At 42.7% G+C, this 72,089-nt stretch overlaps 1 protein-coding gene across 2 annotated transcripts; it reads left to right on the forward strand.

Moving 5' to 3' along the window:
- Nucleotides 1–38,647: 38,647 nt before the first annotated feature.
- On the forward strand, nt 38,648–55,678 carry SLC38A2 (solute carrier family 38 member 2). Of its 2 annotated transcripts, XM_065688505.1 has the most exons (17): nt 38,648–39,290; nt 39,382–39,476; nt 40,035–40,193; nt 40,524–40,605; nt 40,723–40,838; nt 43,899–43,972; nt 44,068–44,160; nt 44,357–44,438; nt 47,494–47,576; nt 48,570–48,628; nt 48,756–48,905; nt 49,676–49,755; nt 49,855–49,955; nt 50,339–50,463; nt 51,189–51,333; nt 51,431–51,528; nt 52,258–55,678. In XM_065688505.1, the coding sequence occupies exons 1-17, from the start codon at nt 39,015–39,017 to the stop codon at nt 52,354–52,356; spliced, it is 1,917 nt and encodes a 638-aa protein (XP_065544577.1). In that variant the 5' UTR covers nt 38,648–39,014; the 3' UTR covers nt 52,357–55,678. The 2 variants fall into 2 exon arrangements, with proteins under 2 accessions (XP_065544577.1, XP_065544653.1); XM_065688581.1 differs by lacking the exons at nt 38,648–39,290; nt 39,382–39,476; nt 40,035–40,193; nt 40,524–40,605; nt 40,723–40,838 and adding an exon at nt 43,162–43,257.
- Nucleotides 55,679–72,089: the final 16,411 nt, after the last annotated feature.

A 72,089-nucleotide genomic window follows, 5' to 3' on the forward strand; every position in this document is an offset into this window, starting at 1 on the left:
AAGAGCACCATTGGTGGATTTCTGTAAGACCGAGGGCAACTGGGAATATCAGACAGTAAGGAGGGAGCTGCAAAGTTAAAGATAAGCCTTCTGCTTCCTCCCTACATTCAACCTGTAATCAATGTAGGAAGTATGACAGGTGAATATAGCCTGTGTTTGGAGGCCATCAACAATGCCACACCGTGGCCCACGTGAAGAGCAAAGTCCCAGCTCAGGATCAAGCAGGGAGTACCTGCTGGGGCATGCAGAACCCTTGTGTCTGCCAGGCTCAGAGTCAAGCACAGGCAAATGCTCAAGAGAGACCAAAATGGCAGCAACTTATGTCCTCAAGGCCACTTTTGAAAAGCAATGTAGATATCTATGTAATAACCAATTAATATAATTGAGCTTTAAGAGTAAATTACTACATAATAATTCATTTCCTGAAAGAGATGTAGCCTCTGTTCCTCTTCCCCACTTGATTCATCTGTCTACCTGCTTTTCTGCCTGGGCTTAGCAACAATAGATTGTTGCTCAATTCCACTGTATTAATGGGTACTTCCCAGTGGCTTTCAGGGAACTTGTGATCTCCCTGTCTTTATCAATGGAAATAAAATCCAAAGATGTAAGTAAGAGGTAAAGACATTAATTAGTCATAAAGCCAGGCTATTTACTAGTGTTAATAACTTGTGGTGCTGCAGATACAAATCCTTCCAGGATTATTCAGAGATGGTATCCGACAAATCCCACTTCATCAATGCCAACGGGCAGAGGTGCTGAAATTCAGCTCGTATTTGTGATCGCAAATAAGGGAAAAAATACAACGCAAGCTGCAACACGCAAACAGGCATGTCCAACACAGAGCGTTGTATCAGAGCGCCCGTCCCACATGCATGGCAAAGTGACAACCAGCTATCACCCTGCAGTGTCAAGCCTAAGGTGTGGCTCTTCCTGAATGAACATGAACAAAGTAGTGACCATATATAGTGGCAGGATCCTCCTTGGCTACCAAACACTGCTCTGTTCCCAAAAATATTCCACATGATTTCCTCCCCCCCCACTCCAAGCCTGCAGGCTCATTCATCACCATATTATTTGAGTTTCATGCTGTTATAACTCTGTTAACGCCAGGTCCATAGAAACTCTGATTGCCTGCCGATACTGCAAGAAAGCACACATCTTTCCAGCAACATAAAACCAAGGTTTGTTCTGTAGTTTCTTTCAAAACAAGCTGCTCCCCTGCATTCAAGTACATGACAGCTCCATGAAGTAAGGGCCGCTTGGCAGCACAGATCCAGAAAAATTAAAGAAAATGCATTATTAAAAGTTAAAACCTGCCTACATAAAGCAGCTTTTATTCCTTCATCCCTTCCTTCTACATTATTTGACTCCTGAAGTTTTGACAGAGGTGTGTTTGCTGTTCATTTCTTTTGCAACCACCATAACAGGGAAAGAAGAAAAAAAGAAAGGTCAATTTCTTTATTACACTATTTGTTTAACATTTTGATCCAGGATATTCTCCTACCACACTCAGGAAGAATGCACAGTAATACCCATCAATTTGAAAATCAGTAAAAGAAGAGTTGTCTTGTGGGCTTGCATTCAGTCATTGCAGCTGAAAGCAACAACTGAATAGCTAAGAACAGCTGAATCCAGTAGAATGTAAATAAGAGATTCTTGCCAAATCTTTCCTGGTTACAAAATGCCCTACCAAGTTTAAAGATCCCATTGCGATACCTTTGTACTTTATTTATAAGGCTTTGAGTAAGCCACTCCCTTTCCATATTTGTTTGAGTTTATGCCTGTATTCCCATGATTATTGCAGAACAAATCCAGGTAAAAGGTGGCTTTTGTTTCACACCAGCATTCATCTGAATTTTCCCCCTTTCCTGATGATCTATGTTAAACCATCTGCTGAAATCTTAGAATTCAACCCAAATATTTGAAGTTCTGCTGCAGTTTGAGTTTTTTCCTTCAGAAACAAGGCACCTTTCACAAAGCACTTTAACCGGTGAGTCTCAAAGACCTCATCCCGAGGAGCTTTTGTGAACTTTCCAAAGAAGGAAAACCTTTTCCTGCTTTTCTCATTTCTCCAGTGGACTGAGACCCCTTTGAATCGGAGTAAAGAGACCAACTATTTGGATATCTTTCACTTCATCAGTGATATCTGTGCAGTGCTGAACCCACATCCAAGGTCCTGCCTGAACATATTCCAGGCTGAGCCGTGCAGGACTTAGGAGGGGTTCTCTGAACGCCGTCTCTCCTCTGCACCTTTGCTGGGAAAGCATTAACGCGTTCCCAGGGTGTTGCACAACTTTGCCGCAGGTAAAGCATGAGATACAGAGTGGGAATGGTAATGAGAAAAACCTGAAACCGAGTGACCTTCCCCCAGCGCTAACATGCCACATAGAACCAGCTTTGTCCTGACATGTGAGGCACTTCTGTATCTGATCCAGGAATCGCTTTACGTTTCATGAACCTACACGCAGCGTGAGTCAGATATAAACAGAGTTGCCCAACCCTTTAAAAAATTCCATTACACTTACTCTTCCTGCCAATTCAAGTGAAAGTTTTAGGCAGAGCAGGTGGCCCACGACTCCCTAACTTTTTAACTCTGGCACCAAAGGCTGGGCTGAGACAGTGGGTGACAGCACAGATCACTACCTGCAAGCACACATCACCAGCCATGTTTCTTCAGCTCAGTCTCTGACATACTCCATCTCTGCTTGGTATGGTCCTTTCCACGAGCCAGGCTCACTGACATCACCAAGGATGCCTCCCAGGTGTCCTCTTGCACTCATGGCACAGAGCTGACCATGCAGCTACAGAGCTCAGAGGCTTCCCTTGGTGGGTGGCACTTCTCAACACCTACCCGTGGTAGGGCTGCTTTCTCTTTACTAGTATCTTTTGTCTTTTTATCAAGTCTCGTCATATCTCCTGCTCCCCCCCTCCCCTCAGCTCCCCTGAAACATAATGAAGTTATTTGATAGACATCTCCTCTTCTACTACACAAAAGGGAAGTGTGGGGGATATCAGTTGCCCAGGGAGGTTGTGAGTGCTCCATCCCTGGCAGTGTTCAAGGCCAGGTTGGATGAAGCCTTTGGTGGGGATGGTTTAGTGTGAGGTGTCCCTGCCCATGGCAGGGGGGCTGGAACTAGATGATCTTGAGGTCCTTTCCAATCCTAACTATTGATTCTATGATCCATAGATACAGCCTTGCAGGTACCTCACAGCCTTACAGACAAAAAAACTGAGAGAAAACAGGAATGTTTTGGTTGCAAAAAAAATGGGAGAAAATGCATTGTTTTCAAGTTCTTGGTACTGAACTGCTAAAGTTACTTGCACTTGCTTACCCTTTGCTACACAAGAAGCTGGCACAAAGTGTAACCATGGATTTCTACCCAGGACTTGAGAGAAGGCAGGCTGATATACCTCAGAGACGTGAACTTACAATGAAGAGAGTTCAGAAAAATTAAACTAAGAAAAAAAAATCTAAATTAAAATTAAAATGTGTTTAGAAAAATAGGCTGAAGGGGTTAGAAAAATACCTCTTTGTTCTCCACCTAGTTCCTTCCTGAAACGCTTGCTGGCTGGCTGACTACTGCCCTCCTCCCCCAGCATAAAACAAAATAAGAATCTTTATCTCCTGCCTCACTCCAGTGACTCACACCAAAAACATACCCTTTTGCTTCCCTGAACTTCTAAGGAATTTAGAAGTGCGATCCTCAAAGCCCCAAGGGAAGTTTGGCATTTCATAACAGCCCAGAAGCCCCACCTGAGGTATGAAGAATGCTTTGAAACACGCCTGTGATTAATTAATTAACATATTGGCACCTAACTAGCTCTTTAACACTCCACCTAATGTTTTAGTTTAGAGCTGCCTGTGCGTGTAACAGAGACAGTGTGGATTGATGCCATAATGATGTAAAGAATAATGCATTTTACATCTAAGTAAACATAACAATGTGACATAGATACAGAAACTTGAGGATTAATTACAATGATTCGTAGTGCTTGAAGAGCAGGCAGTTTACAAAGGGAGGAAGCAATTACTTTTAAAGATGGGGGGGGGGTTGCTTCAACATTTCTGGGCAGTTGCATCATTCTCACTCCTGACAACAAAGTCAAAATCAGCCCACTAGAAGAGCTCTGCCCTTCCATCTGTTCTCCCAGGTGAAATGAAGGTTTGCTCTCCCCATGTAAGGCTGGAACCCTCCATGCTCAGAGCTCAATGGGTAGGCAGGTGTTGGCAGGTGCCCTAACTGTAGTCAGGGTGAAGTCTGAAGTCCCCGTTGGGCACCGATGGCAGGGAGCAGAGAGGGGATGGATCATTAATCCAGCAGACTCATTCACTGTGCTTCTTTGTGGATGACATAGTTCAGGTTAATCCTGAGATTTAGGCCCTGCACACTCTTTCCTATCAGCTGAGGAACTCAACTGCATCGTTTAATTTGCAGAAAAAGATGTTTGTTCAAAAAAGGTGAGTTGTATTAAGCCTCCCTTGAAGCATCAACTAAATTACTTGATTAACCAGGGTATTTTGGAATGTTTCTGGTTGTTTAGGTAAGCATAAACCCACACAACCATAATAACAAAGTACAACCAAAATACTTAAACAAACACAAATCCTCTTTCTCCCCTTCCAGCTACTGAATAAGTAACTTGTTTGTTGCATATGAGTCTTAGCAAGTGCTAAATCAAAGGAAGGAGTTCTGCATTTAGCCCTTAGTGTAAGGAGGTTCATGGCCATCCGTACATCTTGTGGGATGTACATTCCACCACGCAGCTGTAACTCCAGGGAAAGCTGTCTCCTGTGCTCGTGGCTTCCCTGTGTTGGTTAACAGCTTTATTGTTGTAGGAGGACTGACAGCAGAGGAGTGCTTCATCAAAGGCAGTACTGGTACAACTGCTAGTAGTTATCCCAGGTGGGGTTTTTATGTTTGTTTCCATCAGCATGGAGGGGCAAGGTCCACCTGCAAGTGGTGGCTCTAAACACCTCTACAAGGGTCTGTCACCTCTGGCCTGTTGAAGAGGAGCTCATGCAGAGTCGAGAGCACTCATCCCTTTTCTTTCTTCCTAATTTGCACACTGGTCTTGGCTTTGGTTTGACTAGACAGCTAAACCTCTTGGAAGACCAGCACTGCAAAGTCGTATACTGAATTTGGAGGTAGCTTGTGAATGTCCCACAGGTCAGTGGAAAGCTCATTTGTATCTACTTTCCTACTTTAAAAACATAGAAGAAAGGAGTAAGCAGAGCAGGATTTGCCTTTTGAAATGATGCAAAATCAGGATCTTACAATTGTGTTCATCAAAGGAGGCTGCTTTTCCAGTGATGAGTGAGACACAAAACTAACATTAGAACTAGATCAGGGTTCACAAATAAAACCATGAGATGAAAAATTCTGATGGAAAACAAGCGAGGTTCAGTTTAGAAGAAAAGGCATGTAGGAAATAATAACCTTAAGTACTTTGAGAAAGTGCAGCCTTACTTGAGAAGAGTGAGTTGATACTGAGCGTCAAAATGTTTGTAAGCCTAAAAATTTATAGTTCAGTACTGTTGGTACAGAACTAGGATATGCTGATCTTCTTTGTATGACTGTATACAGATCCGGATACCTCGATACCAGAATGACAGGCACAAATTGGAACACATTCAGCAAAGAGCAACAGTGGAGATAAAAGAGCTACAGAGACTAATGTGTGTTGAGAGAGTAAAGAGGTTAACACGTAGCCTGAGGGTAAAAACAAAAAACGGTAACTCCTACAAAATATTGGAAAAGTGTGAACAACAAGGAATTAAACTGTTTAGTTTGCTACACTAAGAAGTAAGAACTGTGTAAGTAAGAATAGCAACTTATCCTACCCATTGTGTTGCTAAAGACATACAAACATAATGTACTGAGAAGTCTCATTTCTAGGTGAAAATCAGAATTTGTTTCAAACCTGTTGTTGCTACGTTTGGTTTCCACACTTTCACACACTAGTGTATTTTTTTTCCCCAGAATAGCATCACCAAAATATGCTGAATTGCTTCCCCAAAAGATTTTGCTCACTCTCTCTCTAAATATACATGTAACGTAGCCAAGAAACAAGAGTGGAGGTTTTTCTGTTTTACTGCTGATTGAGCATCTGTCATTTCCACTTTTCCCACATTTCCAAACTGTGTATTCTAGGAGTTATTGTGTTTCCTCTCTGCTACAAAAGCATTACAACCACTGCCAATGTCATGGGCGCTTAAGACTCAGGTCTGTCCTACAGAGATGGGTCTAGACCCAGCACTTCATTATGGACCATGAGAACAACCCTTTGCCATTGCAGGTGGCCAAGTTTTGCTCATGATTACATGCCTGTTGCTAAGGGCTTGAAGGTACATTTGTAACCAGAACCCCATTGCCTTGACAGGATTGTAATTCACAGGCTAATCAAAAATAGTTGATGACAGCATTTGTTATTCGAGGGAAGGAAATAGCCTTTGAAGGATATTTCCACCCATCGGATTTCGTTATGCAACATTGAAATACATCCTTCTGAGCATCTGGAGATTTCACATCCTGCACCTTTTTAAAGTGCAAACTTCACTCTTTCCCAAAGGGATGATGAGTGAGAAAAAGCTATCAGGTATAACTTCCAAAGCTTTCTTTTCTCTTCCCCCTTTAAAATCTTCGCAGCCTGATGCAAACTCTCTAGTATGATCATATATTTATTAGACACCTTCACAACTTTTATTCTTACTACATGGTACAAAACACTGAATTCTCAACAAAAGACACCTGCATAAAATGTTACATTCATAATTTAGAATTATCAGTTAGTTCTGAAAAGGTTAGAGGCAGAATCTGAAGAAAAAATATAATCACAGATATGTGAAATCTATAATACTCAAACCATGCTAATCACAAGCTGTATATACTGATTATATATTTCTACAGCCATAAAGGATCATTGAAACACTATTCACACTGTGTGCTACTGATTTCCTTCTTGGAAAAAATACATTCTTACTTATCTAAAGAATAAGTTTTATTTTTGACAACATTTGGATAACAAAGGCAGTGAGAAATTCCAGGCTCAATTACTCTTCTTCCACACAGCTTCACTTTTCAAAAGTTAATCTAATACTATTATACTGCCTGTTATTGCTTAAATCCTGCATAAGCTTGGCTTTATGATCAAGTTTTGTAGTTCTTAGTTGAGAAAAATGACTTTTGAAACCAAGAGGAATGTTGAAAATTCATAACTACAAGCTGCAATCCGGCAGTTCTAAGCTGCACAGTTGTATGTTTGTGTATGAAAAGAGCAGCACAGATTAGTCCGAACTCTACATTAAGAGCCCGGATGGAGAATTTGTCTCAAAAGAGTCAGACTCAAGGACTTGTTTATTGTTTTAAATCTCTCAGATTCTTCTCTAAGTTCAGCTCTGGAACTGAGAAAAGCTGCTGTGTTTCCCCAGTGGTTTGGTGGCTGTAAGCAATGCAGGTCAGTGGTCTGAGCTGCACAGCCAGCCACAATCAGAAACCAACCCTGCAGCTGGCAGCAAGTTGTGCACTTATTCAGATGCCATCTGTAAAGCGACTCTGAACTCCCCTGGGGCCTGGGCACACACTAGTGACTTTCCCACTGCCGCTGTCCAGGCTCAGCTTCTCCCATGGCAGCCTTGAGGATGCAAACCCGAATTCACAGGAGGCTGTGGCAAGGCTTGCCCTGATTTCTTACCCTGTGACTAAGTCATGCCCTCGCTTCAGACACCAGGATTATCAGCCTGATGTTTTCCATCACACCACCAGCAATTAAAAAGGGAAGGAGACTGAAAAATGAAGTGCCATATGGAACAAAACACCAGGCAGGGTATGATGCTCTGTGAACACATCTTCCTTAGCATCACATCCCTTTGGTGTTATGGGGACACCCGGCACTTTGCAGCAGAGAATATTTTGTCAGTATAAAAAGCCAGATTCGTCCGCAGCCAGAACTGATAGGACTGACCTGTTGAGTCGTCCATGTCTTACCAGCAGAAGTATCAATCACTTCCTTGGGGATGTTAACCCCATAGCAAGGAAACTCATCCATGCCATTACTCTGCAGACACCAAGGCAGGTGATACATTGCACGAGACTGTTTTGCCCAATAATCTGACCTTTGTAAAAGAGAAAGAGCCCATTAGAAATCAGTGTACTGCACATACAAATGTCTGCTTGCATTCCTCTTTCACAGACATGTGTTTGGCGCCTGGGGTATTAACTTTCAGTCTTTGTTTCTTTTCATTGCATATTCGTCTGCAGTACTGCTGCCTGCAAATGGGGTGCAGTAGGAAAACAAGCTGTGTTGCCTTTGCCCTTTCCCAGTTCACTCGGATGAAAAGGTAGTTCATTCGTAACACCAGAAGCAATCTTAATAATTTCTTAAGTGAGATGCCATAATCGAATGAGAGTTTACTTTCAATTTTAGTCAAAATTATAACCTGTATTAAATTTACATTCAGAAGTAAATTAAATTTTACTTAAAATTTCGGAAGGGGGGTGAAGGGAGGTGTTAATGCTCCAGTAGCAATAAAATAAACAGCACCGTAATGAAGCGTCTCTGGAAAACAGGATGAAAACAGTAAATGCTTAGATGCAAAACTCAAAGCAAATAATTGTTGTTTAAAAAACATAAAATTGCTTAAAAAAATATTACATCCTTAACTGGCTCAGAGCTACATTATGTGCTATTTTGATGAGGCTTCTTGCATAAGTAAAAAACAACTCTGGTTTTGCAGACACAGGAATGAAAAACGTATTCAGCAGGATGTTACTCACAAACCATCCAAAAGATAGTTTTGACTACAACACAAAGAAATCAGTCTGACACCAATGAACTGGACAATTTACATTGTGAAAAATCCCTGCTCTATAAAACAGAATTTGCTGAATTTCCTCAGAACTAATGTATTTCCCACTTTATAGACAATCATATACAATTGGGTTCAATCCATTCAATTGCTTTTTAATAAAGCTGAGAATATGTTTTTATTAATATCTATCCCTGTGTTCTGCTGCATTTTTGGAAGGTCTACTCCTGTGTCCTTACTTTGCAAGAATAACCACTCAGGTTTCTATTTTGACACTGGGAGGTTACAGTGCTCAAGGAAGACATCAAGAATTATATAACCTGATAAATCCTTATTCATTTTTTGCTCTTTGTAAAACAGTAGCTCCCAACAAGCACTGGTACATATGTATAACCATTATCATATTAATGTGCATAACATATATTATACACATTCATTATGAAGCAAAAAATAATTTCAATAGCAGGATGAAACTGCTTATACATTATTAAATAAAGGAAGTGGGAAAGAACATTTATGTGAATACACTCCAGGAAAGAGTAAATGGCAGGAGAATACTTGGCGCAAAAGTCATTTCACCATCTTCTAACATGACAATTGTGTGTTCACATACTCACAACTACCCAGTGCAGGAAAGCTGAGATTAAAATCTCCTGTGCATGAACACTTGTGGACAATGATATTAACACTAGTCACTCAAAAAGGGATAAAGAGACAATGGGACAAAAAAAGGAAGTGATTTTTGTTAGCAGCATTATCCTGGTGGATTCATGGGCAGCACAGCTTTTAAGGCTTTGAGAGCAGAATTCGTTTTTCTGTATACATTGTCAAAAAAGGGTTCACACAGGCCATAATAAACAAGTATTTTCACACAGCAAAGTTGTTACTGGAAATGATGTGCACTTGGAAATACACATATTTTTCCCTACATGAAATACAAACATGTTTTTATTATTAATGGGGTTTGCTCATTGTTTAGAGCTACCTCTAGGTATCTCTGGATTTCTAGCTTAAGATCCACCATGGGGAATCCATTCTAGATGGAATTTCATGATGATATTTCCAAAGAAGAAAATCTTTCCTTGGCATTTTCACAAGTCTTTCTGGTGCTATAACATATCAGTAGCCATTGATCAACTGGTTGCTATGAAGCAGAGCAGCACCTGCTATTCTGCTCATAGATAGGTATGTTGATTTCAATATCATGCAATTAATTTAGTGATATTTTTATTTCATTTTTCAACATACGAGTGGTGTCCCCCAGGGATTGGTGTTGGGACCGGTCTTGTTCAACATCTTCGTCACTGACATGGACAGTGGGATTGAGCGCACCCTCAGCAAGTCTGCCGATGACACCAAGCTGTGTGGTTTGGTTGATACACTGCAGGGAAGGGATGCCATCCAGAGGGACCTTGACACGCTTGTGAGGTGGGCTGATGCCAACCTTATGAAGTTCAACCATGCCAAGTGCAAGGTCCTACACCTGGGTCGGAGCAATCCCAGGCACAGCTACAGGTTGGGCAGAGAAGAGATTCAGAGCGGCCCTGCAGAGAAGGACTTGGGGGTGCTGGTCGATGAGAAAATGAACATGAGCCAGCTGCAGTGTGCGCTCGCAGCCCAGAAAGCCAACCGTATCCTGGGCTGCATCAAAAGGAGCGTGACCAGCAGGTCGAAGGAGGTGATCCTGCCCCTCTACTCTGCTCTTGTGAGACCTCACCTGGAGTATTGTGTGCAGTTCTGGTGTCCTCAACATAAAAAGGACATGGAACTGCTGGAACAAGTCCAGAGGAGGGCCACGAGGATGATCATGGGACTGGAGCACCTCCCATGTGAAGATAGGCTGAGGAAGTTGGGGCTGTTCAGCCTGGAGAAGAGAAGGCTGCGTGGAGACCTAATGGCAGCCTTCCAGTATCTGAAGGGGGCCTATAGGGATGCTGGGGAAGGACTCTTCATTAGGGACTGTAGTGACAGGACAAGGGGTAATGGGTTAAAACTCAAACAGGGGAAGTTTAGATTGGATATAAGGAGGAAATTCTTTCCTGTTAGGGTGGTGAGGCACTGGAATGGGTTGCCCAGGGAGGTTGTGAATGCTCCATCCACGGCAGTGTTCAAGGCCAGGTTGGATGAAGCCTTGGGTGGGATGGTTTAGTGTGAGGTGTCCCTGCCCATGGCAGGGGGGTTGGAACTTGATGATCTTGAGGTCCTTTCCAACCCTAACTATTCTATCATTCTATGATTCTATGAACATCAATTCTACTCATTTCAAACAGCCATACAGAACAGGATGTTGCTATTATACAGGTAACAGCGCACGGTTACAGAAGAGTCTTTCTGCATTTGTAAAGAAAACTTCATCCAAACACTCTTATTCACAACTCATTATGTTTGCAAACTGAAATAGGTAAATTCAGAGACAAACTCTCATGTTCTTCCATTCTTAGTTTACCCAGTGAGAAATGAGACTTTCTTCTGTGTTCCACCATGAATTAGCCCCTATTCCTTTGCATACACAGAAGGGGGAGCTCCCATGTGGGATTATACTCCTTGAACTGTCCCGCTGCCATCACCATTGCCACTCTCACTCCTGATACCAAGAGGGCAGAGAAGTGACACGCCTGCGAAGGGACACAGCTTACTGCTACATTTCCTCAGAGAAATTAGCAACATCACATCAGTGTAATGCACTTGATTACACGGATCTAGAGGTGAGTCCCATCTGAAAGGTTTCCTTTGACAGCCACCACATGGGACCTCAGTGGGCAAGGGGATCAGCACCCGTGCAGCTCCTGCTTCTGTCTTGACCTTCCTGAAGACCCTCCTGTCCAGAAGTCAATGTAACTTGCTCTGGCTGGGACAGCTCTGGATCATGAAACCATTAAATCACTAATCACGTCAAACCATTACATCTCCTCTTCTGAAGGAAATTAAGGTGAATTCTCTCTCCATCCCTTGCTTGCGTTCACCTAGAGCAACAGGTGAGCAAAGTCTCAAATCAAGGAAACCCAACACATCTTTTCAGTGGTATCACTTCAGAACACTATTTTACCCTCATTAGTTCATTGTTACATTAGAAGTACTTGTCCAGAAAATTGTCTTGCCTCACTAAAACATAATGAGCAGAAATTCCATAACAAACCCACAGCTGAATCTTCTGTTAACTGTGGGTATAAATCCCAACCTTAATGTTCTGTTAATACACTTCTAAACTGATTATCTCTATTCCAGTTATTCCAGTTTTAATCATCTAAATTTTAAACCAGCTGTCCGGAAGTAAGGATGTGAAAAGCTGACTTACTTCCTCTTCAAACGACAGACAGATGGCCTTTTGTGTTCACAGATGCTCAGAAGGAAAGAAAAGTCACAGAAAGTTATTCTCACCCTGAAGCATCAATTCCTTCCTTTGTGCTCCTCACAAGGGATCTGGGATTTTTTCACAGAAGGAGAGTAGAAAGCATAAGAATGGGGATCACAACTTCCCAAAAGATTTGAATAATTAAAAGAGAAAAAGAAACACTAAAAAGCTTTGGTGGCCAGTTATGATACTGGGATGCAACACAACAGACCATAGCATCATAGAATCATAGAACAGTTTGGGTTAGAAAGGACCTTAAGATCATCTAGTTCCAACTCCCCTGCCATGGGCAGGGACACTTCACACTAGACCTGGTTGCTCAAGGCCCTGTCAAAGACTTTCTGAGTGACCTTGGCTTAGGTAAGTCAAAATCCCTCTGGGCTCCAAGTCCACACATTAAGCAGGGATAACAGTAATACCATCTTTGTGAACCCAGTGAGATAGTTCCTCAGGGTAATAGCTGTTTCCCAGTAAGTCCACATCAGACACCTGCAGCATTATTGACCCCTTACCCAGGCTGCCACTGCTGTATGATGTAGGCGACTACGATGATGCAATAGCTGCTCAACAACTTTCTGCACAATCTTTTAACACCTAATGCAGATCTAGTTAACCTTGTGCATTTACTCAGTCCCAAATAAAATGCTATGATCCTATCTTTCCTGCTGCCTAATCCTGTATGCACCTCCATCGTTATCAGCAGTTATTCAGTACACTATCTGCTGTCAGCACATGACCCAAAGTCACCAACTGCTCTGTGACCTTCTGTCCTATGATATCTACAGTGCCACTGTACACGCTTCCTACTGCTGCATGGCACATGAGCACACTCCCTACACCTACAGGAGCAAGCACTGCTATTTGACTTAGAGGGGGAAAAGTCCTGTTACACAAGAGCTTAGCAAGATAGAAGATAAGGAAAACCTGCTCCCAGATCCCAAGCAAGTGCAAACCCACCTCTGCCGTGTCTCAGAGATGTCCTGAGCAGTAAGGGTGTCCCTGCAGCAGCCACACTGCATGGCATAAGTGACAGTCCTGTAATTTGAGAGTGAGAATGAGCCTGTGTGACTCTCCAGTCAAGGGGTCACATACTGGCCGGGAAGACAGGACACCTGAGTTCCCAAACCTGCGCCAGCTACAATGATATGTTAACAGCTTTGTGTCATCCATGGTAGGAGAGCAAGTGAAGCCAATCTCAAGTGCTCACATATACTCACACACATGCATGCGCATAAACGTGTCCTAAGAAAAATGAGTCACTACACATCATTTTTTAGGCTAATAGTGAAAGTACCTAACTCCGAGGAAGGCTCCATCTACAATCTAGAGTTAGCTCCAAACCTGAGTGAAGAAATGGGACTCAGAAGATGCTTTAAAAGAAAAAATAAATATAAAAGAACAAGGACAGGTGGTCAGAAGCCTGCAGTAGCTTCCATGTAAGAAAATGATCAAATAATTCAGGACTCTAGAGTCTGAGAAGGAGATGACTGAGGTGTAAAAATCATAAGTGTCATGGAGAGAGTAGTCTGGCACCAATTTTGTGCTGCATCTACCAGTTCCAGAGTGAGTGATATCAAACGAAGCACCACATAGGAGTTCAAACTGAACTAAAAGGTGTAGTTCTCATGAAATGTGTGGAATTCCTTGCAAGGAACATCAAAGATTCAGAAGTTGATAAAGGCTTAAGCAGCAATCAGATCACCTTTTACCAATGTTCTTCCTGAGGCATTTGCTTAAGATTACTGACAGTGTGGAGGTAGGAATATGTTTTAATCCAAGAAAAAGAACAAAACAGTCTCCCACATTAAAAATTTCACAGTCAAGTCTGATCAGGGGACTGGAGCACCTCCCGTATGAAGATGGGCTGAGAAAGTTGGGGCAGTTCAGCCTGGAGAAGAGAAGGCTGCGTGGAGACCTCATAGCAGCCTTCCAGTATCTGAAGGAGCCTTATACGGATGCTGGGGAAGGACTCTTCATCAGGGACTCTTCATTAGGGACAAGGGGTAATGGGTAAAACTTAAAGAGGGGAAGTTTAGATTGGATATAAGGAAGAAGTTCTTTACTGTAAGGGTGGTGAGGCACTGGAATGGGTTGCCCAGGAAAGTTGTGAATGCTCCATCCCTGGCAGTGTTCAAGGCCAGGTTGGATGAAGCCTTGGGTGACATGGTTTAGTGTGAGGTGTCCCTGCCCATGGCAGGGGGTTGGAACTAGATGATCTTAAGGTCCTTTGCAACCCTAACTGTTCTATGATTCTAAGTTCCCTGGATCTGGGGGGACTGCAGGAGTCAGCCTACCTGAAGCACTAGTGATGAGGCTCACTCTCAAAAACCATCTTCATGATCAGACTGCCACCCTGTCAAATAAATGTCATAGTCAACCCCCTGGGCTGGGTGAATCCTTGCTTTGTCCCAGCCCCATGTTCTTATGTTCACCCAGCTCCACAGTATCTCTTTTCATTAACAAAGCCTACTGATATTGACTATCAGTATCAGCTTGTTTCAGTATCCAAATCCATGCACACCCCTGCTTCAGCATCTACTTGATAGGTGCTACTTACCTAGAAGTTACATTGGTATTGCAGGTTGGAGTGCTGGCAAGGGTTTGCTTCTTGTTGGAGGTAATGCTTAGAGCCAGCTCCACATTGCTCTGTAGGCAGTCCAGCATCTGAAAACTGGATGCTGTTAGTCTGTTAAGACACTAAGCTGGAAGCCTAGACATCATATAGGCTAGGGAACAGCGTTTCTGAGGAACAAGCTAAAAAGCCCTGCTGAGTGGGGAGCTACCAAGAGGCAGCCTACAGGAAAAGATTTGTTAAGGAATATACTAAGGGCTGCCATTTGTGAGGTTTAGACACACTAAATACTTCCAGTGGGTCAAGATGTAGACCTGATAAGGCAAACAAGCCTCTCTGGAATGAGGCATAGGTGCTGAAATAAAAATTCACCATTATGCTCAACTTCTTATAGTCTTTGAAAGATACACAGGTTTTAGAACTTCTCTCCATACCTAACTTCTATCTAGATTGCACAGGAAGTGGCAAAGGAGTATTTTGGATCTTGCTCTTAATACAAACATGTCTTGAGAGAAGAATACGTTTTAAACAGAAAGACTCTGATGAAAACTTAATTAAAGCAGATGCAAGTAACTCCATTGTACATTCTACTCTGGAATATATGAACCTTATGGAGTCTGAGTTTTTGTGAACCCAAGGGATTTTTGGACTCTCCGAGGGCTTGCAAACCGAATTTAGTCTCTTTTTACTCTGTCATTTAAACTCATAGTTTGTTTTATTTCATATAAGGATAATTCAATTTTTAAAAACCACAAAAAATGTTTTTCTAGCTACAGACAATCATGTGCAATGTATTAAGGACAGAACAGCCTCCAAGTCCAAGGTTTGGCATGGCCTCAGTCCTGAAAAGACATACTTACAAAAATGAGGATTTCTTTTCATTCCCTTTTCTCTGCTGCTTTCCCAGTGTGTCGCTTTCTTTCTCAGTTAGCTCTCTGCTTCTTTTCTCACCCTGTTTTTCGCCAGATACACTTCTGTCTTCCCCCTTTTTCATAGTTGCCCTTAAAGAGATAAGTAAGATGTGCTCCCATTAATGCTGGAGTTGACATCAAAACTTTTAATGAATAATATTTCAGCAGGTTTGAAAGCTGTCAGAATGTTTCAGCCCATGTCTAATAAGAACAGGATGTCCATGGACAACTTCCAGCACTCTGTCTTGTAAGTTTACCACTTCTGATTCAGAAGCATTGCATTTTGAATAGCACCAGGCTAAACCTTCAGAAAGTGTTCACTCAAATTAAAACTTAAATTTGTTTGGGTGTCCTCAAGCTCCCTTTTTTGCCTTCCCTCATCATGACTATGACAATACACAAAATGATGACAGAACCCATCAGAGTAAGAAGTCAATTTTAACTAAATTCATTAAAAATTCAACAACCAGAGACCAGAAAGTATTTTTTACAAATCTGAGGTAACTGTAAACAGTTAATGGGGATTTCTTTAAGGAAAAAATAATCTTCAAATGGAGTTTGTGGGTCAGGGTTAAAGGGAAAAGAGCCGTGGGAGACATTACTGTGGGGATCTGTTACAGGCCGCCTGATCAAGGAGAACCTGTGGATGAAGCACTCTACAGACAGATAGGAAAAGCCTCACGCTCGCAGGCCCTTGTTCTCATGGGGGATTTCAACCACCCTGACATCTGTTGGAACGATGGCACTGCACGGCACAAGCAATCCAGGAGGTTCCTCGACTGTGTGGAAGACAACTTCCTTCTGCAAGTAATAGAGGAGCCGACAAGGAGAGGTGCCATGCTTGACCTTGTGCTCACCAACAGGGAAGGGCTTGTTGAGAATATGGTACTCCAGGGCAGCCTCGGATGCAGCGATCACGAGACGGTCAAATTTGAGATCCCCAGGAGAGTGAGAAGAGCGTGCAGCAAGCTCACTGCCCTGGACTTCAATAGAGCAGACTTTGGCCTCTTCAGGAGCCTGCTTAGTAAGGTTCCATGGGATATAGCCCTGGAGGGTAGGGCCCAAGACTGTTGGTTGATATTCAAGGATCACCTGCTACAAGCTCAGGAGTGATGTGTCCCAAATAGAAGGAAGTGCAGCAGGAGGGCCAGGAAACCTCCTTGGATGGATAAGGAGCTGCTGAGGAAACTTCAAAGGAAAAAAGAGGCATATAAAAAATGGAAGCAAGGACAGGCGGCCTGGGTAGAGTACAGGGATGTTGTCCAGGAAGCTAGGGACCAGGTTAGGAAGGCTAAGGCCCAGTTAGAATAAAACCTAGCCAGGGATGTTAAGGATAACAGGAAGGGATTCTACAGGTAAGTAGCAAACAAAAACAGACTAGGGACAAAATAGGACCCTAAGAAAGCTCTCGGGAGAACTGGCTACACAGGATTTGGAGAAGGCTGAGGTTCTGAATGACTTCTTTGCCTTGGTCTTCACTGGCAAAGGCTCTGACTGCACCACCCAGGTCTTAGAAGGCAGACGCAGGGGCTGTGAGAATGAAGACCTTTGGCCCACTGTAGGAGAGGATCTGGTTCGAGACCATCTTAAAAATCTGAACGCGCACAAGTCCGTGGGACCTGATGGAATCCATCCGCGGGTCCTGAAGGAGCTGGCGAATGAAGTTGCTAAGCCACTGGCCATCATATTTGAAAAATCATGGCAGTCAGGTGAAGTTCCCGACGACTGGAAAAAGGGAAATATAACCCCCATTTTCAAGAAGGGGAAAATGGAAGACCCGGGGAATTACAGACCAGTCAGTCTCACCTCTGTGCCTGGTAAAATCTTGGAGCACATTCTCCTGGATGGCATGCTAAGGCACATGAAAAACAACAAGGTGCTTGGTGACAGCCAGCATGGCTTCACTAAGGGCAAATCCTGCCTGACCAATTTGGTGGCCTTCTATGATGGGGCTACAGAATTGATGGACAAGGGTAAAGCAGTTGATGTCATCTACCTGGACTTGTGCAAAGCGTTTGACACTGTCCCACACAACATCCTTGCCTCTAAATTGGAGAGATATCAATTTGATGGATGGACCACTCGGTGGATAAAGAACTGGCTGGATGGCAGCACACAAAGAGTTGTGGTCAATGGCTCAATGTCCGGCTGGAGACCGGTAACGAGTGGTGTCCCTCAGGGATCAGTGTTGGGACCGCTCTTGTTCAACATCTTCATCGCTGACATGGACAGTGGGATTGAGTGCGCCCTCAGCAAGTTTGCCGATGACACCAAGCTGTGTGGTTCGGTTGATACGCTGGAGGGAAGGGGTGCCATCCAGAGGGACCTTGACATGCTTGTGAGGTGGGCTGATGCCAACCTTATGAAGTTCAACCACGACAAGTGCAAGGTCCTACACCTGGGTCGGAGCAATCCCAGGCACAGCTACAGACTGGGCAAAGAAGAGATTCAGAGCGGCCTGGAGAAGGACTTGGGGGTGCTGGTCAATGAGAAAATGAACATGAGCCGGCTTCAGTGTGCGCTCGCAGCCCAGAAAGCCAACCGTATCCTGGGATGCATCAAAAGGAGCGTGACCAGCAGGTCAAAGGACGTGATCCTGCCCCTCTACTCTGCTCTCCTGAGACCTCATCTGCAGTATTGTGTGCAGTTCTGGTGTCCTCAACATAAAAAGGACATGGAACTGCTGGAACAAGTCCAGAGGAGGCCACGAGGATGATCAGGGGACTGGAGCACCTCCCGTATGAAGATAGGCTGAGAAAGTTGGGCTTGTTCAGCCTGGAGAAGGCCGCGTGGAGACCTCATAGCAGCCTTCCAGTACCTGAAGGTGGCCTATAGGGATGCTGGGGATGGACTCTTCATTAGGGACTGTAGTGACAGGACAAGGGGTAATGGGTTAAAACTTAAACAGGGGAAGTTTAGATTGGATATAAGGAGGAAATTCTTTCCTGTTAGGGTGGTGAGACACTGGAATCAGTTGCTCAGGGAGGTTTTGAGTGCTCATCCCTGGCAGTGCTCAAGGCCAGGTTCGATGAAGCTTTGGGTGGGATAACTTAGTGTGAGGTGTCCCTGACCATGACAGGGGGGTTGGAACTAGATGATCTTGAGGTCCTTTCCAACCCTAACTATTCTATGATTCTATATAGGCATGTAGTGGTGCAACACTCAGCACAAATGTTGAATGTTCTCTTTATCAGAGACAGAGCTGAATTAATGGTTCATTCAGCTACTCCAAAGCAATAGCCCACCTCCAGGACCCCCAACCACCAGCACCAGGAGGAACTTTAAAACTAAAACCAGCTTCTATATTGTGACACATCACTGTGCATCATCATCAGTAGTGGCACACACCTCAAATCTTACCTGTCTTCCCACAAAAGCATCTTAAAGTCTAAGGGGTTTGATATGATTCGTCCTGGGACACTGGAGTAACATCATAATATTTCTGTGAGAAATGGACCAAGAGCCACTGGTTTCTAACTAGCTTCCCACCTCACAGACAGATGATTCTATCTCCAACAGCATCTTCCAAGCTGAAGAAACAAAACACGAAGCCATCAAGCAAGGCAGCTTCCAAAGAACAGTAAAAAATGTGGGCACTGAGGATGCAGTTTATTGGTTCTTTCTTGTGTCACAAAACGAGGAGTAGTTCACAGGCTACAGTGATTCAAATCTCCATATTTTGAAAGACTGCAACTGCTTCTCCAGACTGCAAAATGAAATCCTCTTCTTGTGTTCCAGTGCAGAGCCTCATGCCTACCTGACTAGCAGAAGGTCAGAAGGACTGCAGTGCTGGCCACTCTGCACTGGCTTAAATATCCAGGTTAAAAAAAGAAAGGGAGGTGTGCACTGATTTGGGGCATACTTTATTTCACACACATATACATTTGGAAACATTCATTGCATCAGAGCTAGTACCAGAAAACAAGTAGATTTTGGTTCTGAATTTACCTTTTTCTTGCATTTTTAAGGAAAAATATAGCAACACAGGTAAATCAGCTTACAGTCTTTTAAAGTACAGTGATAAACTCCCTATTACTGACAGCAGCATTAGGATTAGCATTTGACTATTACTGTGTTGCCTGAAAGTCCTTGGCAGAAATCAGGATTCTGCCTGTCTAGATCCTGCAAATGGAATGTTGTGAAGAAGGCTGGTATCAAGTCTGATTATTAAAGTTAGCTGTAACCAGAACCACCGCTTAAAGGAAAACTTTGGGAAGTCTTGGACTCGCATTTAAACTGGCTGCTCTGGCCACTTCTGTGGCAACTGCTTACTCTGCACTCTTGAAACCCTTAGTTGCTAACTCTGACTGGCTTTAAACTAGATTCCCTTTTCCTGTCAAAATCCCAAGACACAGAATCAACAGAAACAATGGAGTAGAAGAGGATGTTATTCTAATTCATGAAGTATTAAGCGAGCACAGAATAAGGATAGAGGCTGCACCGAAATGCAAGGAAGCTGCAGTTTTATATATCACAGGCGACAAACTGCCTGCAATATACAACCGAAAGGGTTTTTCTTTTTCTCTAGAAGCAAAGAGGAGGGTGTAAGTGCAAACAAAGAGTAAAACTAATATGCACAAAACAGGAAGATCTAAAAAAAGACATCATGGAATAGTTAGACTCTGCCTCTTCAATAGTTAATTGCCATCTTGCACTGGTGTACTTGCATAATTTCCAAACACTAGTATTGAGAAATGAGCCCAGATTATTTCCTTTACAAGTAGGACAGCCAGAATATTTCTGTCTTACTTCATAGGAGGTTCCTTTCCCTTACAAAATGCCATGACTGCAGTCAGCAAACAATACAGTTTTGTTAACCAGTTACTCAGCCTCACATACAAAGTAATAAACCTTGTGATACGTTGTTCTCGCTCTATTAACTCTCCCAACAAATGTCCTTTGACAATAAAGAAATAATCGGTATCTACTGAGTGAATATGTATGTCGTAGTTTGCAGCTTTCTGTGCTACAATGAATCTACAGAAAAGACTTGAGGTAATGGCAAAGATTTCACAAAATATATGACAAAATGCTTCCATTGTAAATTCCTCTGTGCCCACAGTTACAACGGACAGGTAGCAGCTTGCCGCTTTGCTGTAGGAAAACCTGCAACACATATGCAAAATAGCAACAGAAACCAAACATTTTTAAGGACCCGATCTTCCAAGCTCTTGAGTCACCACCAATGATTTCCATGGGAATGTTTGTGCTTAAAGTTAAGAATGTGCTTACGAGCTTTGCGGAGTGAAAGCCAGAGAACTCAGCTTCTCACAGCACTTGTATTGTCTTCATTTGAAACTACAAAGATGATCATGACACTTTCCTGAGCCGTTTTGCTTAGCTGATGCATTCTAGGTGTAAGCAAGTTAGAACAATATGCTGTTCTTTTCACTTAAAACTGGGCATTTTTTCCTGTGTGTGTACTTTAAGAAAACTCCTTCTCTGCCTAACCGGAAAAGAATTCATTGACACATTATTATATTTCATGAGTAAAGTGAGTACTTTCAGTATGTTGTTTACTATGTGCTTTATCTGATTGCATTTGTTCTCCTTGGCCTTCTAATCAAAGCGGGAAATAGATCTGTTTGTGGTGAAAACATGACACAATTACCACCTCTGCCTTACTTTCTAGAACTCATGAGAACTTTCCGTACCTAAAATCGACAACTGTATTGTGAGTCATCTTCCTAGCACAGAGATGTCATCACGTTTATGACACCATGTTTTCTTTTTCTTGCCCCAATTTCCGTTCTGGCTTTAACTGAACAGTTTAGCCTTGAACTTTCCCCATTGCTTCCTGTGTTAAATCCATGCTACTGAGAACTCTTTGCTGATCTCTTCACCTCTTGCACTCATGTTTACTGTGTATTGCATAATCATTATTAAAATCAGTAACATTTTCTTCGAAACATTTTAAGGCCGTTGAAGTATTGTGGACTGTTGCCTGTTAGTAATCTGCCTACAAAGAATACCGTAAATCAGTGCTGGGCCAGTTGGACTATGATGATCGCTTGGGTTCCTGGTGTTCTCAAACGGTCTCATCCTCAAATGGCTGTGACTCTGTTGCAACAGGAGTTTCACAAACACAGGAAGAAACACAACAAAAGAACTTACTGTTGCCCTGATAAAGCAGGTTTTACAAATCTTTAACCAAAATGTCACATGACTTTCATCAATGAACAATGTTGTAATGGTTCTCACACTCTTGGCCAGGGTCAAACCAGCTAGGTTTTAAGAGCAAGGTTTTTTTACAGAAGCTGAAATGTTAAGTCAATGCTTTAATTCTTATGCTCCTAACTAGAAAATTTCAAATGCAAGCGGTTACAATAATGAGATTTAACACATCACACCACAATGTACCCTGGATCTTAAAGCCAAAGACAGAATTTTGATGCTCTTGTTTCATAATGGTGATAAACATAATAAATATGCACGTTTTCAGACTATTTGCCCTAAAAAAAGTTGTGCCCACTCACTTGCACAGTCTTCCAGATAATTTATAGACCATTTTAACACATTTACCCTAGACAAAAATTGAGAAGTTATTGTCTCAGTGGTTGCTCCTCTTGTCACTGGCTTCAGCAGCAAAACCAGGTTAAGAAGCCTGGGCTTCTCCTTTCACCACAGCAGTTTGCTGCCTTCCCAGCAGAGCTGCTGCTGGGGCTCCGTGAGAAGGTGGATTACTGAAAGGATCTGGGTTATGAGCAACCCTGAGGAGGCTGATATATTGTGGCGTAGGGGTAGGAATGATAGATGAGCAGAAGAGGCTCATGCGAGGAGGCAGAACTCCTTGAACTGACATTATCTTTGTAAACAGACTGACATCCTGAGAAATATCCTCCTGTGGCTGGGGAGCAGCTATGGGGAGGTGTGAAGAACTCTGTAGCAAGTTCCTAACACCTTCAGCGAAGGGGAGAAGGCACCAAGTCTTCAGCAGCAGCTGTGATTCCCAAAGGCAAGTTAATCACAGGCATTAAAGAGGTTACCAACTCAGCTCCCCACTCCAAAGTCTACAAACTACAGCTGAAAACTTCCTCCCTTTCTCGGGATTGCTTGCTCCATTAGATGTTGTGATGTTGCTGTCTCACTGGTGCTGCTGTCACACGTTTTATTCCTAACTGAATAAAGAAAGCCCATTCAGTCAGACTTCCCCAGCTGCGACAGATCTAGCACCACTGGTTACCCATGCAGACTTCCCCAAGCGGCTCCTTCAGGCCTCACCACCCATCCTGGGTGAGATAGCTGCACCTTCCCATCTGCTGGCGTCACTGTGTGCATAGTCTCTTCTAACCCAGTTCTGTCAAAATTGATCCAGGTGGTGTTTTTAAATACTTCATAGTGAGGGATTTTTAACTCACCCAAATCATTTTGACAGAACAATGTTAATGAGTAACCAGACACCAATTCTGCTGGAGGCTGGGGCATAGGGAGGGGGGCTGGGCAAAAATCTCCCTCTGGAAGAAAGTGGCAGGCAGATGATACTGAGTAAGCCTGAGCAGCAGTCCCTTCACCCAGCTGGCAGCCACCTTATGTAAGCTAGTCTCTTACTGGCTAACAAAGCTGGATCTAACCCTTCAGTTACTCTGAACTGATGCTTTTCCTATCAGACAACAGCATCTGTTACTCAAGAACAAATAGACAAGACAACTCAAGAGTGCCCTAATCCAGACAGTATCTGGCTTTTAGGGTAAAAGATAAAAAAGTAATAACAAAGCCAAAAAAACCCAGTCTGAAATCTCGTTTACACATCATAAAGTATAAAAAAATTAAACTAATCCATTTAAGACCTTGAAATGCAAAATACCAGCTTTGAATGAGAGTTGCGAAATCACGGGGCAAGTCAGTCTCTTAGATTGCACATTTCCCAACTTTAATAAACTATGGAGAGACTACTGCCTTATCTTATTGTCTTGGATTTCTCAAGTTCCTTTTTCCATCAAATAGGTTTCAGTTGTGGCCAGATGTCATTGATGTGGTAACTACATTTGCTATCTTCCGGACTAGTCTTGTATTGAGTTAAATCCAGGTCAGTTCCTTAAAAATTTGGCTGTGCCAGAACTAGACCTTTTTGATGGTAAAAATCATTTATTAATTATTCCAATGTATGAAACAGTATGGATGTGAGCCTGCTTGTATATTCCCAATACAATGCAGTGTCACTCAGTCAAGAGCAATATAAAGCATTACAAAGCAAAACATTGCTTTGTATCAGGCTGTATTTTTGTTCACTGAATAACACTGCCACAAGAATCAGCCTCTCTGAATCATTTACATCTTAGGGGAAAATTACCTGGCTGACACATCATTCTCTAATGTAATTTTTCCACGTCTTCCTCCTTCCAAAGGAAATGCAGGGCTATACTTTAAAAACCATTTATACCATAGCAGGTGTGGTGTTTGGTAACTTTACTTGCATTAAATAAGCAAGTACTCCTAAAGAGCCCTTACAAAAATTTCAGTTGGGAATCTTCAGGAATCTCAAGGAATCTCAGGAATCCTGCCTTACCATACTTAAAGCAAAGAATTACATATAAGTGTGCGTCATTTTTGCAATGATTTTTAAGGTTGGGGAGCAGGCAAAACATTTTTAAATGTTTGTGTATCTCCACATTTTCATACATTGAGGTAAACGACAGAAAATACAAGTGCCAGTGCAGCTCAACCTATTTATTTTCTTGTGACTGACCTTGGAAAACAGTGCAATCCCTGGTAGCAAGAACAGCAAATTCATCTTCATCAGGAGTTTAGATAAGGAGAGGTTTTATAGGAAGTTGTAAGAAAGAAAAGCACTTTCCACAGCAAAATATATTGTTAGAAGACCATTCTTGTAAAGCATCTGGTCATTGGAAGCCATCTGAAAAATAACCGTAATAGAAACATTATCTTAAAACACATGAGATTTTGACAAACTTGAGTGAAACCCAAATATCTCGGGTGGCTCTTTTTCATGGAGAAGCACTTCTGAAAATTACAAAATTAAACTACAATTTCCTAATGAAACATGCCATTTATAGCACTTCAGTCAGAAAAACCTCTTTTTTTTTTCCTCAGAAATGAAAATTAAAAGGTTTTCCATGGGTAGGAAAACATACACACCATGGTTTACTCAGAGCTCTAGTTCCTGAAGGTTTGCTCCCTTCCAACAATACTTTCAGTTCCTGCTCATATTCCTATCTCCTTCTTTCTCCCCCTACTTAAGAACACCTTTTTCTTTTTCTTAGAAAAACTAAGCTAAACTTCATTGCATTTTTCACAAAGCAGTTTAAATTACAAAAATACTAGAACAAAGTTCTAGTATGATTACGTAGGGCTGATTTCTACATCCACAAAGAGGGAAGGACCACAGCAAATGTAACTCCCCTGGCTGTGTGGAAGAGATACTGATGCTTCGGGCTATTTATTGTCTTTTCAGCTCTGGACCTCCTGAGGATTCTCATCAGGACTAGTGCTGAAGAATCTCAGTGCTCCTCAGGCCTCAATGGTTTGACACAACTTCAACTGTCTCAAGTAATGGCTCATTGGTAGAATAATTCCCGGTTCACAGTACGCCTGTTTGCGAGCTTAACTAACAAACAGCCACTGATCAGGACATTCCATGCCCATTACATTGGACAGTACTTATCCCAGATCTGGCACTTTTTCAGTATTTTCATTAATGATTTGTACAATGGAATCAATAGCATTTGGATCAGCTTCACAAAGGATGAAATGCTTGGAGAAGCTGCTAGCCCTACACAGGCTGCAGGATTTGAATTCAGAAGGATGAACTGAAGAAACAGAATGAATTACGAAAATAAGATGTACGTAGTCATTTTCAGTAAGGACAAACCCAAAGCACAGCACTTAGGAATAATCAACTGAGCAAATATGAGATGAAGATGACCAGGCAGCAGTTCCACAAATGGGATCAGAGGTTGTAGTGGGTCACAGAATAAACATGCGTCAGTGATGCCACAAGGTTGTGAAAAACCAAATATCATCCTGGAAAAGTGTCAATAGGTAGGCTTTGCTCAGATGGAGTACTATCTTCAGCCTGAAGCATCATTTCCAGGAATGCCAGGAATCAAATGGAGAGAGTACAGAGGAAAGCAGGTAGAGGTCTCTGAGCCTGGGAAACATTGAAAGGACCACCTACAAGTGAGAAGACTGGAGGGTGACATGTTAATGGTCTTCAGATGTGTAAAAGGCTACTGCAGAGAGACCAGGTGGTAGTAGATTTAAATTGCAACAAGAGAGAACTGGACAAAACTGCCAAGAATGATACAGGCATCCATAGATTTGCTTTGAGAACACAGGATGGACTAGATGACCTTCAAGGGCTACTTTCTTTGTCTGTTTTCTATGACTTCTCTAACGCAACATTCAGTAAAACCTTTGAATTGCTCCAGAAGCAAAAATACAAACATGTCAGCAGCTTTGGACACTTATTCTTCAGTGCACAAGTAAATTAATCTAGTCCTCCCCACTAAAAATTACTACCTCTAAATTTAAAGGAGCATGACCAGCAGGTCGAAGGAGGTGATCCTGCCCTTCTGCTCTGCTCTCCTGAGACCTCACCTGCAGTATTGTGTGCAGTTCTGGTGTCCTCAACATAAAAAGGACATGGAACTGCTGGAACAAGTCCAGAGGAGGGCCATGAGGATGATCAGGGGACTGGAGCACCTCCTGTATGAAGACAGGCTGAGGAAGTTGGGGCTGTTCAGCCTGGAGAAGAGAAGGCTGCGTGGGGACCTCATAGCAGCCTTCCAGTATCTGAAGGGGGGCTATAGGGATGCTGGGGAGGGACTCTTCGTCAGGGACTGTAGTGACAGGACAAGGGGTGATGGGTTCAAACTTAAACAGGGGAAGTTTAGATTGGATATAAGGAGGAAATTCTTTCCTGTTAGGGTGGTGAGGCACTGGAATGGGTTGCCCAGGGAGGCTGTGAGTTCTCCATCCCTGGCGGTGTTCAAGGCCAGGTTGGACAGAGCCTTGGGTGGGATGGTTTAGTGTGAGGTGTCCCTGTCCATGGCAGGGGGGTTGGAACTGGATGATCTTGAGGTCCTTTCCAACCCTAACTATTCTATGATTCTATTCTATGATTCTAAGAAAAAGTCAAAGAGCAACATCTCTACAGCAGCTGAGAGAAAGGGGAGAAAGTAGGAAAATGGCTTCTTGGGAATGAATAGAAATATTTTCCAAATAAAAAGGAAAAAAAAAACCCAAAAACCAAAACAGTAACAAGATGATTGCTTAAAAAATTCATGACTGTGTTAATGCCTGACAATTGTATATGAATACTGAGGACTTTTATAAGAAACTGCTTCGTGACAAAATGAATAAACAAGCTTTAGCAAAATAACTATTTCTTGTGTAGACACAACATTTTAGAATAAAGCATTCACCTCGTTCTTCAAAGTCATTTTTCTCCTGAAATGGTTGTTCCCACAGGAGAATTTTAGCTACAGAGTTAGAGCAGATTAATTATTGTAACTATTTTACCACCACCCACAACAGGAAGGAGACTGGCTCCTCAAGGCTTCCAATTAACCAGAACCTGCTCTTTGGACTCCAGGGTGGGCTCAGTGTTCCCTGGTTTTTACTCTTAATCTAGATAAATTCTAACCGGGGTTTTAATTGAATTATCCCTTTGCTTGGGAACATATTTCCTGGTATTGTTGAAGTTGGCAGGAGAAAAGAAAGTAATGCTTTGTGTCAAATACTTCTCTACAGATGGGAACATGTCTCTGTCATTGGTTTCATTCACAACTGCCTGTACACAGAAAGGCATAATCTGGGTTTTTAAATTTAGAGAAAGGATTTCACAGGTAATTTCGAATAGATTTCAGACAATCCCCCTCAATAATCCTCCTTGCACTGTTTGTATAGTAGTATTTGATGTTACTCAAAGCCGGCACCCCATTTATATGATTGTTATTTTACACCTATAAAATACCATGAGAGCAATTTTTGTATTTGACTATTTAACAGAAAGAAAAGGTTTAAATGTCCTACCCAGCACTGGGCATGAGAGACTACAAACTTGGGTCCTGATCTTAATGTCCGCATGCCTGTGAGGGACCCGCTGACTCCACTGATCTCAAGGACATAGATGCTCCACTGAATGAAGTCAAACCGTTCTCAAAGATATAGCAGATCACACCATCCTCTGTCTCTTCTCCTTTTCCATTCATCTGCATCCCAGAGCACACTGTGTATCTCAACTCAGCCCAGCTGCAAGAACAATTACCAGTCACCAGATGTTTGTGATCACAAATTTAGCAAAACATACAGCGTCCAGAGCTGAGCTGATGAAAGACATGAGCTTTCCTTAGATACTTTATGCAAAGTATCTTTTGTTGCTTAAAATTACCCTGGAAAGCCACTGATTTTGCACTAAAACAAGTGAGGAAGCTTCACAGCCGGTTTGGCTGTGGGAGCAGTGACACCCTAACACAGCACAACCTTTCTGCAGCAAGTCTCTTATCATGGCATGAATGTGCATTTGGAACCTGAGACCACGCTTGGCTCAGAAGGATTACAGATTCAAAGACAGTGGCTAGGAAGAACTGACTGAAGAAAATCCAACTGCCTACCCACTCAGGCTTAAACTACCAATTATATTATCTATACAGCATTCCTGTGTGCCAAGCTTCCACATGATTATCCACAGGTAGATAAAAAGCTGAATTAGTCATGCAAGTTCTGATAATGTTTAAAAGAATCACAGATTGGCTATTGCAGGCATTTTAGGGGCGCGTAATAACAACATTTGTAACTTCTACTGCTGAAATATTTGTTTAAATACTTATGTGGTCTTATACAGCAATGATCACCTATGTATGGTAGTGTGTATGCATGTGTTTGTATGTACAGAAGCATGAAACCTGGTAGGGCAATACTGTCAAGTTCTACAAGTGCTTTAAAACTAAAGTTCTACATGTGCTTTCAGACTACAAGTATTTGCACAGTCCTCTTAATTTATAGAAGTAGAATTCTCCTTGTTTAATTAATTCAAGAATAAGGAATATAAAACCTTAAGAGACGTTACAATAAATGTACTAGCATATTTTGCACTCTATAAAATAATGTAAGCCCTCACTATTCTTCAGTACTTTTAGATTGTGGATTTATATTGGATAGGAAAGAAGAACAGCTACACTTTGAAATGCCAAGGCTGTCCCCTGAATGCTGGGCTTAGGTGCTCACACAGAAACCTATTACCTAATGTATGCATTTAAAAATAGATCATCATAATCTCATACTGTCTTCACCATGATTTATAAACAGCTGGAGCTTCAGACTTGAACTAATTTGTTTTATTTATTTTAAACGTAGCACTCAGTAAGAAAGCATTTCGTTTACCTACAAGAGCCTGTAGTGACTACACAGACTCCCACACCTGCCTGTTAATAACTGTGGGATTTGGGGCCAAATCCCCACAGAAGATCTTCGATTACAAGCAATACAATATTATGTAAATATAAGATCCCTACAGCGGTAAAAGATGTTTTGAAGGGCTATAACATTTTGGGAAAACATTTATTTAATGTAGGTCATGCTCGCCTAGAAAGGTTGGTCCAGATGATCCTTGAGGTCCCTTCCAAACTGGTATTCTATGATTCTATTTCCGCTGCATATAGAATTATAGAACAGTTAGGGTTGGAAAGGACCTTAAGATCATCTAGTTCCAACCCCCTGCCATGGACAGGGTCACCTCACACTAAACCATCTCACCCAAGGCTCTGTCCAACAGGGCCTTGAACACCGTCAGGGATGGAGCATTCACAGCTTCCTTGGGCAACACATTCCAGTGCCTCACCACCCTCACAGGAAAGAATTTCCTCCTTATATCCAGTCTAAACTTCCCCTGTTTAAGTTTTAACCATTACCCCTTGTCCTATCACTACATATACTGAAAGTCACCAATAAAGATACAGCTAGGTAAGAACTACTTCTAAATTTGTACGTTTTCTAAGACCATTTTGGCAACAGTGAAGGTCTCTGAATTTCTATCTGACAACAGACGGTACTTGTTACGTGCTATCCCAACAATATTAAAATGAACAATATTTGTAAAAGTTGGGGGTTTGGGTCTGGGAATGATGGGCATGTCCAGGACATAATTAACCTTCATTCCCTTCATCTTATAGCAAACTTTTCATTCGTACTACTATCTCAGCTATTTCATTTCTCTGTAAGACTTTCCTATCTCAGACTGTTTACTAGAAAATTATATCAAATGAGGTCATGATGTTGAGGAGTACTGTAAACTAACGTGATGTTAAAATAACTTAGCAATCGGAACAGAAAGGAACTACTTGTGTTTAACAATTGCATTCACTAGCCAGGATTAACTCTGAAGTCCCATTATAGCATGTTCCTCTTTTTAAATGTATTACCTATGTTGACATTAATTCGTAAATCTACTTAACGATATCTCGCAAGACAGTATTTTAAATTATGCTAAATTTCCAGTGAAGGGATACCATTCCTTCCTGTAGCTTCCTCGCTCATTAACAGCAGCCAAGATCACCTGCTCCTAAGTTTGTCCACATGTGCATGTAAGTGTACTGCATGTGGAGTAAATAGGAGAGTTTGTTAGACTTTCTGCGTTTCTTAATGTGAGGTGGTTGTGAGTTACATAGATTGTTCCACATAGAATCATAGAACAGTTAGGGTTGGAAAGGACCTTAAGATCATCTAGTTCCAACCCCCCTACCATGGGCAGGGACACCTTGCACTAAAGCATGCCACCCATGTCACATATGTGTTAACTGAGTTAAATGACAAAACATCATGATGTATTCTATACATGTTAGTTACTAACAGAACTGTCTGCTATCTTAAAACTCTTCAGATAATTGGTACAATTTATAGTAACTTTTTCCTGTCACACCACAACAAAAGCTTAAGATTTCTTAGTACAGCATGACAAAATGCCATGTCAAATTCCAGTGCCATTATTTCAATAAGGTATACCCTATCACAAATACTGCAACATGAAATCTCTCACATCCGGCCCTGTGAAAGTTTTACCACATACATAAAATCCTGCACATGATGACCACATGACCCTATTCAGATGAGTAAGTTTCCTACACAGCGAAGTTTTATGTCAGTATTATGGCAACTGAGCTACTCATGGGCTGTAAGAAAATCCAAATCACCCGAAGTTCATACCATCATCTTTTTTCAATCCAAAGAAGGCCATCAGAAGAATGGTGTAATAAGCACTTCCACCTCAGCAACCAAATAAATGCACACTCTCTTTCCCTGCTGAATGCACTGACAAACCTTTTTATGGAGTACCATGGGCGTACGATAAATCTCAAAAAGATGTGTGTTTACACGGCAACTGACAGTAAAATCTTTAATGGTCAAAGGTAAATTTCAGTCTCTGTTAAAAGATTATAGCTATACATTTAACAAAAAAAGCAATGGTTAAATGAAACATGAAGTACTGTGCTGTTTAGTGAATAATGATGCTTCTAGCAGCAACATTAACTACTTAAAGGATTTTAAAGTAAGTAATACAGAATCACAGAATCACAGAATCCCAAGGGTTGGAAGGGACCTCAAAAGATCATCTAGTCCAACCCCCCTGCAAGAGCAGGGTAACCTACAGTACATCACACAGGAACTTGTCCAGGCGGGCCTTGAATATCTCCAGTGTAGGAGACTCCACAACCCCCCTGGGCAACCTGTTCCAGTGCTCTGTCACTCTTACAGTAAAGAAGTTCTTCCTGATGTTAACGTGGAACTTCCTATGTTCCAGTTTACACCCATTGCCCCTTGTCCTATCACTGGATATCACTGAAAAAAGCCTAGCTCCATCATCCTGACACCTACCCTTTACATATTTGTAAACATTGATGAGGTCACCCCTCAGTCTCCTCTTCTCCAAGCTAAAGAGACCCAGCTCCCTCAGCCTCTCCTCATAAGGGAGATGTTCCACTCCCTTAATCATCTTTGTGGCTCTGCGCTGGACTCCTTCAAGCAATTCCCTGTCCTTCTTGAACAGAGGGGCCCAGAACTGGACGCAATATTCCAGATGCGGCCTCACCAAGGCTGAGTAGAGGGGGAGGAGAACCTCTCTTGACCTACTAACCACTCCCTTTCTAATGCACCCTAAGATGCCATTTGCCTTCTTGGCCACAAGAGCACATTGCTGGCTCATGGTCATCCTCCTATCCACCAGGACCCCCAGGTCCCTTTCCCCTTCACTACTTTCCAGCAGGTCAACCCCCAACCTGTACTGGTACATGGGGTTGTTCTTCCCCAGATGCAAGACTCTACACTTGCCCTTACCTGCAAATACTTCTGTAAATGTAAACTGGACCCTGCCTGTCACAATCCAAATACATATGTACACATTCAAGGAAAAGAGGATTTAAAACATCATATAGGAAAGGGAGATAAATGTACTGGACATATTTACAGTTCCATAATAAAACCTTCCTACTTTTATGAAGAGGAAGGCAATGTTTACAGCTCCCCATAATTTATTTTGGCCTCATAAACTATTCAATATAGGTTATATATTGGTATCATAAAGTGTAGATTATCTAGGTTTAGACTTAACCACTCTAGTTATGTACGTATTTTTGTTTCTTCAGGAAACTGCCAACAGAGAGCACCATGCCTCTCTCAGTTCTATTACTAGTCATATACTCAGGCAAAATTCCTTTTGAATAACTGCACTGCAAAACTGTTAGTTCAGCACATTGAAATGAGCACTATTATATTATTTTCTTTAATAACAAATCGTTACTGCCAGTAAATAATTTAATGTGGATAGATTTTGATTTGCTTTACATGGCTGCATAAACACATTTCCATTCCTCTGCATAAGCATTTTCAACGAAGTCGGCTATAACGCTGTGTCATGCTTTCATTTCCTAAGTAAGGGGCGTAACACTGCTCACCTGATACACAGAAGAGAAGGTCTACCAGTTCTTAGTATAAGCAAGGGTTGTCAGTCATTCAGAGAAAGCATGACTCAGCAACTGCTTATTCCCCAAAAGCACTCTGCACCTAGGAGATAAACAGGAGGGGCGATGTCTTTTTACAAGCAAAGAAACTCTCTGGTATGTATATAAACAAAAACGTCCATTCCACAATACTGAATTAATGTATTAATTTTTTCACTAATTCCTTTCAATCTTCTCATTGCATATAAAGGAGACTGTATAAACTGCTTTATTTAACCACTCCTAATTTTCTTGCCAGGAGTTGATCCATGCAGATTTCTTCAGCTAAATAAAATATGTCCATTTTTGTTCACTGAAAAAACAGCATACACATTCAGGTAGGAGAGTGATTTTCCTTCCCATAAGAAAAAGTTTACAAATGTTGCTGAGAATTATTTAAAACTAAAAAACATCTTTCAAAAAATGAAAGTTTTCTACATATGGACACCAGCCAACTTAGAATATCCAGACCTACAGCAAACACTCAATCTAAAGAGCTGGAGGAAAAGTCCTTCCTCTGAATGTGCAGATGCACATACATCAGCCTGAACACAGAACAACAGTGTGTAAAGGAAATCTGCTTACTGCCACTTTATAAGAGATTCCAGGTCTAAATTTTATTCTTTAATAAACAAGACGACAGCTACAACATCTCTAACAGCCTTCATTTTCACTAGCATAGGAATCCAGGGGAACTGAAGATATGAAACAGTTTCTATCAGATTGACTAGTGCTCCTTGGTTTCGAGACAGACAACCATACGAAGTATAATAAAGGTACATAAAACCCAATTCTTACTGTGCAAATACTTGGGGATCTCGAATGAACTGATCAGGAAGAAGTCTGGGGGAAAAAAGTAACAAATGGAAGTTTTTGTAAATGCCCAAGTCAGCTTTGCCACCACTTATGATACATATCAAATTAAGCGTGGGTTCAAAAGTGATTCAACAATTTCATGCAGATGAGCACTAGAAACTTCTAAATACAAACACATGGAGACAACCTTTGGCTCAGTAGCTCCTAGACATCAGACTGCTACAGCATACAACCACACGGTCCTATGCTTTTTCCTACCATTTGTCACAGAGGAATCTTCTACTGGCCCCTGTCAAGAGAAAATGTATCAGATTTTCAGGACCTTCTGTAAATAGCTATTCTTGTGCTCAAGATGAAAAGTGGAATTTTATGTTCAGTAGATAATGGCTGTCATCCACAAAGTAGGATCCAGTCCTCAAGTCACCCAGTCCTCAAAACATTTAGGAATATCTGTAATTTTACTGAAAAAAAAAGGGATAATGATACAAACTTACACACATTTACAGAATGGAGATCCAATTATAATGCTTTTATTGCTATGTGTTTTCACTGTATTTTTTTGGCAAGAAAGTGAGGAGCTGATCTTGCTGGCTCACTGTGGCTTTATTTTCCATCAAAGTATAGTGCTTGCTGATCTCCTGCCCTAGTTCACCCTTTATTGGCCCATTAGTGCTTCCACACTTACTCTAACTGGTAAAGCACAGAAACATCTTGCTAACTACACAGTTATTCCAGTTCTGTTCCCTTACGAATACAGGTCTTGCACAGAGCCTTGCTGGAGAACTCCATCTAACGCCTTAAACTTACACTATTTTTAAGGGAACCACAAAAATGCAAGTGACATTTCCAAGATACGAAGCATTAGATAGTTGACAAACAAGATCCTCAAAGATCTGCTGACATAACAAGTGATGCTGAAGTACAGTCTGCTGTAATTACTGCAATAACATCTCTGGGAATTCAAATGTGCATGTTAAATTGTACTCCCTGCCACCAGCAAATGGGAGAAGAACAAAAATAGTAGCTCTTATTCCTGTAAGGACCTAAACAAAAATATGTGAGATAGCTTACAGAAAATGAAAGAGTTTCAAATTCGTTTATCAGTTAAGAAACAAAGACCATGTCCAAAGCTCTTCTAGCTCTGTACTAGACAAAAGATATAAACAAACAAAAATATGTACTTAAAAAACAAACAAAAAGATATACTTCAAACCTTACATCAGTTTCACACAGGAAATTAGAAAAAACCAACAGTGCTTGCCGAGTGGAAAAGATGAATCAAGATTAATGGAGAAACGCTATTTTTGAAACCCCTAAAAATGTTAGAGAGTTAAAAATATAAAGTAAAAAATATTTTTATAGCAACTGGCAATGTCCATTTAAGGCTGACAGCTTCTTGCGGATGACTAGTACTGTAGATCTCATGCAGCACCCACTGTTTTAAGTTTATTGAAGTATCCTAACATAATCAGATGGCTTGAAAACTCAAGACTCAGAATCTCTCCCTATTTTTGGCTTAAATCCACGTTATAATTATAGTAAATGTACTATTTTTTAAAAGAATGCTCCCGCTTATGTTCTTAACATAGTGATTTTGTTGTTTTCGTATTGCAAAACTGAAACTAGACAAGGATAAACACAGAGGGAAAAAATTAAGGCTTAAACCGAGTTTAATATGTAACTCCAACTCACCATCATAAAGCCCCAAGAGGCAGGATATGCAACCCTGCATTCCTTATGCACTCGTAATACCTCTTGGCTTCAGTGGAAGTTTTGTTTGAGAAAGCATATTATCAGAACCTGTAATTTCATTAATTACACGCTACAGGCAGTCCATGTGAGGTAAGAATAATGAACCAAACTGTTTGGAAGGATGGCGGAACCCATAGCCCCGCCTGCATCTTCATGGACCACTGAGCCCATGCAGCAAAACCATGAGTCCTTGTTTTCCCCACTCACTCACCCACACTTCCAGCTCTTCCTCATGACAGAACATGGCTGTCATGTAGAGATCCCTTTGCAGATGCTTCACACAGGACGTAATGTAGCTCTCAGGTCCCTGTCACCATTCTGCATCACCATCCTTCCCCAGACTCTTGACAGTACCAAGGAGTTCATCCGATGCCCATCCTTACCCTGTTGGGATTTTTATATTATTCATACTAGGCACAGGCAAAATGAGTGTTATGTAGCTATTAGGACAGACTGCTTTGACATATTACATATTTCATTAGATATCCTTTGGGCAATTTAGGAAGCATCATCTAAAAACCATGTGGATGGACTTGACTTTTACATTATTACTGTACACATAACTTTTGGATGCATAGCATAAACACAAATGACTTTACTGGGCATGTCCTACAGAGAGCTTTGCAGTATTCCACAAGGTTTGTTTATATACATAGGAAGAAATAGCATGAAACAAGAACCTCCCATATTACAAAGGCCTTTTATTTGCTTAAACATGAGCAAAGAAAAAACACGGGCACTTGCCAGCTACTTCTTTTTTCTAAACATAAAAACAACTAATGCAATTCAGAAAGAAACAGTTCACAGGCCAGTTACTTGTAGGCCACGTTATGGCATGGGGTAAACCTACAGCACAGCCGGAGCTGCATACCAACATTTAGAAGAGCATAGCAGACAGCTCTTCAGATGAAACCACCCCATTATCTTCCGGTTTAATACTTTGAAAACTCCAGCTCATTTCTACCCATATAACTGAACACAACTCAATTTTTACAACACCGAGCAACTACCTTACCGTTTCTTTTACAACATCCTTACAGTAACATGTTACCTTTGTTTGCCGGGTTTTGCTTTGTTTTGAAAGTGTAAAGCATCACCCCATAAAAGACTATAAGGTCTTTCAGCATGGGAAACCTGACTAAGACACATCACCCACAGCTCTATATTAAAGAAAATACAAACCCCTGTTTTTCAGTGTTTAAAAAACAAAAATAACCCTCAGCAGTTTTTAGTCTCCAGAATTGTGCTGGGCTATCTTATGAATACAAAAAGTAGGAACAGAATTTCCAGATTAAGAGATTCTCAACTATCCTAAAGGCTCAGACACTGTAAGGAAGCTTGCAATGAGTAGGTGCACACACCTATGATAAAAACCTATGAATAAAAGGCAAACAAACTTAAGGTATAAAGATGAGGGTGACTGAGGGACAAGGAGCATGAAAAGAAAGGGGAGGAAAAAACAACATAGGAACGCCAAAAAAAGGGGAGAAAGAAAAACAGGACATGAAAACAAGTGAATCGTTGAAAGTGTGGTGGGAGGAACTGATGAACATTAACTTTTATTATTCTGATTACAAAATACTTTTCAAAACTGGATGAAACACATTGTATGTATATTTTGCCAAGGACATTCTTGGCAATTACAAAGTCAGGAAAATTATAATTTAATCAGTGAGGCATTACTTAAAACCACTTGAAAAAGCAGACCATCTGAACCATCAAATGAGCTGCATGGGTAACAAGTTTAAAGACCCAATATTCTGGAGCAGTGCAGATTGCACTCGCATATTGCACAGTGAACCTCCCAATAAGGGGGCCATTAGGAAAAGAGCAATTTTTCTTCCTGTATGTATTTTACCATTTTTTCTTCTCATAATGAGCAAAGAAGCCTCATTTTGTCCCTCCTCACAATATTATGGCAGTTCTAATAAAAAAGAAAAATCAAGCACTTGTACAGTAGAACTTTTGTTTTGCTATAGAGTCTGGTTTAAAGAACTGTACCGCTCATGGCAACCAGGCCACATCCATGAAGGCAGCTTCTGTATTTACCGGGAGCACATGGGACACTTCACCGTGCACCGAATCTGTGCACTTGCCTTGAAAGAGATCCTGGAAACGTTAGAGCTGCATCACTGCGCTTGTTGTTATGCTCTCCAAACCCACAATAAACAGGTCACCTTGACCTCTCTCCTGTAAACTGTAATTTCGCAGAACTGCTGACACCTGAAGAATGGGACTGACTGGAGGCCGCGTAAGGCATCCACCGTTCCCATTCAAAGGCGTGTGACCCGCCTCCCCGGTAGCAAAGCTTATTTACCTATCACCGTGACGGCACTTTCAAGCGGCGCTGTGCGGTCCTTCGGTTTAACCCATCAGACCGCTGCAGCCTCTGCGGCCGTCCTACCAAGGCTGCCACGTTTCCAGGAGGACCGAACGCGCTACGGCTGCAGCTCCGAACCACCACAGCCCCCCCAAGTCTCACTTCCCTCGCCTGCAAGCGGGGGAGGCTCGGCCCCGAGGCGCCCCGAGCTGCAGGTGGCTCCGATGGGCCGAGTTCATCCCTAAAGCACCCCGGGATGAGGGATCTCAAAGCCCGCTACGAGGCGCCTAGCACCCGGCCCACGCACACTCAGCACACACCGCCGGTGGCTCAGGACCGGTAGAGCACGGGCCCCCGCCGCCGCGCCTCTACCCCGGGGCTACGCGGAGCGCCGCGCCCCGCACAGCAGGGCCGGGCTGCGGGGAGGAAGGGGGGGGGGGGGGGAAGGAACGGAGGGGGGGGGGGGGGAGGGGGGAATGGGAGGGGCGTGACGTCACGTGCCGGATGGCGCGGGGGGCGGGGGCAGAACTGCGGGGATGGAAAATTTTCGGCTCCGCATCTCCCGCGCGTGCCCCGCCCCGCGGTCCCCGCGCACATCCAGAACGTTCCGCAGCGGGAGGGGCGGGGCCGCCCTGCGCTGTCTGAGCTCGGGGCAACCTCGCTTGTCCCCCTCCCTCCGCAAGGCCCGGGAGCGCGGGGGGCCGGGCGGGGGTCGCTGCCCCTCGACGGTGCGAGCGGCTCCCGGCCCACTGCGGCCGCCCCGGGCCGGTTCATATGTGCTGTCAGGCGGGCCTCACACCGGGCTGTGGGTGCTGCAGGAGTAGCGGGGGAGGAATCAGAGGACAAGCGAATAGAAAGTCATTCTCCATCCTAGCCAGCCGTTCTCCGTACTCGAGGCCAGCAGCACCACCTACCTCAGACCCCCTCTGTCTTCAGAAACAGTGGCCAGAGGGTCCCCTGCAGCCGTGTCCAAGCCGCCTCTGGAGCTGCAGTCCCGCAGCGTGTGTGAGGGGCTCAGGCGAAGACCAAAGCCGCGCTACCCCCTTCTGCAAGCGGTAAAGCAGCGAAGCCCTCCAGAGTTTCTGGTTGCTTGAGGAAAGGCAAGGGGGATGTATGTTCCCCCCCCCCCCCCCTTTTTCTTCCCTCCAGCGGGGTTTATCCTGCCTGGCATCACTAGGGGGAGGCCGTCATTCCCGATGGCTTTCCCGGAGGAAACGCTCGAGGCTCGCACGTGCGTCGCTGCTTGCTCGCACGTTAAAAATAGCGCTTGACGGCAGTGGGTGGCTATGGGCCGGTGGCACCGCATCCCGGCCGTGCACCGAGCTGCAGGGCAGCGCCAGGAAGGGAGCTGGGAGGGAGCCCCCCCCCGCCGATCAGTCCGTACCCGGCACTGCCGTCGCGCTGCGGGTGCAGCACGGGGCACGCGGAAACACCTTTCTCACCGTGTGCCCTCGACAAGCCCCGCGCCTCCCGTCTCCGCGGTGGAGCGCAGCCGCCCCGCCGGGAGAGCTGAGCGGCGCCACCGCCGCTACCATGGGCCGGCGGCCCCGCTCCGGACCCCCCGCAGGGCACAGGCCGGTGAAGCGGCGCCCACCCGTCCGTCGGGCGGCCGTGCTCCCGCTGTCCCCGCCCCGCAGCCCTCGTTCGGCGGCGCAGGGGTCAGCCGGGCGGGCCGGGCAGGGCGGGGGGCGGTGCGCGGGCGCCGCGCCCCTCCGCGATGACGCGCCCGCATTCCTGTCTGAAGAGCGGCGGCGCCCCGAGGGGGCCGTCAGACCGGGAGCGCCTCCGTCGGAGCGCCACGGACGCGAGGTTTCCTTTGCCTTTGACACCGCTGGCTTTTTGAAGGGAATTTTCCCTGCCTTCATTTATTTAGGGGTTTGTTTTCGTTGACGTTTTACAGTCAAGGGTTTTCTTCCCTCGCAAGGAGCAGCAGCGGCCAGAGGAGCATCTCCTTACCCCGGCAGAAGAACCCGCTTTCCGGACCTTGCGAAGAAGGTACGGCGCGGGAGAAGGAACGAGGCGATTTTCGGGGCGCAGCCTTTCCCGGCGGCAGCCCCCCGCCGGGCTCCTCGGGGACGCGCGGCGCCGGGTGCTCCCCGGGACACACCGCCGGGATGGAAAACACCCGAGCGGCTGCCGCGCGGGGCAGCCCCGCAGCCGGTCTGCGTTTCCCCATTGCGAGCGCTGGGGATGCCCGGGGTCACCGGTGGGGAGCGGGGAGGTAACCAGAGGGGCGCCCGCGGGGCGGGAGGCGCAGTGTGACATCTCCCGCCGGTATTGCATCAGTCTGCGCCCCGCTATGGGGGGGTGCCGGTGCCGGTGCCCCCCCCCCAGTGCCCGCCGCGTTGGGAGGGGGTCTCGGCAGCGCCCGGTCCTGTGTCCCCCCCCCCCCCGCCGCGGGTCCCACCTTTGTCCGTGCGCGCCCCCCGCCCCACGCGCCTGGTACTTTTCCACTCGGCGGCGGGCGGGGGAGCGCGCCTGGGCCACGTGACGTGCCCGCGGCGCGGCGCGGCGCCCGCTGCGGCAACTGACGTCGCCTCCCCACCTCCGCAGGCGCGGCGGTCCCCCCGCCAGCAAGGACAAAAGAGGCAGGATGAGCAGCGCCGAGGTGGGCAAGTTCAACATCTCCCCGGACGAGGACAGCAGCAGCTACAGCTCCAACAGCAACGACTTCAGCTACCCGTACCCCACCAAGCCCGCTGCCATGAAGAGGTGAGGGCGCGCCCCGCCGCCGGCACCGCGCACCCGGCCGCGGCCACCGGCGACACGCTGCAGCCTTTCGCTTAAAACGGCGCCTCGGGTCGGGAGGTGCCGCGTGTCTGGCACGCGTTACGGAGGCACGGAAGTGACCGCGGATGTAAACAGCGCAGCGCTTTGTGCGCTGGCCGGACGCGGGGGAATGAATGGGGTGGTGGTGCTGCTGCTCCTCTGGTCGTTCCGCTGGTTTTCTGGCTTCCCTTTGAAGTGTTTCGGGATGGCTGAATGGGAAGTTAATACGCGAGTTGCCCGTGACAGTCACTAATGGTGCAATGTTTTTTACAGCCACTATGCGGATATTGATCCAGAAAATCAGAATTTCCTGCTCGACTCCAATCTTGGAAAGAAGAAATATGAAACTCAGTATGTAAGTACATACCAATGATGTTTCAAACCAGGGCCTTTCTTGCCGGTGTTATGTTTGTGTTAATTCTAAAATAAGTGCTAATTTTCCACTAACTATTACCTGTCTTCCTTTTCTCAGCATCCGGGTACTACTTCCTTTGGAATGTCAGTATTTAATCTGAGCAATGCCATTGTGGGTAGTGGCATCCTTGGTCTTTCTTATGCCATGGCTAACACTGGAATTGCTCTTTTTGTGTAAGTATCTTTTGGTTCATAAACAAAAATACTCTTTCTGCTGTATAACTACTAATGGAAAACACTTGATATAAGGATATGACCTTTCCAAAATACCCATCATTGCCGTAGGGTTCAGAATTGCATTTTTAGATTTTATGGCTTGTAAGAGGTTCTGATACATTCGGAAGGACTTGCAGAAATTAAACAGGTTCATTACAAGTTCTGCAAGCCACAAAACATTTTACAGTGAATTTTCCTTTACTTAGCTGTATTTAGGTGATAGACTTCCCTTGAAAATTCCATTATCCAATTGGGAAGGAGAGGTGCCAGTTAAAATACTGAAGTCTGCATTAGCTGTTTCCTTTAGAGTTCACTGAAATTAATGACAACAGAAATCTTTCAGTTAATGGAAGTGATAATTGCACAAAAAGTACAGGATCAGGCTGCAGACAGAAGAAAAATGTAGGCAGAAACGGGTTATTTTGCTTGTCTCTTGCAAGTCTGGCTGTTTCTACTCTTAAATATTTCTGTGACCCAATCCTACCAATCGGGGTCTCCTTTAAGCACAACTAAGTTCAGGAACAGAGATGCAATGTGCGTTAAGTACTGTGTTTCTTTACACCAGTAAAGAAATCTTTCTCATTGCAGTGCTTTTACTCAGTTTAGGGAGCTGGTTTCAGCTTCACCTATAAAAATTGCAGTCTCCCTGCAAGGGAGGGGTGTAGGATAACCAGCATATCTTTATTGCGATGTCTATATTGACGGAAGCTTTCAGGCATAAAATGGGAGTCTAATAATGTAGTTGGAAATTACGTCAGGAAACAGTTATGTACACCGCACCTAAATGTCTTGGGAGAGTATGTTTTTCATATATTGAAGGCAGTTCAGCTCACACAACGTGCAGTGTCAGTGTCTGAGTGCAAATGGGAATCCATGGATATGTTTAAAGGAACTTTGTATTTTTATCATGGAAATAGATAAATGTGCTGAGTGTCCAAGAACAAGTGCGGAGTAATGTTTAGCCTGAAATTTGCTTTACTCTGTGACCAGATTTCCAGAAAGCTGTAGGTCAGGTTTACTTCCATGCATTTCACAGTATATCAGGGTGGCATTCAGTTTTCCTGAGGAAACTACCAGCATGTAAAGTTCTGATCTAAAGGATTTTATTTTAAATACATGACAATTTGTTAATGTTTTACTAAGACTTGCACTTATTTAGATGATGCTAAACTGAGTGAACAACTTCGTAGCATGAATTCAGAAGATGTACTTAATTTCTCTACCCATCAGTTTCATTCACTAAAGATGTTCTGCAACACATACAAGATAATCAGTGTAATTGGAACATCTCTAAGGAGAGAAAAATAAAGAATGTGGGGTTCAATATTTGAATAGATTTGCATATAACAAGGACCCTGTTTTCTGAAGACAAAAATGTTCAAAACTTCCAATTTAACAATTGGGTGCTGAGGTAGTTTAGTTACCTTCTCATTTCCAGATACTGTGTTCAGATCTATTTGTGTTAGTATTGACGCAAAAGATAAACCTTGCGAAACTTAGTGCAGTTTGTACAGTTCCAAGGCAGCAAGGCAGTCAATCACTGATGATACTGAGGATTTATGGTGACACTGAGGGCATTACAGACATCTTTTAATAACTAGATTACAGATACAGATACAGATGCAGTTGATTAAGGCAGTAAAGTCTTTGAAGACTGCGTGAAGTCACTTGTGTCAGTGCTGTGACTTGTCACTTGTGTCAGCACTAAATCAATGAATGATGCGGTATGGAAGCCAGAAACTGAGCTTCAAGATGAGTTTGCTGACTGGTCTTGTCAACACCGTAGGCAGCAATTCAAGGTTAGGACTGAGGGGTCCAAGATCTGTGCTGTTTTAATGAACATTTCACATCTTGCTGTCCTGTTTTGATGTTCGAGTTACATCCTGGTTAATCTCTGCCTATCAGAAATACAGAGGTTTATTTGTGTGCACATGTTGGTGTTGAATTGGCACAGTACCGCAAGTTTCCTGTATTCCTCATACATTCATCTGCAAAGCTTTTCTCAAATGTTCTTGTTCCCAGTTCTCTGTGCGGTGTTTACTGATTTTGGCAACATCAAAAATTACACAAAATGTAAAGAATATTGTGGGAACTCTAAATGGAGCTTGCCATTTTTGGGGCAGCATTTTGCAGATTCTTAGCTTTCCTATAAAGCAGAATGCTTGTATAGGTGTAAGAAAGGGCAGGGTTTTTTTTAATGTGTTGTAATTTTCCACTGTGTTCTTCAGCAGTTGAGAAGTCCCCCCTAGTGTGCCACTGCAGGAAGTGCATTTGTTGTGGGAGTGATGTGTTGTTGAGATCCGAATTCTATATGTTGCAAATATGTACTGCATGTAAAAGCTGTGGGGAAGATAAGCAAGCTGCTAGAGATTCCTATGTAAGCACGCATGAATAGTAACTTGAGCAAAGAAAGGGGTTGGTTTTTTTTTTTCATTAACATTATTTTTAATGTATTTCCATTGAAGACACAGCTCTTGATATATCTGAATTTTCAGTCAGTTCTTCAAGGCTTCTGCAGTTTCATCTTTATATAAAAAAAGACATAGCACAGGTTTAAGCTGTGAAAAGCTGATTTGTTTAAGACCAAGAGATAATCTTCAGTGTAGCTGCAGTTACTCACAATTGGATGGCCAATAGATGGGTAACTATGCTGGACAAGGGATGGTTACTTTTGAACAAGAACAGGAAGACAGGAGAAATACAGTTTCTTACAATGATACAAAGACCATTCTCATTGACACTGTTATTTATATCAAATGTAGCCAGTTATAATGGTCGTTTGATGTTTAGGCCACTTAACCCTGAATATAAACATTGTTTAATCCTACACTACAATTGATCTCTCTGCCTCTGAAAAGCAATTTCGGCATAAAATCCTTTCTAAATTAGTCATTAGTTGGGTTTTCAGAATGCTTTCAACTGGCCTTTATTAATTTTGATGTTTGATGCACCTTTATTTAATAGGGTTACAGTAAGTCACTTATGGCTAGTAAAAATCTGCATGTTTTCCTCCCCCAGGATACTTCTGCTGTTTGTCTCAATATTTTCTTTATATTCAGTGCATCTCCTTTTGAAGACTGCCAATGAAGGAGGTATGGCAAATCACTATTTTATAAACATACAGCATTTGTTTCGCATGGTATCATTGAAACACACCCTTCCAATGGATTATCTTGTTTTCTTTCAGGATCTTTATTGTACGAACAGTTGGGAATGAAGGCATTTGGTATGGCTGGAAAACTTGCTGCTTCTGGATCAATTACAATGCAGAACATTGGAGGTGAGGACAAGATCTTAAAATGTTTGTACTGGCAATACTAATTGTTCCCTGCTTATTCTTGGAGACTTTTTTTTTCACACAACATGTCTTCATTAACTGCTTGTGTTCAAGTGAAGTTATGAAACATGTTATGTGATTCTTGCATCTTGTGGCATATTCTATATTTGTAATGATCTATGATGTTATTCACCTACAGCTATGTCAAGCTACCTCTTCATAGTGAAATATGAGTTACCATTGGTCATCAAGACATTTATGAACATCGAAGAGACCACAGGGTAGGTGTTAGAACTCCTCATCAGAGAAACCATTAGGAGAAACAAATACGGAGACTGTATATATATTTATATGAAGACCACGTTCGGTACACCATAGGGTAGCTTCTTACTCAGACAGAGATACAGTAAGTTTGTCCTTCCCCTGAGTGTTCCACATCATTTAGAACCAGCTGTCCTGGGGAAGGGGTAGAAAAATACAGGTATTGCATCATATTGCAGAAAGCTGTTCTGTAAAGAACATCAGGTAAGTGTTAAGGTATGTACCAGTCGGTACATACTCTCAATAAGGGAAGGTAAATGCAGTCATGGTTGTTTTTTTGTTTTGTTTTCCTTAACTGTATTCCAGCTGTTTTGGACTGATTATTTGGGTTTTCTAGCGTTAATATTGTGGGAAGTGATTAAATATAAGGTTAAAGCGCAGTTATGTAATGAATGTGTTAAGGGAAAGCTCCCAGAAAGACATGGGGACTAAACGTTGAACTAAACCAGAGTTTATGTGCCCAAGATTAAAATGGTGAACACATTGCCATTTAGCCCTGGAGACACCTTGACTCCATAGTGGCTTTCCTGCTTAGCTTTAACAGTGGGTGCCATGGGCAGGGTTCATTTTATCTAACCGTACCATCTGAAAGTTAGATTTTGAGCTTATTATTACTCTGGTCTTGGTGTAATCAGTGGAGAAAGGTGATCCTCTGTAGTGGTTAGTTCAGTGCACCTGGCTTAGACACCTGTTTTGGGCATCTCCAAAGAACAATTTATCATATAGCTCTATATTGAGAGGGTGTGTAAAAACAGTTATCTAAAACAAGATGCCTGACTTCAGATGGATAGAGTTAAGTGCTATAAATCTCACTCTTCAGAGTTGTACTTCTGTGCCTTGTCCTGAAGTGTCCCAGTCTTGAGAGGGCTGAGCAGCTCAAGACTCCAACTTACACCTAAGCCTGAGTTCAGAAGGTAGGCATTTTTCTGCCTGTGTTCCCCAAGGGGTTCAAGCCATTTGGTGGTGTTCATACAGCTTGTGATAGATATTGTCATGACAACAGTGCTAGCCATCTTTTTTCTCTATTTTTTTTTCTTTTCTTTTTTTCTTTTTTCCTTAATGTACTCTAAGAATGCACCCACCCCATTTACTTAGTAATGTAATATTTACAGATTCCTTGCTGGGAAGGTTCATTTCCCCCCTTTGGCTGAATTGAAGTCCTTATTTTCCACTTTTTAAGGAAGTCCGTGGACTAGCCAGTACTTACAAGGGGACTTGGAAGCAAGTCATTATAATTGTCCCATCGTCATAGAGTGATTCAAAATTGGTTGCAGTTCAAGGGGGAAAATTGAAGGCTGTGAATCAGGCTGGATACAGCTGCTGCTCTGCCAGTCTGGCAGACAAAATTAAGAAGCTGAGATTTGTATCTCAAGTGTTTTCTTGTTGGCTGGCACTAGGCAGCTGTACACTGATATATCTGTTCTCAGTGCTCTGCCCATTGTGGACCCCATTTAACTGATTGTCTCCATGCATTGCTTAGGGGAGTCTGGGTGGCTGCCGTTGGCTTGGATTCTGCTCTGGCAGCCTGGTGCCTAAAGTGTAAGCACTTACCTGTTTAAATGTCTCAAGATAATGCTTACTGTAGACGATATTTTGGAATTCTGAGACAATATTTCAAATGATTGCTCCATTGTTAAAATTCGTTTAGCAGTTTTCAAAGTACTCAGCTGTGTCTTGAAGCTGCACAATCCCATTCTTTACTCTTCAGCACAGACAAACTTTTAAGTCCTTGGTCTGAAACTCCTGAGGGCCTCCATGTGAGGCTTGCACAGTAACAGTGCATGTTCTTACGGTTATATGAAACGCAAGGAGTCTTTGCGCTGTGGTTCCTTTCAAATCTACCACGAGACTATTACACTTTAAAAGAAAGCCAACGAAAGGTACGTGGTGTTAATGTCCTACATGTCTGAACTTCCTAAAATACATTTTTTGCATTTAGTTATCCCATGTAAAACTGGGGAAAGAGATGACCAAACTGGTTTTGCATTTACTGCATAAATCCAGAGCAAGTCTGTAAAAGTTATTCCATATTTCCACTACCATATATAGGCTTATAATTCAGCAATTGAGTTTGAATGCACAGATTTCTAATTAGGTTTTCTTTGTTTATCTAGATAGTATACAGTCCATTTTAAAATACATACTGTAAAGACAATACTGTAACAGAGTATAAGGTATTAACATCTTGGAATAGATGCTTAGTGGTACTTAAATTGCGTAAAGAATACAGGATGATTCTGTAGGACAGGTGAAGAAAGCTGTTACCCTGCCACAATTAAATGCTCAAGATCAGTTTTTCCGTTAGTTCAGTGAAATTATATTTACACAGATCTGACTTTGTTTTTCTGTGTTTCAAAGGAAGATGTTAATCTCTTAACACACCAAAATGTTTTGTCAAAAATAGCTATTACTTCTTATGGAATAAACGGAATAAAATATCTGAGGTCCTTATAGTTTCCCTACGGAAAAGGACTAAAAGTGCCTCCCAAGAGACTCCCAGTGCTTGCTGGAGTTTTCCCAGCCACGGGGCTTGAGCTACTGTCTTAACTCCAGCCCTCACCTGTTTTGAACTCCCACAGGGAGCCCAACAGAAGTTCATTTCCATTAACAGTGGATCACCACCCTGCTGGGGCCCTGATATTCCAATACGTCTGCAGAGTTGGGAACCAGCATTTAAGCAAATTACTATTTTTTCCATTATTGATCCCAGTTGACTTTTTTCTTTTTTTGTATGACCACTCATTTATGTTCCTGTCTTCTGACTTCCAGATGCATATTAATTTTAGAAAAGGACACTAAAGGAAAGGCACAATGCAGGTTTGGGGTGAGATAAGAAGCAATTGTAGGGCTTTAGGTCCATATAGGAAGTTGAATAGCAATTCTTTGTGACATCAGGTACTACATTTTATTTAAGAAGCCGTATGTTGTAGAAGACATGAATGAAAACTGAACTGCAAATGTCATCATTTTGAAATACTTTGATTATTTACAAATACTACTTTTTTTTTCCTGCAGAGAATGGTATCTTAACGGTGACTATTTAGTGCTGCTGGTGTCTGTCATCCTCATTCTTCCTCTGTCCTTACTGAAAAATTTAGGTAAGTGGTAGAGTACCATCAAAACCACTTGAAAATACGCTGGAGAAATGGGTTGATATAATGTTTGAGCCCTGAAGTACTATGTGAATTAACAGCTGCCCCCAAACTTGTCTCATTGGACTAATCAGTGTTCAGGCCATTGCTGTCAGTCTGCCTAAAATAATAACAGTAATAAAAAATCAAGACAGGTATTCAAAGTTACAGATGTACTTGTGGAAAACAAGAAGTCAATAGATATGGTAACTCTTTAGAACAAGGCTCAGCAGTAACTTTTGCTTGTGTTCTTATCAAAAAGTTTGAGCTATTTTGGTCAATAGTGAAATCATACATAATGGTGTTACTACCTAATAGTGTTATAAGCTATCCTATAATAGCCAGGGATGCTAGCCCAGGGCAGTTAAATTGTCTTTGCAGTGTAAACAGAAGTGACATTTTCATTTTAGATCCCAAGCAGTAGCAGAATATTCATACCAGATACTTCATATGAAATGTCTGTAATTCAGTGATACATAAAATAATTCAGCTGGAACAATTGAATTACTGGAATAATTCAGTTTGTTCCGAGAATCCTGTACTGGAGCCTTACTTGCTGAGAGTCTCAATGTGAATTACTTTCTCAAGTTACGACCTACAAATTGAGTGAATCAGTATAGACAGAAGGGAAAAGGCACAATGCGTTCTGTTAGAATTTACCCTTTAATCGTTCTTGATGTGTAACAAACAATTCATGTAGTTGTTGGTGTGGGAATTCTTTTGTTAGTTATAAAGTTCTGTATTACAGGCTCACTGTATGCGTACACCCTAATATGCCTTTGAGAAATTTTGTTGCTGGGTTGAGATTAGCAGATGTTAGTGAATAATTAACTTGTTCTCTGTAACACTAAGAAAATGGCAATCTAAAGACATCACTGACAGAATATATTTTGTCATAATGTTATGACTTCAATGGTGTTTCTGTTTATGTACCTTAGATTTCTTTATCTTTTAACACAGGATATTTGGGCTATACCAGCGGCTTTTCCTTACTTTGCATGGTCTTCTTTCTGATTGTTGTAAGTATAGTCTTGTAGACTTCCAGTGCTTCTAAAACTGCATTTCAAAGTGAAATAAGACAGTTTCTGTAAAGCTTCACATACTGTAGTCATCAAAGTAGCAACAAATACATTACTTTATTTCTAGGTAATTTGGAAGATGTTTCAGATCCCTTGTCCTATGGACAGCGATATCCTGAACATGACATTAGTAAATGTGACACTGGCACCTTTGGTGGATCAAAACATAACAAGTGATGATATGTGCAAGCCAAAATATTTCATCTTCAATTCACAGGTAACTGACTAAAACTCAGACTCTCTGTTGAAAATAACTAAGAGAGACTAAATACATAGCAGATAAATTAGGTCATTTTTCCTTCGGATAATTGCCAAGTTGTAAACTTAGGGATGTGCTAAGATTTTCTGTTCCACTAGAGTAAGGCACTGTTTACCTTCTGTAGACCGAGTGTCTCCACACTCCAAATACAGAAATTAGAGAGCTTGAGGTGCCTGCCTGAGATGAGTGGCAATAAATGCATCTCTGGTTTTTCAGCACAGCATCTCTCAAGCTTCCTCAAGTTAGTAAAGCATTTTTAAAAGTAAATACAGAAGAAGTAAATAGCAAAAGCATTTGGGAAATGTATGCCAAGGTTTGGGATAGACTTTAACTTCCCAGTCACAAACTCTTGACTCTTATGAAATGCTCCCAATTACAGTGGCGTCTTCACATATGGGGAAGAAGCATGTGTAATAGCCAATATAGCCAAGATCAGGCTATAACGGCTTAAGCCAGTGAGATGCAGAACATAATTCTGCATGCAAATACATACAGCTCACATTGGGCTTCACTGAGATTTGAGAGGGTTTGGTACCTCAGGGTATGGGTTTAAGAAAATTATGAACTTGTTTTAATTTTTGCCAAAGTTCCAGTTGTAGAGAATAGCCAGTCTTTATCGCAAACTGACTGGTGCCTAAGTCAAAACTGAAATATCTATGGATTCATTTTTTAAAACTAAATTTCTAATGCCTGTTGAGATATTTAAGAAAGATGCTTTTGTTTTCCAGACTGTCTATGCTGTCCCAATCCTAACATTTTCCTTTGTGTGCCATCCTGCAATTCTTCCCATCTATGAAGAACTGAAAAGGTAAATCTTGGATATGTGTCTGTAATATCACTACACTAACAAAGTAATACAAAAGTATGTTCTCATTGCTAACAATGCTTCTTTTTCTCTTTCTCATAGCCGAAGCCGTAAAAGGATGATGAATGTGTCCTATGTATCTTTCTTTGCCATGTTCCTCATGTATTTATTGGCTGCTCTCTTTGGATACCTGACATTTTACGGTGAATACCGCCTTCTTTGCTTTCCTTTAAATGAATTATGTTCTGCAGAGCCACAGTATTATTTTTAAGTTAGAACAGGCTAGCACTTAGATGGGTTCTAAATATACACTGTTGGGTGGTGGGGTTAAAACTTTCATACGTGCACACTCAGAAAGAGACCAGTGGTAGAACTGGGCCCAAGGCGCAGAATTAAAATTGGATTAAAACAGATGCAGTTCCTTCAAGTTATCCCTGTGTAAAATGGAAACATGCTTACAGGAGCTGTTGAAACTTTCAATTCATAGTGCTCTAACTGTAAAATTTGCTTGGGATTTAGAGCAGAAGCTGTTTGTCTGAGAAGTGTGTTAACTACATCTAATTAAAGTGCTGTTATTTCTTTATAGGAAAAGTTGAACCAGAACTGCTTCATACCTACTCTGCTTATCTGGGTGCTGATGTTCTTCTTCTGATTGTGCGTCTTGCTGTACTTATGGCTGTAACCCTTACTGTACCTGTAGTTATTTTCCCAGTAAGTAATTTACTTTTTTTACTCTTACTGCCATTTTTTGTTTTCATCCCTTATCCTGCTGCAGTTATGGACTCATTTGGTAACTCCCGTTCATTAATTTGTACATTCCTCTTAACTGAAAAAGAAATTTATTCTAATAAGCTTGATGAAATAGCTCTATACTGTTAATTCAAATAAATTAAATGAATAGGCAACAATTACAAAGCAGTAGATACAAATACATTCAGTTATGTTATTTTCCTGGTATCGTTTGACTGGGGAGGTGGAACGGATTGCCCCTTCTTGGAAGTACTTGCACTTGTATATTATCAGCTTACAAAAGTCTTTGTGTTTATGTAAGTACATTGTGAGTATGGAATTCTTGCCATTTAAGTGGATGTTGTTGAGCAGCATCCTGAGATGTTACAAAAATCCCTGGGGTTTATTTTTGCCCAAGACAGATGTTTTTCCTCATTTTTCAGTCCATTATTGGCTGTGCTTTGAAAATCTAAATCACTGAGAAGAGAAACAGAGCAGTAGACACAGAGCTGCCCCCCCAGTGCAGGACATACATATTAAAAAAGAAAAAATGCAGAGGTCTTTCAGCGTTTACTAAAACCTGAAATATTCAGGAAGATTGTGTTAAAATACTTTCAGAAGGAAGGTCTGATTCAGGTGACAGTCACTGCTTTCCACAACGAAGACTAAACTGTCTGGGTGTTTTTGTTCCTTCCCCTCTTCAACAGATTCGCAGTTCCATTACCCAGCTGTTGTGGGCAGGGAAGGAGTTTAGATGGTGGCGTCACTGTTCCATTACAGTTGCTCTTCTGGCCTTTACCAACATGCTTGTTATCTTTGTCCCTACTATTCGAGATATCTTTGGATTCATTGGTAAGCATTTTCACATCGGTTCAAGAAGTCTTAAAAATCTTGGAAAATGCCATTGAAACAGTTTATGAATATTTATTTCTATGCTTTTTTAATACAGGTGCATCTGCGGCTGCTATGCTGATCTTTATACTTCCTTCTGCCTTCTATATCAAGTTAGTGAAGAAGGAGCCAATGAAGTCAGTGCAAAAGATCGGGGTATGTATAGGCAAATACAAATAGTTACACTTGTTTACTAATTCAGAAGAACTTCAGATTCCCTCTTAACAATTCAAGAGTTCTAAGGTCCTGGTGAAGGCAGACATTGAACTGGTATTTAATGTTATCTTAGTTAACACGTGGGAGTTGCATAGGTACTCAAAACTGAGGAAATAAACATCGCAAGGCTCAGTTCACTTCAGTGACTTTTCTCACCCCTCATCCCCCAATCTCAACAATAGTTGGGCCATTCTGTTGCTGCCAAGAACCGAATTTCAACAGGTTACCCTTAAGAACTGTACTAAAAAAGTCTTGTTACTCTCCTTTAAATTTTCTTTCAAGACTTACTTATATAATTTACCCCATAAAAGCTGACCTCCACCAATTGTTTGGGTCATCCTGACTGATCTTGGTACTCTTGCTTATCTTGGACATACTGACTCACAAGCAAATCTTAGACACACTGAGTCAGAATCAAGTCAGCACAGTGGCATATCCTGGCTGTTATCAGCAGCTACATTAACTTCCCTCAGTTGAGGATGAGGTCTGCTCTACTGGAGATAAATGTACTTTTTTATTTGGAAAAGGACCCCAAGTATGAAAAGGGTCCTAACTCCTTGTTGTTTACTGCGATCTTGTGTCTCTTTTACTTTGTGCCGTAAATGCACACGACTTCATGGGTGTAGTAGCAGATCTGAAATATTTCCTTTATGTTTTCTTTCTTTCCAGGCTGCATTCTTCTTTCTAAGCGGCATACTTGTGATGACTGGGTGTATGACACTGATTATTCTAGACTGGACCCAGAATGTTGCATCTGATGGCCATTAACTGTCCTGGTTTAATCTCTAATACTCCACTTCAGATGCCAGTGTTCACTCAGATACCTGCTGAGAACGAAAATGAGCTATTCAGCTTCCTTTAAAATGCAGATTCTTTGTTGATGGTTCTTCTGATTGTAGAATACCCGAACTCTTGATTTTAAGAAACTATTCTGCATAGTGGAAGTGGATGCTAACATCAAACCAACGTGAGTGTCTGGCTGAAGGAAGTGACAACTTTATTCCATTCCAGAGAATGGACAGAAAACTCTGTAGACTTTTATCAAGCCATGTTTGGCTTTCGTCATTGTTACTTGGATATTTTGTTATTTTACTTGAATGTGCCTAATGGAACCATTTGATGTGAGAAATAACTTTAATTTACAGCAAAGTGTTTAACCAATGAGAGAGAGAGAGAGAAACACTATTATTTTTTGTACCAAAAATTCTTATGGACCTCAAAAGCACTATTTTGACTTTAAGAAACATTTTTTTTTTAATGAATGAAAGAATAAAATAGAAGAGCTCATAAAAATATTAAATCAGTGGCCTAAATTAAATCTGGTTTGCCTTTCTGTAGAGGCATAACTAGAAGCAATTTCATTTTAAAAAGTACTTCAAATGACCAAAACAGAAAACGAACCAATTCAAGTCAAAATTCTCGAATGATAACTGCTTCCCATGAAATTCCCTTAGTTTGAGGTAGAGTGAAAAGAATCCTGAAAATCATTTGTCAGCTTACTTACTTAAATTAAGTAACTACAGTTACCTTAGTACCCCAAAATGGTGTGGAAATCCAAATTTTCAAGCTTTAAAAAACCACCCTTTAAAATGGGTGCGATTAAGGAAAAACATAACTATGTTATAACTATAATATAGGAATTGTAAAGTTGGCGTTGACATTTCCCTTCTTGAGGTACTCAATAGTGCAATTGAGTAAAACAGGGTTTGGGGGTTTTTGCATTTTTTTTTTTGTTGTTTCTGTTTTGGGTTGGGTTTTTTTCCTGTTGTAGATATAAACCGAATGGCACTGGAGCATATGTTGCCATTAATATAAAACTCCCTCTGGGAGTTCTCTTATTACTAAGGTCCATTGTCAGCTGTAGCAATGTTTGTTGGGGTTTATTTTCTGTCCAATCTATCTTGAAACACTCTGTAGGAAAACAAAAAGGTCCTCACGTAGTTTACTAGTTGTATAATGTTCAGAAACTGTACAGTATTTCTCTAATTACTCATCCGTTAATGGATTCTGAATTACTTGACTATTCTGTTTCTGAGTCAAATCCACAAAATAACTGCACCAGTATTTCATGCTTGGTACAAACTCTCTTCACATACACAACTGGGATTCCTCTTCCAATTTATACTGTATAGTAGTATTAAAGATAACCTCATAGGCTGGATAGTCATCTCATACTTGTTTGCTTCAGAAATAGGTAAGTTTCTTACGAGCCCTAGCTAGCTAGCTGATGAAACAGGTGCTGTATGGTTGTGATTAGCTGTTTTGTTTTTAGTGCATGTTTACCCTTTCATTCTTATCCCAGGTTGAAGAGAAATAACACTTGTAATACAGCGTACTTGGCATACAAGAGGTTCTCAAACACAACAATATTGGGTACAAAAGCCTAGATAGAGATTATTAATGAAATAATCATGGCAATGTGGTCAACTGTCTTCATCTGACATGATGCTTTAAAAATCTGATTTACTAAGTTCCACTTGGTCATTGTGTCAGAGGGAACAAGGAAGGGCCTGTAATCCACCGATTACACAGTGCCTGAGACTTTTTTTGCTCTTGTAGAATTAATTGGGAACAAATCTAAATGACAGTCACCATTTGGCAGATAATGTCAATCTCTGCCCAGCCATTTAAAATCCATGAAAAGAAATTGCAGGTATTTTGTCTTGATACTTCTGCATGACTGTAAGTACTGGTCACTAAGTCTGTAGTATGAAACTGTAATGAGAAGTTAGACTCCTCTTCTGTTGTTTGTATTATTAGTTCAGTGGTACTCAACTGGCAATTACCAATCCTGGAGTCAGCACTACCTAACGCTCTGTAGGTACTTCTCTGCCTCAGGTACTGTACATCCATGGCTGACCAACTGTCCCATGGTACCTGATCTCCACAGAAGTGCTGAGCACATACCTCCTCAGTACTTTGGCAGCTTTTCTTCCTCCTCTGCAAACCACCTTCCGCAGAAAGGTGGAAGAGGATTAAAATGTCTACCTTTGAGCAATTTGTAGCACATAAGGGATGAAGTGCTTCCCTTGCTGGTATTTAAAGAGAGAAACAGCCTCCTTTCTCTTCGCAACCATGGAAGAGCAAGGAGGTGTAAATGAGAAGTTACTACACGGTCCTCTCAGCAGCCAAAGAGGAGGGAGATATTTGAGATGGCACCTCATACCATACCATATACGTCACTTAATTCTCTGAATGTAGCAACTTCCAGATTTTACATGATGTGTTGTATTGTTCAGTGACTGGTTCTCCACCTGCAACAGTTGAGTTCCCCTTGGCTGGGTTGGTTTCCAACATATGATTTATTTAATTACGTATTTTTTCCAAACCTGTCTGCTTAAAAGTTACCTACATTACAAACCACCTCAAAAGAGCAGCTTCAGTATTAAACCACTGTTTTGTCACCTCAGACATTACTGTCTTCCATGATATTTCAGTCATAAATATAACATGTTATTTATAAAACATTAATCCATTAAAACTAAACCTATTTTTCAATATTTATGATAGTCTATGTACATAAAATTGTATGTGTGTATATACTGTAAGTAAAATGTATATAATGTAGGTTTGGAATCCAGGATTTATGTATATATTCCTCTCTCATTACTGATTGTTGCATCATTTCAAGGAGTTGTTCACATTGTACATCTGTATAACAACTGTCAAAGGAAGGATTCTTTTACAGCAAAACGTAACGCTTGCAAAAATGGCAGCGATGTGTTACACCTACGGTGTGTAAGAAAACACTAAGATTGTATTTATTACAAATGTATATGTTGCAATAAACACAGGAGTTACTTGGGTCCATAAAAAGCATCGTTCAGGTTCATGTATACTTTTCCTCTACAATTTACCATGGATGTGATGATTTCCTGAATGCAGCAACTTAACAGCTTGTAGGATCTAACATATTTGTTAGGCCACCGAATTCAGGCATCCTGCGGTACATCCGTGTACATATGTAAATACCCACCGTCCTGTTAGAGGCCAGCAGTCCAGCTCCAGTTGTTGGCGGGGAGTGCAACACAGTTTCAATGAAACATTGTATGTTTGTTTTAACTGAAATAAATAAACAGATAATCCTAAACACTGTGGTGGTGGGGTTTTTTTGGGGGGGGTTAAGGTGTGATCTGCATGATTTTCTTTAAAGACTGTATTAAAAGAAGTGTATCTTTAATTTCATGCGTGTTCAACTTCTTTGTGAGCACTTTTCAGGAAGGAAAAATAAAGCTTAGAACTAAGTCCACGATTTACGATGCTACACAAGTAAACAGAGCAAGTCTGGACATAAAAGAGAATGGGAGATTAAATCCTGCAGGGAACCTTTATGTAATTTTTTTGCAGTACAGGCATATCTGGAGACAAGACTCAATGTTAGATCTTGCGTGAGTAAGTCTTGCCAAAATCCTAAGCCGTTTTCCTACGACTGAGTTTCTAGGAGAAGAATAACTGCTTCTGTTTAAATTTGCGGAACTGGTGCGTCTGTTTCACTTGTGTTTTAGGAATTGGATACAAACCAAGTGCAGTGCATAAGTTCTTTGTTCTCCAGGAATCTGTGTCAATTCGTATGAACCTTTTTCTTTCCCGAATATTAAGAATTGGGTGTAAGAGAGGCTCGAGGTGTAGCTGGGTGTGTTATGTACGCACCAAAACACTTTATGAAAGGAATAATAAAGAGGCATAGTTAAGTACCCTGAAATGCCTCCATTAAGGTTGCTTTAATTACACGATGGCACAGGGTTTTTCGTTGGAACCCCCACCAAGCAGCTATTCATTATTCCATTCTTCATCACATTTTGTATGTGTTCTCAGTGTTTATGTATTTGGTCAAAGTCCAAAGCCCATCCCAATGAGGAATGAACATCCTCATTTCTCTCTCATTGTGATGTCTTTGCGAAACACAAATGATCACTTATTTTGACAATGTTGCAGGCCTTCAAGAAGGTGTTAATGAGGCTACACCGCTGGGGACCCAAAGTATGGTGAAGCAGCCATACATTTGAGTCTGTAATTTAACGTCCCTCACTTGCTTATTTTGTATTTCAACATTTGCTTATACGCATCTACAGCGTAAGTGCAAACAGGTTTTGAGTGATCACCGTTCTTGAAACAAGAACCCTAAGTATCAAGTTAGCCACTCGGAAAGGGGGGTCATGTCTGGAAATGCTCGTTCTCATAGCTTGCCTACCATCACATGAATTGCATAGCAGCAGAGAAGCCCTTTCCCTAGAATGCTGCTTGACCAGTTGAACAGTTAAGCCCACCTCTCTGCAATCAGGCATTCCCACCAACTCAGATAATGTGTGCAGTAGTCTTTTCTGCACACTTGGAACTCCTCTCAAGAGCTGGCTCACCCTGTACGATAGCGAGGTGATGCAACGATGTAAAAAAACACCCAAAGACATAGAAACAGAAACTACATTGTGTGACAGTGCCCAAAATCCCGTGCTTCAAACCTCTTCACCCACCACAAGGCCTTGGCTCCAGAAGAGGGATAAGCTCTCATTTAGAATGTACTCACAATGCTGAGATTTGCGAACCTTTTGAGGCCCCTACACTTGAGAGATGTCATCTTTACTTACGTCTGGTTCCTATGAAGTTTCTCTCTTTCTTCTCCCCAGCTTTAAGTCTGTTCTGTCCCAAGGTCATGCCTAGGCTCCTCACCCCTAAACGTTCCTGCAGTGGCGGGACTGCATCAGGTCGTGCCCTCAGGTCCCTGTGGCTTAGCTTGCATACCTGCTTGCAGGGCACGCAGTCTCTGTGCCCAGGTCTCCTTTCTGGAGACAGGTGTCTGCCCAAGTTTCAGCATCAGAAGGAGCTGAGCTGCCACAAGGGAGCCCAGTCCTGTCCCTCTGGGAATACAGGCATGACCCCATCTCACATGCAGCAGTGCCCCGCGCTCACTTCCTCTGCCTTCCTGGTCTCTTGAGTGTGACAGTCTAAACCCCACCTGCTTTCACATGCATTTCCTCCATCTTCTTGCATCACTCCTTTCGGCTGCCATAATGTGACTCCCTGCCAGCTCTCTCACTCTTGCTCTGACCCCAGTCCCAGTTTCACAGCTCCCCAGCAACACCACCTCTCCCCCACAGCTCCTCCTGCGGGCCACCTCTCCTCACCTTACTGCCTTCCTGACTACACACCTGCCGAAGCCCAGCTCCCACCCTTCCACATTCGCCTTACCCAGGCTCAGCTAGAAACATCTTTCAGTTTTCCTAGTCCTTGCCCAACTGGTCTCCTTATGGCCTCAGTCAAACTACAAGCCTTGTTTTCCTGTTCTCTGGCCACCCGTCTAGTCCCAGCTCTCCAACAGGTCTCCTTCAACAGCACATAGAAGCTTACTTCCACACTCCTTTAGGGCATCTCTTGCCCCTCCAGCCTTTGGCCAAGCACAGAGCCCTGCTGGAGAGAATGGGAGGGACAATTTTTCCCAGGAGAAAATGATTCACTATTTTACTATGGAAAAACATCCTCTTTTCCCTGATTTTATTCTCCAATAGGCAAAATCATTTAGGCTGGTTTTACCGAGCACAGGCCATGTCACCAGATGGGTCACACTAGACTATGAGCTGTGTTTCAAAACTGAGTCAGTATAATGTAAACCAACTGGTTTTGGCTTTTTGCTGCCACAAATGTCCAGCCGTCGTGGTAGGTCAAATGCAGCACTTCACTACTCCTGCTCTTAACAGAGCCAGTTTCCATCTTGTGGTTAAATTTCTCAACCCGTTTAAACAATCCCTATCTTGGATCAACACACCGCTTATCTCCAAGTCCCAGTGGAGAAGTCCTGTGACGGTTATTATGTCTGAGTGTTACGGCTAACTGCTAGAATATCCATCTGTCCTCCCCTGCAGGGTTTAGTCTGGCAGGGAACAGTGGTCCTCTTCTGCATTTCCTAGCAGCAACTTGACCAAAACTAAACCTCTGAAGTATTTCCTTTCTTACATATGGGTAAGTGTGGGAAAGAATCAGATACGATCTCTGTCACCCACAAACTCTGGAGAACCATGAAACCTTCTGAAAAAGGCATCAACAACTATTTGCAGCAATTACTTTGATTGTCTTCTTATTTTTATAAATACTGGGAAAATTTAAACACATGGAACCTAAAGTACTTTTACAGATTATTTTGCTTCTGTCGGTTCTGCTGTTATCTGAGCCCAGGTCCCATGTTATTTAGATTTTTCCCTTGCCGAAGTGACTAGACATGTTGCTTTCCAAGTCTGTGCACAATGAGTTATTACACATAGTTCAATAACACAGAGATAAAACTATGAAGTTCCTGTTTCATTTCTTTCACTCTTCTTCAGACTAATGCATTGTAGTTTACCCTCCTCCCCTCCGCCACAGACACCCGAAACTAATTCTCCTCAGGTTTTGCAGGCTCCGTAGCACTTCTCTTTTCACACAAATAAACGTATTTGCTTTTCATTTGCTTTGTAGAGTTTCCCATATGTTTTTCTCACAGACTGTAAAGACGAATTGATTTTGAAGAGGAAGTACAAGGGTCCTTTTCACCCAGGCTAGAAAACTGACTACAATACTTTATGAAAGTACAAAAGAGGGGAATTCTTTTTAAGACTTGGAGATAAAGAACAGTGAGAAATATTGCCATATCGCGGTAGTGAGTGCGGCAGCCAACTGATGCATTGGTGTTACCGAACTATGGTTCACCTTCAACACAGGGGAGTGCAACTGGAAATGGAGCTGCACAGAGCTCCTCCCGCTGTAGCTCAGACATGCTTACCTGCTATACTGTGCACTGATCCAGCTTGCAAATCCGCAGGGTTTATGGTTTTTGCTTTAGGCAGTGTTCTGTCTGTGAGCCCTTCAGCCTAACAGGGAGGGCCTACAATGCCCAAAAGAGATAGGTGTGCTAGGCAAAAACTCCGGTGTGTGCCAATGAAAGGGATGCTTGGTCAAAGGTCCCTGCCTTGTGATGCCTGAAAGGTGGGAGCAAGTGCTGCCGGCAGCAAGTTATCGCACATAGGGAAAGGAGCCGCCACCTGCGGCCAAGTGCCCATCACAGTGGGGGCTGCTGACCCCTCAGGTCTTCTCACCCTCTCCACCGTGCTTGCAAGCAGGTCAGTGTCACTCAGGGCTCCTGCGAGCCTGAGTGAAGACATAGGCAATGCCTGCATTTTCGGAGTTGGCAATGGGGCTTGCTGAAGCTGCAAGCCTTGAGGGAGGAAAGCAAGCCAGAAGACAGGAGCAAGAAGAGGCCTGGAAAGGAACAGAAGAAGAGAATAATTCCATGATAGTGAAGAGTAGATCCACTGACACAAGAAGGGAGATGAGAAGAACATCTGTGTAAAGTATCCCAAAGGGATTTCATGGCTATTTGTTTGCCCCCTTGCTTCCCCTGAATAGGAAGGGAGGAAGGACTTTGTGGAAGTAATCCTGGATGAGGTGCATATAACAGGATGTGTGAAGAACTGAACATCAGCCAGCACAGCCTGTAAAGCAGGTCAGTTAATAAATATCCTTCATCATGTGAAATTCCTTTGAAATCATGTGAAAAAGGTTGGAGAGAAACGTGCATGTTGACAGTCTCCAAGGGAAACCTGAGTCATTACTTAACTCTTGTTACTTAGTGCCCACAAAGCTATCTTCTATCCCACCAGCACATTAACCTAAGTAATAAAATAAATCACTATAAGCCAGAATCCTTTCCTGCTGACTGTGAGCAACTATTAGCATTTCTATACTCAGTGAAATTAAGGAAATAGCTCATCCAAGTAGCATGGGGGTCTAGATCACCATCTGAACATGGATTTTCAGAGTGGATAACCATTAGAAACAAGCCAAAAAGAGATGAGCAGTTTTTTTCAGACTTCCTTTGTTTCTGACTCTTTGCCAAGGATACATCCTGGAAAACAAAGAAATGCTGGCTCCAGTCATGGCAAAGCATCGCGGGGCAGCCACAAAGTTGTGGGCAGCAATGGCTGGTACAGCACCCATGGGCCACGCAACAGCCAGTGCAGCCCTGCAACAGCCCTCACAGGCAGACTGCAGGCAGGTCCTTCCTCCTTCTGCACAGAAACAGGCTAAACACACACGCCTGAACATAACCCTTTGCAGAAAAGAAAATGTTCTCTCTTCTTATGGAAAGCTTTTGCAGTGATGAGTTTTGGTACTACAGTGTGCACTCGCAGCCTAGAAAGCCAACCGTATCCTGGGTTGCATCAAAAGGAGCGTGACCAGCAGGTCGAAGGACGTGATCCTGCCCCTCTACTCTGCTCTCCTGAGACCTCACCTGGAGTATTGTGTGCAGTTCTGGTGTCCTCAACATAAAAAGGACATGGAACTGTTGGAACAAGTCCAGAGGAGGGCCACGAGGATGATCAGGGGACTGGAGCACCTCCCGTATGAAGACAGGCTGAGGAAGTTGGGGCTGTTCAGCCTGGAGAAGAGAAGGCTGCTTGGAGACCTCAGAGCAGCCTTCCAGTATCTGCAGGGGGCCTATAGGGATGCTGGGGAGGGACTCTTCGTCAGGGATTGCAGTGACAGGACAAGGGGTAACGGGTTAAAACTGTTTAAGTTTTAACTTAACTTTTAAGTTTTAACTGCTTAAGTTAAAACTTAAACAGGGGAAGTTTAGATTGGATATAAAGAGGAAATTCTTTCCTGTTAGGGTGGTGAGGCACTGGAATGGGTTGCCCAGGGAGGTTGTGAGTGCTCCATCCCTGGCAGTGTTCAAGGCCAGGTTGGATGAAGCCTTGTGTGGGATGGTTTAGTGTGAGGTGTCCCTGTCCATGGCAGGGGGGTTGGAACTAGATGATCTTGAGGTCCTTTCCAACCCTAACTATTCTATGATTCTATGATTCTATTTAAAACATACTCATTCCCTAGGGAAACGGTCAGCCTGGTCCATATCCACAGCCTGAAGGGACCCCGGGATTGTCACTCTATTCCAAAACGTACCAGTGATGCTGTACACATACTCACAGTCACAATATTCTGAATCACAAGGGCCATGTAAAAATTGCAAAGTCACAAAGGAGGTTCTGACCTCGCAGCATCACCTCCCGAGAGTCAGCACCTTCCCTTCCCGAAAATAAACCAGAAAACGGGAGGCTTGACGCAATTTTCCAGGAAGCAGATAGGAAGGAATAGAGGGTAAGTATTTTCTTCTGGCCAAGAGACTGATCGTGATATTCACCTTTAAAGGAAGGAATTTGTCTTGACTCATAGGAAGTATCTTTATTCTTGGGGATTTAAAAACAGCCTTTGTGGAACAAAAGAGATGGCTTGAGCTATGCCTGTGTTTCGAGGAAGGGCAACTTTGCCTCCTGAAAAAAAAGAACAAGCTTAAGTACCATTTTATTGCAATGAGAGGGTGTTTGTGCTTTGTTTTAAAGCTGGCTGCACCAGAGGCACATGACAGTGGTGAAGTATTTTAAAGAGCATAGCAACAGAGATATTGAAAGAGGTTTAGATTTTGGAATCATTCATTTGAGTTATGTTGCTGTTGTCAAGCTGTTTGCTTATCTAGAAAACACAAAAATGGATAAATTCTTTGCTCTGGAGAGATTTCAGTCTTAACAGCAGCAATCTCGCATAACATTGGTGCTAGCTGCCACATATTCACCCCAGCTCACTTTTGTTAAACCTACCACAAAGTTAATAAGGATTAATTGAGGCAATAACAGAAACAGAGCTGTAAATCCACTCCAAAACCAGTGAAGGTGCTTGCTTATCTTCTACCCATTTTTTCCACGCGGAAAAGTGTCTGAAGCTTGTTAAAACCATCTTCAAACCTGACAGTATTGTTATTACAGTCCCAGGCTTTCTTTGTTGCTGGAACATAAGCATTTGTACCCCAAGAGCAACAATGGTGCTGGAGGAGACCAGCTGCACTCAGTCCAGCCTTGCAACATTTGCATTCACTGCACTGTGCTTGCGGCTCTGGGGATCCAAATTAAATATCTGCTTTAAGCAGCTTGAATGGCCCCACTACTTTTAACACTTATTTTAGACTAGTTTTGGACTCAAGCCTAAAATAAGTTATTTCCATACTCAGGTCCTCCTATACGGAATTAATTTGGAAATTGAAGAGAGAAAATGGAGCTCAAACTTTGCACCAAAACAAGTAAGTAACTTGGGCACGTGCTGAGAAAGGCAATGGGGTAAAGTCCTGGGGCACAAGAAGAGCTACCCAAATTCCCAGGCCTGCTGCTAATACCTAATCCTATTACAAATTGTGCCTGGATCACGACCAAAACTGTTCTCGTGGTATTTTAGATTTCATGGCCAAAACACTTGTGTGTGTTTCACAGCATCAGGCATGGAACCTGGAAAAGAGGGGATGGCATCGATGTGTCCAGGCAGGCCAATGGTGGTAAAACAAACTGTGCTCCTGGAGGGCATTTGCCAGGTATTTGGCCTTTGAATGAACCATCTTTTCAGTTTATGGGCTCTTGAAACTATTCCCAGACATTGCTCCTGCCGTACCAGTCCAAGGAATTTCTCATAGATGCCCTTTCACGGTAAACGTTTCAAGGAGCTTCCCAGATAAAGAACCTGGAGGTATGCCAGGGAGGATATGGCCACTTTTGGAAGGACACTTCTCAACAGGGGAATTAGGGAGGCAAAGAGAACCACCTCAGTGTGGCTGCTGTACCTCATCTAAACACCGCTGCCACTCTGCAGCCACCACCGCGCTGTGCGGGCACCGCACACAACGTGAGGCTGAGCAGTGCCCATGGCCCATGCTGGGGCTTCCCTGCGCCCCTCACATGGGCTGGCAAAGCCACTGCGATCCGCTGGGAGCAGTCATCTGACAGCACACAGAACAGTATTGCTGTGTTTCCTTCCCGCTGACTAATTAACGGACAATCTGATACCTCAGGGAAAATTAGGACAGTTCCTGCCTGCCGCTGTTAAGTCATCGGGTTATGAAAAAGCAACCATTTCCTTTGAATTCACTCATCGCTCTCCTCTTGTTACAAGCGATTTTCATTCCGCTGTGATACAAGACCTTTTAACATTGTTTTCCTGCGTAGGAAGCACCACCCCGGTGCACTGTATTAATCCTTAAAGAGGATCAAGTAAATAAAGATAAAAACATTCAAATTTTGGAGTTATTAGGATCTCGTTTCGCATTTCCTGTCAACATCTGATTTTGCAAGTGAAGCTGACATACGCAAACCCTGATCACATCTTGCTATTAGTTTTATATTTAGACTTGTGAGCGCGATTTAGATTTAGCTTGGGATTATCAGAACTTCAGCTGCTCATTTCTTTAACTTTGTGCTCTGAAAAAAAGCTCTGCAGAGAAAGTGTACCTGAGGACACCACCACAATAGATCAGTGAGGGCACTGTATGTCACAGCGCATTTCTATTAAAGATAAAGCACTTCCCGCTTGTCTGAAAGATGTACACCTATCTCCCAGAACAGCAGAAAGGAAAAGAGGCAAAACTATATATCCCGTAACAAATGCATACCAAAACTGATGAGGGACACAGAAACAAACTAAAGCATTTTTAGTCTGGATGCCAAAGAACTAATATTGAAATGTTTCTATACATCTTAAATGGGACTGTGGAAACTGTGCAGTTCAGCAGGCTTAGCATAACACATATTCTCGGAATAGTCTGTTATGAAACCTGGACTGTCCCATAAGAATCACGATTTAATTTTGCTACTTCCCTCCATGAACTTCATCACAAGAACAGGTTATGTCCTTCACATGCCGTAAAATGAAGGATGAGAATATGCTATCGTATGTATCAAAGTAAGGTGTATTCAATGCATATTTGTATCAAAAGATGTAGCATTACCATAGCCAAAAAGGCATAAGAACATAAACATAAACAAGTTTTGTAGGTAGAGAACACATCTTTCGTTAGATAAGCCAGCCTAATTAAAGCAATAATAATAATAATTTAAAAATAGTAATAGTCTAATTAAAAAAATAGTAATAATAATAAAAGAAGCTTGGAGCAGCACAAGCTCTTGAAAGCCCCTGAAATAGAAGCAATAAATATAAGTTTGCTATGAATCTAAGTTTCATTGCACACCCCAGTCTGCTCCTTCCCCACCCTCACGTCAGGCAGGTGATGCATTACCACTCCCCACACTTCAGGGAGTACATTTATCAAACCTCTCCACTTTGCTGCACCCTTTCCCATTAGGTGGCCTCATGCACACCTGGCTTAGAGCAGATCCCCTCCACTTCTGCCGAGGTCTGAGGTTTGCTTCTGCCTCTTACCTGCAGAAGACCATGTGTGCTCATGTTTTCCTCTGTGTAGAAACCTTGGCTCACCAGCGTGTGTCAGTGCCCTCCCTCTGCATGAACCATGTCCCAGGTCATTGCCAAACCGCACGATGTTCTAACACAGAAGAATCCTAACAACTAGAAACCAGAGGGCAAGTTTTACTGCAGCAGTAACGACGATATGAACAGTTCAAGCATTAGCTTAATGACATTAATAGCCTCGTGTCACTGGCATAGGAGAAAATAAACGCTTTCACAGTAAGAAACGATTTCTTAGGGAAAATGATAGACTTGCGAATAAAATATGAGTGAATTCTGTATGACCAGTATTTTTAAACTGGATAAATGCAGGGGGCAGTCATTTTTTGTTAGTAGCTGAATGTATTCCAAGAGCAGTTCAACACTTGGTTTAAAAGAGGGGTTTAAAGTTTTATTTCACTCTCCATGGTCTCCAAAACTCCGAGAGGTCTCAAATAAATACCCATACTCAAACAGCCCCAAATGGGCCTCCTAGGGTTTTGCCTATTGTCACCAAGAGGAGGAAGGGTGCAGTGTGTGCTTGCTGTCCCTGTGCCCCATCAGTCACACAGGGACAAGGTCTGGGTCAGCTCTGACAGAAGTGAGCTGGCAGTGGGGTGTTTTAATTAGCAAAGTGCTATGCCCTGAAGGTAAAGAGAAAGGTTTGGCCATCTTTAGTGACACTGGCGCTCCACCCTCCCCATGATGGAACAGGTCATGGTATCTATGCTATAACCTAGCCTTAATGAAGGAAAAAAGGTGAGGAAAAATACAGTGGGAAACATCAATTTTAATCTGGAAATTTCCCAAACACGAGCTTAAGATGATGAGGAAAACCCCCTCCCTTTTCAGAACTCCCAATGCAGCTCTGTTGCATGCAAAAGGCCTGAAGAAGGCGGCCTTTGGTTGTGTTACCATCCTCTTCCCATTACACAGCTCATCAACTCTGTTGTCACAGCATTTTCAAGCAATTGATTACCTGGTTAGGAAACACAACTTAATGAGTCATGAGCAGCAGTGTTTGTTGTGAGTGGCACATGTTTGTTTAAACCACACCAGAAATTAAATGGAAAGCATCAGTAGCCATTTCAAACTAGCTGCACGTCAGAGAAAGGCAAACACACACTACACGCTGGCACCGGACCCACCTCCTGGGTGAAGACCAGAAGGCAAACAAGGAGCAAGTGAATGCTTGTGCCCATAGAGGCCGTGCACATCGCCAGCAACAGCTAGCCGTGAAATTGAAAGCAAATATTTGCTCTGCTTAAAAAATGCTCACATTGTAATAACTGCAGAGTGCTGTGAGCTTCGAGAGCTTCTCGTTCGTTTATGGACGCTGCCTCTATGCTTGCTGAATATTTACCACGAGAGGGGTCAGGTTCCCAGCAATTTGTTATGTCATTGCTGGTAAAACCCAGAGCATTTTCAAACAGAATTATGCAAGTGAAACAAGCTCTCATACACCATAGTTTTAGTTTCCCAGTTCCCTGTAGCACAGGCAGCTGGGTTGGTTTGGGTTTTTCTCCCTGCAGGCCATGGGCATGCCCCAAAGTCTGATTGCTCTTGCACTTAAGGTTCTGATTTGGGTCTCTTAAAACCACAATCAGAACCTCGTCACTTCCTAGGCCAAGTGTGTTCCTAGCGTTAGGTGGCTTGAGGACAGTCGTGGGTCTGGCTTTGTCCTGTCTCAGCCAAGAAGAGAGGAGGGGAGCCTGTGGCCAAGCCTGGATTTTTGGGTGTCACTGCTGTGGATCTGCCACTCAACACCTGGGTTTTTCTCACCTCTCACCTTTGCACTAAACCACAGACTTTAGTTAAAACACCAAAAAGTGCTGGAAAACTGCGTAACTGTTCCATTGACCTGGGATGTAGGAATAAATGCAGTTTTATGACCTGGGGAGCTGCGCAGATCCTGTAGGGCTGTGCTCCTTGCTGCTGGGAGCTGGAACATATATGCCGGTGGTCTGGCATATAAAGCATCCTCTCTCAGGCTCACTGGAGGTTTGCATAGCCAGCCCCTTCCCCTGTATTTTCAGGCAGCCCTCACAAATCTGTGACCCTGCTCCAATTCCAGTTATCCCAGTCCTGCCCCTGCCATCTCGTGTTGGCGTGCCCTCCCTGATACTGCCTATGTCCCGGAAAGGGACCTGCTCTGTAGAAGAGAAACAGCAGTACAGCAGGGACACTCGAGCACCCAGTCTGGTAAGGGGACATGAAAGGGTGGGCGACAAAGTGTCTTGCCCAGCAGTGGGAAGTTGGTCAGTCCCAGACAGGTTCTTGTAAGACAACTTCATGTGGGTTAAAAATGCCAGCTCAGGCTTCAGAGAAGCAAAGCTGGTGCACTTCCTGCCTGTTTGTGCCTCTGCACTGGCCCTCCTGTGAACTGACCTGAGCTCAAGGCTTGGTCATGGGGAGGTGCTGTTCTTAACCTGGATGCGTGGCCTGGCTCAAAGCAAAGGATATACCTGTGCAACCACAGCCTAGGAGGGAGGTATGCTCCTCCCCAGGCTGCTCCTTCCCCATGGACCTTTGTAACTTCTGCGCAATTATTTACGTCATTACACCCTGGACATCCCATTGTGGATCAGATTTGGGAAAGGGCTTCAGCACAGGCTGTGTTTTATGTACCTGCATTGACTTCAAGGAATTTCCAGTCAGCCTCAACAGTGCCTGAGAATGCCAAAGACACGACTTCCTGCAGCCCCCCCGCACACAGGGAGTGAAGCAGAGTGATGGATTCTGTGAAACCGGCAGCAGGACTCTTTCTGAAAACATCATTTGTAGATTACGATCTTTTACAGATGCATCGACAACCTGCACCAGGTAGCATCAGCAGTAAACATGAATATTTCAGAACACATTTACAAAAAGCACTTACTCCTTCCTTTTACAACTGCATTATGCCACAATGGCAATGCTAAAATCATATCGGGTCAAGCAGCTTCACATACACTAGTCCTAACAATATTTCCAATGCATCTTCAGTACCTGAATTCACAAAATTTGCAGGATCAGGCTATGATTTGCTGCCAAGGCAAGGCTTTAGGAAGACAGCATTTTTAAATGGCCATTTTGGAGTAAGAACACTCTAACAAACTACAGGCAAGTTCATGAGTCAGTTAGAAGTTCTAAATCCATTTGCAGGATTATTTATTATTTATTGTAATAGTGATATTGTGTAGACATCTACCAACATATAATATGCATGATACGTATCTGTAAATCTTAGCTGTAAAATAGAAATATATACAAATTTATATATATTACAAATTGTAATATACCTAAATATATCTATAATTATATATAATTATATAATATAGTATTATTATTATATTATATATTGTAATATATCTAAATATATACAAAAACCAACAAGGTGCTTGGTGACAGCCAGCACGGCTTCACTAAGGGGAAATCCTGCCTGACCAATTTGGTGGCCTTCTATGATGGGGCTACAGAATTGATGGACAAGGGTAAAGCAGTTGACGTCATCTACCTGGACTTGTGCAAAGCGTTTGACACTGTCCCACACGACATCCTTCTCTCTAAATTGGAGAGACATCAATTTGATGGATGGACCACTCGGTGGATAAAGAACTGGCTGGATGGCCGCAAGCAATCTGTTATGGTCTATGGCTCAGTGTCTGGCTGGAGACCAGTAATGAGTGGTGTCCCTTAGGGATCAGTGTTGGGACCGCTCTTGTTCAACATCTTCATCACTGACATGGACAGTGGGATTGAGTGCACCCTCAGCAAGTTTGCCGATGACACCAAGCTGTGTGGTCCGGTTGATATGCTGGAGGGAAGGGATGCCATCCAGAGGGACCTTGACATGCTTGTGAGGTGGGCTGATGCCAACCTTATGAAGTTCAACCACGACAAGTGCAAGGTCCTACACCTGGGTCGGAGCAATCCCAGGCACAGCTACAGGTTGGGCAAAGAAGAGATTCAGAGCAGCCCTGCGGAGAAGGACTTGGGGGTGCTGGTCGATGAGAAAATGAACATGAGCCGGCTTCAGTGTGCGCTTGCAGCCCAGAAAGCCAACTGTATCCTGGGCTGCATCAAAAGGAGCGTGACCAGCAGGTCGAAGGAGGTGATCCTGCCCCTCTCCTCTGCTCTCCTGAGACCTCACCTGGAGTATTGTGTGCAGTTCTGGTGTCCTCAACATAAAAAGGACATGGAACTGCTGGAACAAGTCCAGAGGAGGTCACGAGGATGATCAGGGGACTGGAGCACCTCCCGTACGAAGACAGGCTGAGGAAGTTGGGGCTGTTCAGCCTGGAGAAGAGAAGGCTGCGTGGGGACCTCATAGCAGCCTTCCAGTATCTGAAGGGGGCCTATAGGGATGCTGGGGAGGGACTCTTCATCAGAGACTGTAGTGACAGGACAAGGGGTAATGGGTTAAAACTTAAACAGGGGAAGTTTAGATTGGATATAAGGAAGAGCTTCTTTACTGTTAGGGTGGTGAGGCACTGGAATGGGTTGCCCATGGAGGTTGTTAATGCTCCATCCCTGGCAGTGTTCAAGGCCAGGTTGGGCAGAGCCTTGGATGACATGATCTAGTGTGAGATGTCCCTGCCCATAGCAGGGGTTTGGAACTTGATGATCTTGAGGTCCTTTCCAACCCTAACTATTCTATGATTCTATGGTCTTCTGCCTTCTGGTTACCCAGAGCTTTATACACCAGGTCTATTGGTAAAACATGTGTTGCATTCTGGTCTTGTAAGAATTTCTTCTACTATCCCTCGCTTCAGGATAATTTCTTTTAAACCAACTTTCAGACTTTTACATGGGTCTTAGAATTTTAATATACTTTTCCTCTGACATAGTTTTGTTAAAATGTTAACCTGTTTTCTTCATCTTCTGACTAAGCAGTGTGAAACAGATGGAAAAATAGGAGGTAATTGTAGATGAGAGCAAGCAGTGGGAATTAAAACTACCGAATCCCTTTTCCAGTGTAAGGGACTGTATCAGTGTTTGATTTGTACATGTTCCACTGATAATCATTAACTTGTTTGCTGTAAGAATGTACACAGTTAGTTGTATGCATTGCTAAATGAACAGCATCTCCTGCTAACCTCCGATTATCACAAGAGGCTGTAGGACAAGGCAGGTGTTGCTTACTTGGATGTTCAACTTCTGGTCACACAAGCATATAGGGAATGCTATAGGGATTAGGCAGGAGAGTGCTGCAATGCCCTCTGCAACCCATTTTAGGTGAGCAAACATACAGCTGCTGCAAGACAATAAAACAGATGCTGTTAGGGGGCAGGTTCAGTTTTCCATCTCCAAAGATGTCAGGAGCTGGCACGAAGGCAGACCTACCTCCATAGAGGCATATACTGACAATTAAGACAGACCCATAAAGTCTTTTAAGATGTCTTTTCTCTTCTAATACTGTGCTCATATCGTTAATGTGACCACACAGAACGTTCTGGTTATTGTACAAAGAGAGGGCAGCTGCTCTGGGAAAGAAAACTTGCAGGTGCTGTATCCAGCTGGAGGCTGGGTCTTGTTTTGTACTCAAAATCTGTAGTACTACGGCCTGCATGGAAGACTCTTCCATCCTAAAGGAATGCAACAAAAGGTCTTTGCTTGTAGTATCTCCCCAAGGACATTAAAGGAAAGGACAGACTTGAACTAACTAGTCTTGTTCCACCATTTGATGGGAATCCCAAATAAATAATGTATTCTCTGATTTTTCCTCCAAGTTTGCAATCTGCAATGGGACTAATGTAGCAAAATACTAGGAGATTCTGAGGTGAAAAACACTGTGTAAGTTCAAAGTACTTATACAATCAATAATTCTATAATATGATAGACTCCTTACTTCAATCAAGAGCACGTTAAAAAATAATTATGTTCTCTAAAGATAATTTCCCAGAGACTATCCTTGAAATCAGAGGATTCAGATATAGAGTACTTAACTAGATTGCAGGAATGCATGCCATTTCTAGTCCCGTAATTAGGCAACAGAGCAGATCTAATCGCTTCATCACTGTAATGACAGCTGCTATGTGAAGCCCAAAACCGTAGAAAGAAATAGGTTACTGCACAGGTACCTCAGAATACTTTCAAGCATGACTGCTGGTAGAGCTGTATACTTTGACATTTTTGTCTGCTATTTAGCTTTTTGCCTTATTTGCAGCTTGAGCTCAATAACATGTCAAGGAGGTGTGACTGCTGTTGGCCAGACCCGTGCTGGGGGGGCAAAGCAGCCACACCAGCAGTGCTGGAGACTTCCTTGTCTCAAGCAGATTGGGAAGCTTTGCTATACTTATAACATGAGGTTCCAGTTAGCTTAATTTTATCAGTTGAATGGTTTTTCTACAGAACTTGACTCCTCCATAAACACATTATTAAATGCATGCACACTTAATAACCATGGAACATGCAGGCACAGAGCATTGCTTTGGCCTACAGCACTGTCACAGTCTCAAGGGAAGGACTTCTACAGAATACACAATACCCACAGCCTTGTAAATTATGGATCAAATTTTGCTTTCGCTGATTTCATTTAGGTTTAATGAAAATGGAATTTGTTTGCATTTTAAAGAATGGCAAAAGCTAATGTAAATACCAGAGGAAGAATGGGATGGGTACCGGGCCCCACGTGAGGCACCTGCCCAGCCTTACAGATCTGTTAACAACCTCAGCTTTTAAATAAGCTTATTATTTCTGCTGTATTTCAGCCATGCTTCCCGACGTGCCCTTGGGAATGTCAAGAGCTTTACTTTGGTTTATTCTGTCAAAAAATATTAACCATCAAGATGTCCTTAAAGGAATTCATTGTAACCCAGTCCTCTGGCTCTCGAGTATGAACTTCTTGTGTATAAAGCTAATCTTTACTGGTTGGTTGTTTCCTGTGGTGATTTACAGAGTTCACCATTTTAGCACCATCCTGACAAGCTTGTGCCAACTTATTAGATGGGAATCGTCAAAAATAAGGATTCACTCAATTTTTAGAATTCACTCATTTCATGATGTTTCATAGAATCATAGAACAGTTAGGGTTGCACAGGACCTTAAGATCATCTAGTTCCAACCCCCCTGCCACGGGCAGGGACACCTCACACTAAACCATCCCACCCAAGGCTCTGTCCAACCTGGCCTTGAACACTGCTGGGGATGGAGCATTCACAGCTTCCCTGGGCAACCCATTCCAGTGCCTCACCACCCTAACAGTAAAGAAACTCTTCCTTATATCCAATCTAAACTTCCCCTGTTTAAGTTTTAACCCGTTACCCCTTGTCCTGTCA

This window comes from Lathamus discolor, chromosome 1 (assembly GCF_037157495.1).
Source record: "Lathamus discolor isolate bLatDis1 chromosome 1, bLatDis1.hap1, whole genome shotgun sequence".
Lineage (NCBI taxonomy): Eukaryota > Metazoa > Chordata > Aves > Psittaciformes > Psittacidae > Lathamus > Lathamus discolor.

What these genes read in the sequence shown, in the direction of transcription:
- SLC38A2 (XM_065688505.1), top strand. Translation starts at nt 39,015, where the DNA reads ATGGGCCGGCGGCCCCGCTCCGGACCCCCCGCAGGGCACAGGCCGGTG. An exon ending in TACAATGCAGAACATTGGAG is followed by an intron (nt 44,161 to 44,356) that starts GTGAGGACAAGA and finishes ATTCACCTACAG; the next exon opens with CTATGTCAAGCTACCTCTTC. An exon ending in ATTTCATCTTCAATTCACAG is followed by an intron (nt 48,906 to 49,675) that starts GTAACTGACTAA and finishes TTTGTTTTCCAG; the next exon opens with ACTGTCTATGCTGTCCCAAT.